General features: G+C 43.5%; 1 protein-coding gene across 3 annotated transcripts; it reads right to left on the reverse strand.

Moving 5' to 3' along the window:
- Positions 1-7,921: 7,921 nt before the first annotated feature.
- On the reverse strand, positions 7,922-54,538 carry LOC149979576 (chromobox protein homolog 2-like). 3 transcript variants are annotated; one of them, XM_090189121.1, is made up of 4 exons: positions 54,228-54,538; positions 27,021-28,142; positions 20,052-20,257; positions 7,922-16,890 (listed from the first exon to the last, which is right to left on the reverse strand). In XM_090189121.1, exons 2-4 carry the CDS (start codon positions 27,035-27,037, stop codon positions 16,745-16,747), a joined length of 369 nt encoding a protein of 122 aa, XP_090045247.1. In that variant the 5' UTR covers positions 27,038-28,142; positions 54,228-54,538; the 3' UTR covers positions 7,922-16,744. The 3 variants fall into 3 exon arrangements, 2 of the variants coding, with proteins under 2 accessions (XP_090045247.1, XP_090045246.1); XM_090189120.1 differs by having other exon boundaries at positions 20,040-20,257; XR_016484299.1 differs by lacking the exon at positions 27,021-28,142.
- Positions 54,539-72,089: the final 17,551 nt, after the last annotated feature.

Here is a 72,089-nt window from a genome sequence, read left to right on the forward strand (position 1 = left end):
TACCGATGTACACCAGTAAGCATGGCAAGAAAGTCATCCCGCTCTCCGACATCAGGGTTTCCTGGTTCTGAGACCCTCCCAGTATTTGTCTGACTGCTTGAATCTGTGAGTGAGTTATTTGTTTACATTGGTTCCAATGATGAGTTCATCCACTCGACAAGGAAGGACCAGCATGGGCACAGTCATCTTGCATCCATATACTTCAAGCTGTAAATCACACACACGCTTTGGATATACTCTCTTCCCTCCACACCAATCTAAAATGCTATCTGTATTCTGCTGGATATTACAGACCAAGGAGCCGGCATCAATGAACATCTTCTTCACAGCTTTACTCACAATACACACTGTGACACGGTTTCTCAGATCCTCAAAAGGTTCTACAGCTGCACCATCGAGAGCATCACTGGTTGCATCACTGCCTGGTATGGCAACTGCTCGGCCTCCGACCGCAAGGCACTATAGAGGGTAGTGCTTACGGGCCCAATACATCACTGAGGCCAAGTTTCCTGACATCCAGGACCTCTATACCAGGCAGTGTCAGAGGAAGGCCCTAAAAATTGTCAAAGACTCCAGCCACCCTAGTCATAGACTGTTCTCTCAGCTACCTCATGGCAAGCGGTACCGGAGTGCCAAGTCTAGGTCCACGAGGCTTCTAAACAGCTTCTACCCCCAAGCCGTAAGACTCCTGAACATGTAATCAATTCTCTACCCGGACTATTTGCATTGACCCCCTCCCCCCTTTTACACTGCTGCTACTCTCCCTTATTCTCTATGGATAGTCACTTTAATAACTCTACCTACATGTACATATTACCTCAATTATCTCAACTAACCGGTGACCCCACACCGGTACCCCCTGTATATAGCCTCGATATTGTTATTTTACTGCTGCTATTTCATTATTTGTTACTTTTATTTCTTATTCTTTTTTCTTTATATTATATTTTTTTGTTTTAAGGTATTTTTCTCTTTTTCTTTAAAAAAAACCCTGCATTGTTGGTTAGGGCTTGTAAGTAAACATTTCACTGTAATATCTAAACCTGTTGTATTCGGCGCATGTGACAAATAACATTTGATTTGACACCATAGAACCTGTGTCTAACATGTAGCCTTCACTGTAGCACACCCATTAACAACAACTTGGGAATAAAACAAACTATCATTGCCATTGAAATGCTGTGTGTTCTTGAGAATTAGTGTGACAAACTTCAATGACTGCTTCATACACTGACTGTAGATCTATCCCTTCTGTAAATCTATCCATTCTGCTCTGCATTCAGGCACTCTCATTACTTCTCTGGGACATTTCTACAACACTGTCCCAGGGTCACACGGAGTGTCTGATTGTCTGCTGTCACTGCAACGGCCTGCCTAGCCTGGCGGTTGAATGAGTGCTTACTTGGCCTGAATTTTAGCTCTCTGTGATATTCATCCATTCTCTCCTGCACCTCCTTCACTGTCCAGCTTTCAACAAGCTTGCTCATAAACACAATAGACAGAGGTGAGTCAGGGCAGTTCCTCACAAACATCATGGCTACCTCCTTGTCCAGGTTTTTCATTCTCCTCCCTTTAAGACAGTCGTCTGCTATGTCAGACGCATCCAGTAATAAACAAGACTTTCACGGGCCTTGGGCAGAGTGTTATAAAAGTCTGCAAGAGGCATGCAGGAATATGAGAGGTCACTGAAGTGTTGCTTGGGGATGGCATAAATTGTTGCAGGGTGCTGTACAACATTAAGAGATGGATCACTGCGTAATCCTATTTTCACCACATCTTTTACTCTCCCCATCAGCCTACTCATTATCTCAGACTGATCAGCAGCACAGACATTCTTCTTTCTCAGATATGTTGTCATAGATCAACCCACTCATTGACAGAGCACTTGTCAGGCTCTTGGGGGGCTTTCTTGATTCTGATTTGAGGACTACATTCAGCTGTGATAGATCTACAGTTTTGGGGCTGTTGAGCTGTTGTGTTTGTTGGTATTGCTGGAACGGCTCTGTGAATGTGTACATTTTCTATCAGACATCAGTCTGGCTATGATCGAATCACCAATGTGTTTCCCCAACTCTGTGACTAAAGCACCTAAATGTATTGTCTATCTCACTAGACTGGTGGTAGGGAGTGGAGGTGCCTGGGGCCTGTGCCACCTTGTCATACACATTATCATTAACACACTCATCATCAGCAAATAACTGTTCACTCAATACATGTGAACCTACTGATCCTGGGACAATAACTGAGTGACAAGGAATGGGCCTACCCCTACCAAACATTGTTTTATTGTTCACCTAATATCTTTTTTGCACTGTTGGTTAGAGCCAGTAAGTAAGCATTTCACTGTAAGGTCTACACCTGTTTTATTCGGCGCACGTGACAAATAAACTTTGATGTGAATGAGTATTACTGATGCTTGAATGACATACTATCAGCATAAACAGATCTAGCATAACTCATTACGTGAATACGTTAAGAACTTGCGCTAATTGCATAACCTGCCCCATATACTACCGACCACTGTGACCTGTATGCTCTCGTTGGCTGGCCCACGCTTCATATTCGTCGCTAAACCCACTGGCTCCAGATCATCTATAAGTGTCTGCTAAGTAAAACCCCACCTTATCTCAGCTCACTGCTCACCATAGCAGCACCCACCCGTAGCACGTGCTCCAGCGGGTATATTTCACTGGTCACACCCAAAGCCAATTCCTCCTTTGGCTGCCTTTCCTTCCAATTCTCTGCTGCCAATGACTGGAACTAATTGCAAAAATCACTGAAGCTGGAGACTCATACCTCCCTCACTAACTTTAAGCATCAGCTGTCAGAGCAGCTCACAGATCACTGCACCTGTACATAGCCCACCTGTAAATATTTTGTCACTACGGCCTATTTATTGCCTCACTTGCACACACTGTATATAAACTTTTTTTTCTACTGTATTATTGACTGTATGTTTGTTTATTCCATGTGTAACTCTGTGTTTGTGTCGCACTGCTTTGCTTTATCTTGACCAGGTCGCAGTTGTAAATGAGAACTTGTTCTCAACTAACCTACCTGGTTAAATAAAGGTGAAATTAAAACAATGTTTAAAAAAATTGAGCATCATGCTAGGTGAGCTAAATCAAAGCATTTCCTTATGATCCTGAGCATAATTGATTATGTCTTCGACCATGCACTCTGACAGAGTTTCTGTATATTGATGTTGGCGTGGCATTTCAGAGAAAACAAGAGCTAACATTTTTGTTAAAAACTTGTAGTGTCTTAACACTTAGTACTTATTTATGTAATAAGAAAGACTCTGAATACAAGCAATTGAACTGGATGACATACTATCAGCATAAACAGATCTAGCATAACTCATTACGTGAATACGTTAAGAACTTGCGCTAATTGCATAACCTGCACTTTCCCGCGCTGTCTTTGTCTGTGAATGCGAACTTCTCAGATGTCACCGCTTTGTAGCTGTTGTCCCCCGGCTGGCAGTTAAGCTGGTCTTCATGAAGTCATGGAGTCACGGCACCAGATGTAACCCTTCGATTCTTGACTGTCGCTAAATTGCAGGACTGATATGCACACACAAGATCATCGGGTTCAGGCAAGTGCCCCATTTATTGTTAGGCTGGACAATAGAAAGAGTAAAAATTCACCCAAGGCTGAAGAACAGACAAATATGAACAAACTTTCACTGAACCTCTTCTACATCAGTGACGCTTAGAATTCCATTTCCCCTAAATGGCACCAAAAAATGTCTCCCTTTTTATTTTACCACTACAATATACACTGCTCAAAAAAATAAAGGGAACACTAAAAAAACACATCCTAGATCTGAATGAATGAAATATTCTTATTAAATACTTTTTTCTTTACATAGTTGAATGTGCTTACAACAAAATCACACAAAAATTATCAATGGAAATAAAATGTATCAACCCATGGAGGTCTGGATTTGGAGTCACACTCAAAATTAAAGTGGAAAACCACACTCCCAGACCTTGACTAAAGCATCCGCCAACTCCTGGACAGTCTGTGGTGCAACGTGGCGTTGGTCGATGGAGCGAGACATGATGTCCCAGATGTGCCCAATTGGATTCAGGTCTGGGGAACGGGCGGGCCAGTCCATAGCAGCAATGCCTTCCTCTTGTAGGAACTGCTGACACACTCCAGCCACATGAGGTCTAGCATTGTCTTGCATTAGGAGGAACCCAGGGCCAACCGCACCAGCATATGGTCTCACAAGGGGTCTGAGGATCTCATCTCAGTACCTAATGGCAGTCAGGCTACCTCTGGCGAGCACATGGAGGGCTGTGCGGCCCCCCAAAGAAATGCCACCCCACACCATAACTGACCCTAACCGGTCAAACCGGTCATGCTGGAGGATGTTGCAGGCAGCAGAACGTTCTCCACAGCGTTTCCAGACTGTCACGTCTGTCACATGTGCTCAGTGTGAACCTGCTTTCATCTGTGAAGAGCACAGGGCGCCAGTGGCGAATTTGCCAATCTTGGTGTTCTCTGGCAAATGAAAAACGTCCTGCACGGTGTTGGGCTGTAAGCACAACCCCCACCTGTGGACGTCGGGCCCTCATACCACCCTCATGGAGTCTGTTTCTGACCGTTTGAGCAGACACATGCACATTTGTGGCCTGCTGGAGGTCATTTTGCAGTGCTCTGGCAGTGCTGCTCCTGCTACTCCTTGCACAAAGGCGGAGGTAGCGGTCCTGCTGCTGGGTTGTTGCCCTACGGCCTCCTCCACGTCTCCTGATGTACTGGCCTGTCTCCTGGTAGCGCCTCCATGCTCTGGACACTACGCTGACAGACACAGCAAACCTTCTTGCCTACAGCTCGCATTGATGTTCCATCCTGGATGAGCTGCACTACCTGAGCCACTTGTGTGGGTTGTAGACTCCGTCTCATGCTACCACTAGAGTGAAAGCACCGCCAGCATTCAAAAGTGACCAAAACATCAGCCAGGAAGCATAGGAACTGAGAAGTGGTCTGTGGTCCCCACCTGCAGAACCACTCCTTTATTGGGGGTGTCTTGCTAATTGCCTATAATTTCCACCTGTTGTCTATTCCATTTGCACAACAGCATGTGAAATGTATTGTCAATCAGTGTTGCTTCCTAAGTGGACAGTTTGATTTCACAGAAGTGTGATTGACTTGGAGTTACATTGTGTTGTTTAAGTGTTCCCTTTATATTTTTGAGCAGTGTATAAGTTAGAAGCACAGAATCGTCTAGAATGTCATTGTATGCTGTAGAATTAAGATGACCCTTCACTGGAACTAAGGGTCCTAGCCCGAACCATTTAAAACCGCCCCAGACCATTTATTCTCCTCCACCAAACTTTACAATGGGCTCTATGCATTCGGGCAGGTACCGTGTTCCTGGCATTCACCAAACCCAGATTCGTCCGTAGGACTACCATATGGTGAAGCGTGATTCATCACTCCAGAGAATGTGTTTCCAATGCTCCAGAGTCCAATAGCGGTTAGCTTTACACAACTCCAGCCGATGCGTGGCTTTGTGATCTTAGGTTTGTGTGCTGCTGCTAGGCCATGGAAACCCATTTCATGAAACTCCTAACAAACAGTTATTGTGCTGACATTGCTTCCAAAGGCAGTTTGGAATACGGTAGCGAGTGTTGCAACCAAGGACAGATGGTTCCGTTCTGTGAGCTTGTGGGGCCTACCACTTTTCGGCTGATCTATTGTTGCTCCTAGATTTTTCCATTTCACAACACCAGCACTTACAGTTGACCGGGGCATCTCTAGCAGGGCAGAAATAGGGTCACCCACTTGGGAGTCAGTCCCACCCACTGGGGAGCCAAGGTTAGCCAATCAGAATGAGTTTTTCCCCACGAAAGAGCTTTATTACAGACAGAAATACTCCTCAGTTTCAATAGTTGTCTGGGTGGCTGGTCTCAGACGATCCAACAGGTGAAGAAGCCGGATGTGGAGGTCCTGGGCTGGTGTGGTTACACATGGTCTGCGGTTAGAGACCGGTTGGACGTACTGCCAAATTCTCTAAACAATGTTGGAGGCAGGTTATGGTAGAAAAATTAACATTACATTTTCTGGCAACAGCTCTGGTGTACATTGCTGCAGTCAGTCAGCAAGACAATTGCTCACTCCCTCAAAGCATGAGACATCTGTGGCATTGTGTTGTGTGACAAAACTGCACATTTTAGAGGTGCATTTTGTCCCCAGCACAAGGTACACCTGTGTAATGATCAGCTTCTTGACATGGATGGATTATCTTGACAAAGGATAAATGTTCACTAAAAAGGGATGCAAACTAATTTATGCACACAATACGAGAACAATGTTTCTTATATGAACTGTAACTGTAATTGCTGCATGCTGCTTTTATATATTTGTTCAGTGTATACAGGCTATTACTCTGTGGGAGGTTATAGACATAGCCTACAGTAAATGTCCAGATTTCAGTTACAAATATATTTAACCCATTTGAACACTAGGCTACAGTTCCCTTGACGTGCCATATTTGCAGTCCCCGTCTTGTGGCTGAGTTTTTATAGTTCCTCACTTTCCTCACACAACACTGCTATCATCCTCTTTTACCACTTCACCAAATCATTCCCAAACATTACAGTTTTGGCCCTCCTTCCTCTATATTTTCAACACAGTTTTTCTTCTATTTGAATTAAACTCTGACCGTTTTTTGTCTCAGTGGATCACCTTTAACCTTTTCTGCCCAAGTTTCCAAAAGCATTTGGCATGTATTTGGTTCGCATATAGTTAGGCCCTAAAGGTTAGTAATGGCAGATACAATTAATGAATGAAATGCACAATAATTAAACATTTATACACATTTTTTATGCTTTGTTTTCTCTCTTTATTCAACCTGCATGCCACCCACCCACCCTACACCCACACAATATTTCATGACCCTAAACCCGCCCGCCCCACGAACATCACTAGTGCCTGTGCTCACATTTCCAAATGTAAAAACACAGCTTTGGAAGCTTTGTCCTCTTGTCCCTTTCGAAGAGAGGAGAGTCTCAGCTTTCTGTAGGTATACTTTCAATTTCTCAACTTTTTAATATTCATCTCAATAGCAAGTATTTTATAACCATGATATTCGATATGGTGTTGAGATATGGAGCAGAACGTGTGAAATTCGCGCATAGGCCTACAGGTCTCATAGGTACCCGCCTACAACTTTTTAGAGCGTTACATTCACTATTGAATGAATCCATGGATACTAGCAGTGGGTATTATATTCAGTCAGCGATCTAGTTAATGTGTTTTGAGTTTCCACTTCCTCAGGTGTTGAACCTCAAATAAATTAGCCTATGATATTAGTTAGTGCACATAAAGATGTATGTAATTCAAATCTGTTGAAGAAAACAAAATCTGGAAATTCTGGCAGTCTATTTTGATTGTAAAATATAACAACTATTGAGTCATGCATTCCTGCTTGGACGAGTTAGTCTACTGAGGTAATCAACAACTTATTTCTTGACTACCTCAGTAGACTATGTATTATACTTTTTAACAAAGCACTATAAATTACTTCATAAGATGAGTTAGGGGCGTGCGCTGTGGGCTGGTCTGAAGTAATGTGACTAATCAATGGACGCCAAGGAAAACCAGGCAACCCCAAAACATTGACTAAGAAGAAAAACCTAAAGAAATATATTTCATCTCTGTGTTTCATAATTTTCCTTCAATTCACAAGAGGCTAAATGTATCTCACCAGAGATGGCATCCAAGCGAATTAAACAGTGCCTATCTGTCTCTAAGTGTAGGTCATCTACAGTGCATTGGGAAAGTATTCAGACCCCTTGACTTAATTCCACATTTTGTTACGTTACACCTTATTCTCAAATGGATGAAACTGTTTTTCCCCCCTCATCAATCTACATGCAATTACCCATAATAACAAAGCAAAAACAGGTTTTTAGAAATGTGTAAATTTATTTAAAAAAAAAAATGGAAATGATCACATTTGGCAGCGATTACTGCCTCGATTCTTCTTGGGTATGACGCTACCAGCTACAGGCACACTTGTATCTGGGGAGTTTCTCCCATTCTTCTCTGCAGATCCTCTCAAGCGCTGTCGGGGAGTGTCGCTGCACAGCTATTTTCAGGTCTCTCCAGAGATATTCAATTCCGAGCTCTGGCAGGGCCGCTCAAGGACATTCTGAGACTTGTCCCGAATCCACTCCTGCGTTGTCTTGGCTGTGTGCTTAGGGTCGTTGTCCTGTTGGAAATTAAACCTTCATGCAATATGCTTTGTGGACTTCACCAGACAGAAGTTGCTCTCCGGTTTTGTGATGAAACAAATGTGTGGTTGAATTTATACTGCCACTATGTCTTCTTATTGTCTCAGCCATAAGCCTATATATAAAGATTTCAAGGCATATGAGCTAACAGGATTTATAGAGCAAATAATGCTATTATCACAACACATATGGCTTATTTTACTCTTGGCTTCCCCAGTCATCAATCAATGTGTTTCTCTATCCTCGATAACAATGAAAAAAGCACTGCTATCATTAATTTACCCCTTTCCCCTTCAAACTGAGACTTCCGCCCCCCAACCCTGTTGTTTCATTATTTTCAGCTCTCAGGTGGAAGAGTTTGCTGACATGAGAGAGATCATAGCTTAGTAAACTCCTGGAGGGTCCGCGGGGGAAAGGTCAAAGAGGAGGCACATGGTGCAGTCAATTATTTATATTCTTGACACTTATTATTATTAAAGAAACACTGACCCTCCTCCTGTATGGGCTGCTGATTGTGGTGGTTTCTGATAGAAGACACTGACATTTTGATAACTTTATCTCTGTATTGTACTACTTTACTAGAACTTAAAAACGTCCTTATTTTAGCCAAACACACAATAATCAGAAAGTAATAGCATTCCTGCAACCATCAGACCGATCAAATAATCCCTCTCCTAACTAACACAGATTATTAACCATGGTGTGTGATTTGAGTTTATAATAAAGAACAATTTGGGGTCAATGCAACCATGTATACTGTAAAATAAGAGTGACCTGGTCACAGGAGCTCTCTGAGGCGTCTTCTCAATGCTAATGACTCAGTGACTGAAAAATCCACGATAATTGAGAATTTTAGTAAGCATATTTCTACGGCTGGCCATACTTTCCACCTGACCACCCCTACCCTGGTCAACAGCCCTGCACCCCCCACAGAAACTTGCCCAAGCCTCCCCCATTTCTCCTTCACCCAAATCCAGATAGCTGATGTTCTGAAAGAGCGGCAAAATCTGGACCCCTACAAATCAGCAGCAATTGTTGCAACCCCTTTTACTTGCCTGTTCAACCTCTCTTTCGGATCGTCAAAGATTGGAAAGCTACCGCGGTCATCCCCCTCTTCAAGGGGGGAGACACTCTAGATCCAAACTGCTACAGGCCTATATCGATCCTACCCTGCCTTTCTAAAGTCTTCGAAAGCCTAGTTAACCTTTTATAACTAGGGGGCGCTATTTTAATTTTGTGATGAAAAACGTTCCCGTTTTAAACAAGATATTTTGTCACGAAAGGATGCTCGACTATGCATATAATTGACAGCTTTGGAAAGAAAACACTCTTGAGGCTATGATTACGCTCCCGGATACGAGTTTGGAGTCGCAAGAAGTTAACAAACAGTTCCCCGACCATTTAGAATCCCACCATACCTTCTCCACTATGCAATCTGGTTTCTGAGCTGGTCATGGGTGCACCTCAGCCACGCTCAAGGTCCTAAACGGTATCATAACCTCCATCGATAAGGGGCAATATATACTGTGCAAAACTGTGCAGCTGTATTCATAGACCTGGCCAAGGCTTTCAAATCTGTCAATCACCACATTCTTATTGGCAGACTCAACAGCCTTGGTTTCTCAAATGATTGCCTCGCCTGGTTCACCGACTACTTATCAGACAGAGTTCAGTGTGTCAAATCTCTATGGGGGTGCCACAGGGTACAAATCTCGGGCTGACTCTTTTCTCTGTATACATCAATGATGTCGCTCTTGCTGCTGGTGATTCTCAGATCCACCACTACGGAAACGATACCATTCTGTATACTTCTGGCCCTTCTTTGGACACTGTGTTATCAGACCTCCAGATGAGCTTCAATGTCGTACAACTCTCCTTCTGTGGCCTCCAACTGCTCTTAAATGCAAGTAAAACTAAATGCATGCTCTTCAACCAATCGCTACCAGCACCTGCCCGCCCGTACAGCATCACTTCTCTGGGGCGGGTCTGACTTAGAATATGTGAACATGTACAAATACCAAGATGTCGGGTTAGACTGTAAACGCTCCTTCCAGACTCACATTAAGCATCTCCAATCCAAAGTTAAATCTAGAATCGGCTTCCTATCTTGCAACAAAGCATCCTTCACTCATGCTGCCAAACATAAAATTGACTATCCTACCAATCCTTGACTTCGGCGATGTCATTTAAAAAATAGCCTCCAACACTCTACTCAGAAAATTGGATGCAGTCTATCACAGTGCCATCTGTTTTGTCACCAAAGCCCCATATACTACCGACCACTGTGACCTGTATGCTCTCGTTGGCTGGCCCACGCTTCATATTCGTCGCTAAACCCACTGGCTCCAGATCATCTATAAGTGTCTGCTAAGTAAAACCCCACCTTATCTCAGCTCACTGCTCACCATAGCAGCACCCACCCGTAGCACGTGCTCCAGCGGGTATATTTCACTGGTCACACCCAAAGCCAATTCCTCCTTTGGCTGCCTTTCCTTCCAATTCTCTGCTGCCAATGACTGGAACTAATTGCAAAAATCACTGAAGCTGGAGACTCATACCTCCCTCACTAACTTTAAGCATCAGCTGTCAGAGCAGCTCACAGATCACTGCACCTGTACATAGCCCACCTGTAAATATTTTGTCACTACGGCCTATTTATTGCCTCACTTGCACACACTGTATATAAACTTTTTTTTCTACTGTATTATTGACTGTATGTTTGTTTATTCCATGTGTAACTCTGTGTTTGTGTCGCACTGCTTTGCTTTATCTTGACCAGGTCGCAGTTGTAAATGAGAACTTGTTCTCAACTAACCTACCTGGTTAAATAAAGGTGAAATTAAAACAATGTTTAAAAAAATTGAGCATCATGCTAGGTGAGCTAAATCAAAGCATTTCCTTATGATCCTGAGCATAATTGATTATGTCTTCGACCATGCACTCTGACAGAGTTTCTGTATATTGATGTTGGCGTGGCATTTCAGAGAAAACAAGAGCTAACATTTTTGTTAAAAACTTGTAGTGTCTTAACACTTAGTACTTATTTATGTAATAAGAAAGACTCTGAATACAAGCAATTGAACTGGAGCTTCACATTTACTCAAACTAGTTAGTACCAGAATAACATAGAACAATACTGCACATGACCAAGGGTGCTCCATCCTTAAAGGGGACATCAGTAATTAACAGAACATAACATTCCTTCTCTTATACAATCAGAGTTACTTTTACCAAACCACAACTGAAACATTTCCCAGAACTTGTTGTAGTTATTTTGCATCTTTTAATTTGAACTTGAACAGTTCGTTTTTGTTTGTTTGTTTATAAGTCTAGTCTGTCTGGTGGACGGTGCCTTCGTTCTGGGTAGCGCCTCAGATTGTCTGGAGGCTCCTGAACATCCTCAGTGTGTGCTTGTTCCATTATAGCGTCTGCTATAGCAGCACCTTCATCAACACGTTCCCTTCTTTCAGCCTGGGGTCTCTTTACTGCCCCACCGTCCTCTACAGTTCCCTGTGTGTCACTCTCAGGATCTCTCTGTGCCTGTTCTCTCTCGATTGTTGTGCTGTTTTCCCTGGAATGCATTTGGTTAATGTGACGCCGCCACATTATGTCTGGGCTCACTTGAACCTGGTAAGTTCTGGGTCCCGTTTGTGTGTGTACGGTCCCTCTTGTCCATTTCCCTCCTCTTCTGTAGTCTCGCACCATCACTTCTTGTCCTGTTTGGAGATGGCGCTCCCGGCCACCGGAGAGCATCTTGGCTTGTTTGTTCAGCACTTCATTACGCCTGTTTGGCTTCATGATGTCCAGCTGTGTGCGGAGAGGCCTCCCGAACATCAGTGCGGCTGGGCTTTCATTTGTCGTGGCATGTGGGGTGTTTCGGTAGGAGGCCAGGAACTTGGACAGTTTTGTTTGCAAAGTCCCTTCGTCTCGTTTTGCTGCACGGAGTCCTTGCTTTAGGGTTTGCACAAAGCGTTCTGCCAGCCCATTGGTGGCAGGGTGGTACGGAGCTGAGGTTGAGTGTTTGATTCCATTTACTGACATGAATCTTGTAAACTCGTCACTTACAAAAGCTTGCGCGTTGTCACTTACCAGCTGCAGTGGCAAACCGAAGCGTGCAAACGTTGTTCTGAGACACTCTATCGTCTGAGCTGAGGTGGAGGAGTCAGTGCAAAACACCTCTGGCCATTTGGAATGGGCATCAACTATAACCAGAAACATGTGCTTTTCAAAGGGACCAGCGTAGTCCACATTAATTCTCTGCCATGGCTCTGCGGGCCATTCCCATGGGTGGACTGGGACAGGAGCAGGCATGTGGAGGGTTTCCAAACATCCACTACAGTTCTTTGCCATATTTTCTATCTGTTGGTCCAGACCTGGCCACCAGAAGTGGCTCCTTGCGAGCAGCTTCATTTGGACAATTCCAACATGACCTTCATGTAGTTGCTGCAAGACTAGATGTTGGCATTTCTGGGGTATCATGACTCTCATTCCCCACATCAAACATCCTTGGTAAGTTGTAATTTCATTTCTCCGCTGGAAATACGGAGTCAGCTCCTTTCTGCCAGTAGCTGGCCATCCTGACATGGTGTAGGTGTACACTTTTGACAAGGTCACATCTTTCCTTGTCTCCTGTTTGATAACTGTGCTTGTGACTGGTAGGGCCTCGAGCTGAGCGGTATGGAACATGTCCACTGCATCCACCCTCCTTTGTCTTTCTCTTGTACACGGCAGTCTGGATAATCCATCTGCATTTGTGTGGAGGGATGACGGCTTAAACTCAATGTCATACATATGACTGGCAAGGAACAGGGCATATCGCTGTAACCTGGCTGCTGTCATTGCCGGAATGCCTTTCTTTGGACTGAAAATGGAAAGCAACGGCTGGTGATCTGTAACCAGTGTGAAATGCTTGCCATATAGGTATGCCTGGAATTTCTTGACGCCCCACACTAGTGCCAGTGCTTCTTTGTCGATTTGTGAGTAGTTTTTCTCTGCATCATTCAATGTTTGTGACGCAAATGCAACTGGCCTCTCTGACCCATCTTTCAGTGTGTGTGAAAGGACTGCCCCTAATCCATAAGGGGACGCATCACAAGCCAACTTCACTGGCATTTCAGGGTCGTAATGCATCAGGACCTGTTCAGATGTTATGAGCCGTTTTGCCTCCAGAAATGCATTTTCACACTGCTCTGTCCACCGCCATGTCCTATTCTTTTCCAGGAGCTGATTTAGAGGCTGGAGTACTGCTGAAAGGTTTGGGAGGAATCTTCTGTAGTAATTGATCAGTCCCGTGAAAGATCTCACTTCTGTGATATTTTGTGGTCGTGGTGCCTGTACCACTGCCTCGATTTTGTCCTGTGTTTTGTGCAATCCATTGCAGTCAATCTCATGTCCACAGAAGACAATCTTGTCTTTGAAGAACTCACACTTCTTTAAGTTTGCCTGTAGACCATACTCTTTCAGTCTTTTCAGGACCTCTTCCAGGTTAGACAGGTGCTCTTTGTCGGTGCGTCCTGTTATGATCATGTCATCCAGGATACACTGGGTTCCTGGGATTCCTTGCAAAATCTGGTCAATAGTTTGTTGCCAAATGGCTGGGGCTGATGCAATGCCAAAAACCAGGCGGTTATACCTGTATAGACCTTTGTGTGTGTTTATTGTCAGGTACTGTTTGGAACTCTCTTCAACCGGTAGCTGCAGGTAGCCTGTTTCAGATCGATTTTACTGAAGTGTTTCCCACCAGCTAGTGCAGCAAAGATGTCATCCAGACGTGGTAGGGGGTATTGGTCCACATGCAACATTGAATTCACAGTTACCTTGAAGTCCCCACACATTCTAACAGACCCGTCTTTCTTCACAATAGGAACTATGGGTGTGGCCCATTTGCTTCTGTCCACTTTCGTCAGGATCCCTGTATCCTGCAAGCGATCAATTTCCGCTTCCACCTTTGGTCTCAGGGAGTATGGGACAGATCTGGCTTTGCAGAATTTGGGGGTTGCATCATCTCTTAGTACGTTTTGCTGTGAAGCCTTTTACTGTTCCCATCTGATCACTGAAAACTGTGTTGTATTTCTTCCGCAAGTGTTCCAGTGTTTGGTCTGTGCCTTTCTCTTTGGACTGGAACGTGTGAAGCATTTTCAAGTCACCAATTCAGCTTTATTTTTGAAAGCCATTCCCTGCCAAATGATGGGGGGCCAGTTCCAGGCACCACATACAGCTGTAACTGCTGTGTTTGCCCCCCATAATGCACTCTGACCTGCAACGCCCCCATTGGGCTCAATCTCTCTCCTGAGTATGTCTTCAGCAACACATTTGTGTTCTTCAGCTTGATAGCCTTAAAGTGCTCATTGTAGACAGTAGTGGAAATTATAGACACTGCAGATCCTGTGTCCAGCTCCATTTTGATGGGATTGCCTTCGATATCTGGTGTCACCCATATTATGCAACTGCTGGGAGAAGTCACTGTGTTTAACTCCATTGTACCAATTAATCGTTCATCTGAATCACTGCCACTGTTTTCTGCTAGTGCATTCACAGACCCTTTAATTTTCTCAGTTTTCCTGTTGTGACTGAATTTTGTTTTGCATGCTCTTTGAATGTGCCCCCTTCTACTGCATTTGTGACAAATTTCGTCTTTGAAACGGCAGTCCTCTGCTCTGTGACCATCTCTGTCACACCTGTTGCATTTTTCGGCCACACGGGGGCGCTGTCGACTGCGTGAAAACTTGCGCAGGGAAATTTGTGACAGGTCAGTACTTCTTTTACTTTGCAACTCAAATGCATCTTTAGTCGTGATTTCCATAGCCACAGCAATTTCAACAGCCTTTGCAAACGTGAGCTCTGATTCTGTGAGCAAACGTTTTTGAATGTGTTCATGTTTCAGTCCACAAACAAATCTATCCCTTAATGTGTCATTTAGGTTCTCTCCCAACTGGCAATGTTCAGACAGTTTCTTCAACACTGCTACATATGTACTAACACCCTCCCCCTCATTCTGATCTCTCTTGTGGAAACGAAAACGTTCCGTGATGAGGAGTGGTTTAGGTGATAGGTGATTTTGCAATATCTCCACAATCTCTTTGAATGTTTTATTTGAGGGCTTCAGAGGGGCAGTCAGATCTCTTAGCAAACTGTATGTTTTTGGGCCAATTAAACTCAACAACGCTGGTACTCTTTTGTTATCAGCAATGTTGTTTGCAATGAAGTACTGTTCCAGTCGTTCAATGTAAGTTGCCCAGTTTTCTTGCGTGTCATCAAACACATCTATTTTCCCGATGCTAGCCATTCTCTTTACCTCCGGCTCCACGGGTCTTTGATCTGCCGCCTCGTTCTCGTCAGCTCTTCCCTCGTCTTCACTGCTTGCTAGCTGTTGTGCTACAGGGTCAAAATCTTCCTCTCTTCCTACGAACTCCATCTGTATTCGTGATGCACACTGCAGGTAATCATCCTCGTCGCCATTGTAGTGTCTTAACACTTAGTACTTATTTATGTAATAAGAAAGACTCTGAATACAAGCAATTGAACTGGAGCTTCACATTTACTCAAACTAGTTAGTACCAGAATAACATAGAACAATACTGCGCATGACCAAGGGTGCTCCATCCTTAAAGGGGACATCAGTAATTAACAGAACATAACAAAACTAGTGCAAGGGAAAAAAAGGACAGCAGTGTCCTCGACTCAACTCCCATCAGCTGCATTGTCTCATATGATTACATTTGAGAGACAGTGAGAGAAAGAGGAAGAGGGATTCAACTCTGCCAACAGATGTTTGAAATTAAGAGTACGAAAAAAACAAGAGACAGAGTGAGTGAAAGGGGGTTGAATACATTCTCCATTTGCGCCCAGGGCTAGGAGGACAATGGATGAGCATGATTTGTACATTGTAAATGTATTGGAGTGCTATCCCACAGCAGAAGAATGCTGCGTCAGGATCACGAGTTGAACATTGTCAAAGTGCCTTTATCTCTGTGCTATACTCTCTCAAGGGCCCTGTTGGAATTTAGTCAATGATGGATCCCCAAAAGAAAAAACCACAAACGTCTCCCTTCAAACATCTCCCTTCACGGACACCCCCAACACACACATAGACACACACACATACACTTTTTTTGTAAAAACTATCCTGTACTTACTCTCTGCACAAACTCACACATTGACTCGATACTGGTACTCCCTTTATATAGCGTGGAAGAACAGATTATTTGGTCATGACGTTAAAACAGACACGGACAGAGTTGGATTAGCTCCGTTTCAAGGGTGTTTAGTTAAATAACAAATGAAAAGAAAATAATATGTTTCCTCCAGGATACCATCTTCGGGGTTCCGGGGTCTTGCTGTATCCTGGGGGGAACAAAACTTATCTCCCTCCATTGTCTCTGGGATTGAGCACAACTGTATGGAAGTAACCTCTCTTCCCGCAGTCCCCTCTCACGTATGCTGCCATTCTGGCACCTTTATGGACTCGTCCAGCTGGTGAGCAATCAGCCCCTTGATTACTCACCAACCACAATCAGCCCCAAATAGTCCTGTCGGAGAGCCCGTTGAGACCTGGCACGTCCAGCAGAGGGAGCCATTGCCTCGTGATGTAGACTTCGTCTGTCACCATGCCTCGATGAGTCTGCCCCTGGTGGCAGACCTGCTGAACACCACAATAGCCATGTTATTTTTACCTGTTATTGTTTTTCATTATTCGCTGTTTGTTTATTCCTCATGTCACTATTTCTATTATTATATATATATTTTTATCTTTAACTCTGCATTGTTGGAAAAGGACACGTAAGTAAGCATTTCACTGTTAATTTACACCTGTTGTTTACAAAGCATGCAACAGCCTCATCACCATTCATCATCACCCATCCCTCTGAAATTCAATGCTAAAATTCATTACCAACCAACTGCCCTTACCCCTGCTACTTTAGACTCTACCTTTAGTATCTTTTATTTTAAGGACTGCCTAGAAGACAGCTATCCTTGTCCTGTTAGGTATGATGATGAAACAGCAGCAGACAATGGACTATGCAAAATAAATTGCCTCCGGATGGGGTGAAAGAGATATTATTTGTATCTCCCCTCAGATTCCCTTGAAGAAACTTGGTTAAAGACCACCACTTTGTTGGGCCAAACCTGTCACATTTCATAAAGCTCACTGACATTGCGATGTCAGGAAAACAGGAAGATTGGCAATGCCACACAGTGCCACACCTGTGTGAAACAAACCTAGAGTACACTCTATCATGGTGCGTCAACTACAGTAACCTATAGTTGACTACAGTCCATTGGTGCAACTCATATCACAAACAGGCCACAGTTTACCACAAAACGTGTAACTCACCAAGTCATGAACGTTTGCTTTTGAAAGTAAATGCAAGAAACAGGCAGCATAACATGTTTTGTACTGCTAATTATGTGGCTGTAGTCTACCACTTGTTAATTACCAGTTATGGTGACAGTTAGAATACACTTCAATCTGTTGAGAAAGCTGATTCAAATTTTGGAAGACGGCTTTATGAAATGGGCAGGAACAAATTGAAGTTTTGTTTTGTTCCATTAAAGGCGGAGGAAAGCGCAACAGTAAAGTTTCACAGTATAATTCTGAATGAGCACATTTGTCCAGTCTGACATATTAGCCTTAATTGGTACTTCACACAAGTGAACAAAAACTGGCCTCTGAGCAGACACGCTTGATGCAGAGTGACGGTGACCTTGCTGTGTTGTATATTTTGCTGACAGACAGAGATAACTAAATCAATCAGATTTTCAGGGTTTAGAGTACTGTAGTTCTATCGCTTGCTTAAGATAAATTCCTCTTGTTCCTCTGTCTGTTCCTTTGTTTTGACTTGTATTTTTCTGTATACGGTTTGTCCTTGAATGTATTTGAACTACATCAGTTCCCCTGTCCGTTGCCTCATCAAAGTTAGTTTGGTTTCTTTGAACATTTATTTTTGGTACATGACTACAAGACTAATTTTAAACAATTTTGATGCACTGCATCTGGACTGTCTTCATTGGTTTTGTAATATATTGATACTTGATTCATAGCATGTTAGCACATAAAGCAGTGGTGCTTTGATGTTATACATGATGCTAACACATTACATCATAATAAAGCCATAAGATGGCTGACAGGAGCCCATAGTTTGTTCTCTTCAAATTAAAGGTAATGACACTTGTATCTTTTTCCCTATTGTCCTACTACCCTCTCCACGGTTGCCTCGTCTCTTCTCATGCTTTTGTGATTGTCGTCTCAATCCATGTTTAACTAAACGGTGGAACCAACCAAACTTGCGGAATCAAGGGACCAATCAGCATGCGTCCCTCTTCACTTGATATGTTACTTAAGCTGCTCTCTATTTCATCTGTCAACATAATCAATGTTCTCTCCTCTGCTTTGAGGGATGTGTGAGGGAGCATGATCTATGTTGTCAGGGGAGAGGAATAGAATCAGTGGGGAGTCTAGACGTCATTCACCTGGTCAAGGTACCATTCAGCGAGTCCCCCAAATGATCAATACTAAACAATACAGTGCATCTCACAATGAAGGCCACATAATGGTCCATAAGGGCACTTGATGAACACGTTTATGTCTTGCTAGATTTAAATACCTTTACTGTGATAAGTGTAAAATAGAATTAGCTAATTTTTAAGGATTGTTAATGCAGATACTGCCAGTGCTACTACTACTGCTTATACTAATACATATTCAATTCATAATTGAATAGGACAACAGTGTTCTATTTTCTTGCACCTTGTTCCAATTCTATCCTGAAGTAGACATCTATTTCCAAATCAGATGTGGAGGTAATTTATAGATGAACACAGATCATCCAAGCAGCTGGATATCCTCCTGGCAGAGAGGGGAGAGTGTGTGTAAGTGGTGGTGTGGTAGTGGTGCGAGTGGGTCTTGGCTGTGTGGTGCTGTGCATCGGTGGGCATCATGGGGGTGTTACATGAGCCATTGATCCCTCCCAGTGTGCCGTACCAGCAGGTACTGCGTCCTCCCCCCCCCCCTCCCCTCCTCCTCCTCCTCCTCCTCACCATTGACTTTCTGCCAGGGTGTTCTGCTGTCACGGCAGGACGTGACATTTAATGATCCTCAGATGGAGTAATGTCACATTTATCACTTGCTGCCAGACGTGACAGAGTGGAATCCAAGGGGTGAGCACAGGCCAAGAAACCAAACAATTAACTGGGGAGAAAGATAACTTTCCGCTCAGTGTGGATGGACTGACATGGGAGGGCAGTTGTGAATAAACCTACTATAGTGACAGTACAACACATTGGCCAAGTGTGAGCTCTGAACATGATGGAATCAGAGGAGGAATTATCTGGCAAATGAAGGTAGCTGTCAAGGCTCAAGAGAAGACCCAGATGCAGAATGTTTCGAAGAAACAAAAGTTTCTTACAAAAACAGGGGGGCAGGCAAATGACAGTAGTCCAGAGCATGGTCAGAAAGTTACGGAAGGGCAGGCAGGCAGAGGTCAGTAATCCAGGGTGGTGTGACAAGGCACAGAACGACAGGCAGGCTCAGGGCAGGCAGAATGGTCAAAAACCAGGAAAGCTAGAAAACAGGAATTAAAGACAGACAAGAGCACAGGAACAAACGCTGGTAGACTTTACGAAACAAAACGAACTGGCAACAGACAAACAGAGAACACAAGCATAAATACACTGGGGATAATGAGGAAGATGGATGACACCTGGAGGGGGGTGGAGACAAGCAAAAAGACTGGTTAAACAGATCAGGGTGTGACAGTACCCTCACTCTAGGGGCGCCACCTGGCCTCCTACCTGGGCGCATACCTGGTTGACCGGGGTGCAGGCGATGGAACGCAGCGATTAGGCTTGGGTCCAGGATGTCCTTAGCAGGGACCCAGCACCTCTCCTCCGGGCCATAGCCCTCCCAGTCAACTGAGTACTGGACTCTCCTGCCCCGCGGTTGAACCTTCAGGAGTTGCCTCACCGTGTACGCCAGTTGTCCATCAATGAGAGGGGGAAGAGGGGTGGGCCTGGAAACAGGAGACAAAGGGCTGTGAGACATTGGTTTAATCCTAGACATATTGTGTGGGATGTATACAGAGGGTACGGGGCAACGGAAGACGAACAGCAGAGGGGCTAATAATCTTGGATGGGGAAACGGCCGATAAAACGGGGGCAAAAGTTTGCGGGACTAGAGATTTCTGCCTGAGACAATACCGGGGAGCCGGGGTCTGGTGGTGGTTTGCTTGTCGTCGATATCTGCAGGTGGTCTTGAGAAGAGCAAACCGGGCTGTCGTCCAGGTACGACGACAGCGACGGACAAACAACTGGGCCGAGGGTATGCCGACCTCTTCCTCTTGCTCTGGGAAGAGCGGGGGCTGATAACGCAGGGAACAGTTGAAAGGTGAGAGCCCAGCGGTGTGACAGCGCATCCTGCTTGATATTCTTGGATCCTGGTCGGTAGGAGAGGGAGAAATTAAACCTGGTGAAAAGCAGGGCCCACCTAGCTTGCCTGGAATTGAGACGCTTGGCGGTGTGGCAATATTCCAGGTTCTTGTGGTCGGTCCACACAATGAACGGAGGTTCCGCCCACTCCAACCAGTGTCTCCACTCCTCCAAAACTATCTTCACAATGAGAAGCTCCTGATTTCCCACATCGTAATTCCTCTCCGTGGTGTTGAGGCGATGGGAGAAGCACAGGGATGTAACTTGAGGTCCAGGGTAGAACGGGCTCCAGCCCACGATGGCAACAGCAGTCCAGTCAATAAGGGGATTGTGTCGCTGGAGCCAAGAGAATCCCAATACCAGAGGAAACTGAGGAGACTTAACTTCTTCGGGCTAGGGGGCAGTATTCGGAAGTTTGGATGAATGAGGTGCCCAAAGTAAACTGCACCCCAAAAAAAAGCACTCCACGTGTGGTTCCCCCAAAGAAAAGCACCCCAACACCATCACACCTCCTACTCCATGCTTCACTGTGGGAACCACACGTGGAGATCATCCGTTCACCTACTCTGCATCTCAGAAAGACACACCGGTTGGAACCAAAAATCTCAAATTTGGTCTCATCAGACCAAAGGATAGATTTCCACCGGTCTAATGTCCAATGTTCGTGTTTCTTTGCCCAAACAAGTCTCTTCTTCTTATTTTCTTTGCAGCAATTCGACCACGAAGGCCTGATTCACGCAGTCTCCTCTGAACACTTGATGTTGAAATGTGTCTGTTACTTGAGCTTTATGAAGCATTTATTTGGGCTGCAATATCTGAGGCAGGTAACTCTTAATAAACTTATCCTCTGCAGCAGAGGTAACTCTGGTTCTTCCTTTCCTGTGGCGGTCATCATGAGAGCCAATTTCATCATGTCGTGCTTGATGGTTTTTGCAACTGCACTAGAATAAACTTTCTAAGTTCTTGAAATGTTCTGGATTGACTGACATGTCTTAAAGTAAAATAGACTGTAATTTCTCTTTACTTATTTGAGCTGTTCTTGCCAGAATATTGACTTGTTTTTTTTAACAAGGCACACCTGCTAATTGAAGCTGGTTGAGAGAATGCCAAGAGTGTGCAAAGCTGTCATCAAGGCAAAGGGTGGCTACATTGAAGAATCTAAAATCTAAAATATTTGCTACATAATTACATATGTGTTATTTCATATTTGTGTTGTCTTCACTATTATTCTACAATGTAGAAAATAGTGAAAAAAATTAAAACCCTGGAATTGTAATGAATATAATGGGAGACAGAGAGCTGGTTTCAAGCGCAACAGGTGTTTATTTGTAAAGGACCACAGGAGGAGGCAGGTAGCTGGGTCCAAGGGCAGGCAGAAGGTCGTAAACAGGGGCTCCAAAAAGGTAACATTGCAGGCAGGGTAAAGGCTAATACCATAGTAAAGGGAGATCAGGGAAGAGGTTGATGACAGGAAATTCGCTAGGTAAAATTACAGGAAGGAATAGGTAAAAAAAAGGCGTCATTCGTGAGGATGGCCAAAAACTATGATACGGGAGGACTAATACGAGAAAAACCAGAGCTCCGAATAGAAATCTATATCAAAACAAACAATACCTAACAATGATGGGGTGCAAAGAACTGAACTAAATAGTGTGTGTAAATGACATACAGGTGTATGAACAGGTGATCAGAATTCAGGTGATTGGGATCTGGAGAGTGAGCTGCGTTCAGGGGATCTATGTGTTTGAGAGTGTGAGTTGGAAGCAGACGTTACAGGAGTGAATAACTTTTGACTGGTACTGTATATGTATACATTATGTATACATTATTATTTCTTTGCTCAGAAAACTTGAGGGGCCAAATAAAACCCCCTGGGCCACCAGTTGGGGAACCTTGATTTGACCTCATCTGTGTGATGTCTTCAAAGAGATGGATACCTTGTTTCCAAACCTTGTGGGGGAATCTGACAAGGGGCAGAGAAAAGAGGAGGCTTAGTTGAGATACTAGCACCTAAATGGTTCTGAATAGCTTGTGACAGGGTTTCGAAAATGTCACATTTACCGTATCATTCAAGATACCCAGGTACTGGGTCCGTTTACTGATCTCTATCCTTTGAGCATAAAGAGAGGGGGGAACAGTTAATTACCGAGCAATTGTATAAGTCTTAAACCCTTAGTGCAAGAGTACAAAGGATTCCCAAACACTTCTTTCACCCCCAGCGCTGTGTGCAGTGTGAGTGTCGTCATCTGGATGGGAAACTACGCTGTAAGTTAAAACAGCAACTCGGGAGGTCTGGGTAATTATGCATCCCTCACTGTGACATATCGCTGCACTGAGAAACTTCTTAAATACTTTTCACCCTTCCTACCTCCGTTCGCAGAAGGAACCGAATGTGGAGGTGGCTTTAAAAGAGATCTGTTAATTTACAAAAGGCTTCAGGAAGACTTCATTAGGCCGGCTACAGGAGTGTAGAAAGTGCTGCGTCCTGGAGACACAAAATATTTATTTACACATTAATGTTTAATTCCTTATTTCTTATTTTTTTATTGATGAATGGAGAAAACTTTTAACATTTGACCCTATATGTAAAATTATAGGGAGACTACTGAGTGCCCTAAGGAGTGTCATCACAATCATAAACAATGCATTATGATCTGGCAGGGAAGTGATGCACCTTTGAATATTTGTAATTATCTTAACCATATCCCCCCTCTTTCTTGTGCACTACTCGGTCTGTTGGAAAAAGTTCAATCTGTTTCAGAAAAATACAAGAACTACCCTACCCAAGGATTTTGGGGGTAGACATATTTGTGTATGCGTGTGTGTGTGCCTATGGTGTGTGTACGTGCGTGCATGTGTGCGGTGAATCAATGTTGCCAAATCTTAGATTACTTATGAGCACCTATAAACCCACCAATGAATATCAAAACTGTTTAAAGGGGCGGGACATAAGGTGTCAAGCATGAGCACCTGACATGGGTCATAAATCAATTCCGTAATGTCTCTTTTGACACCATGAACAGGTAATCACTCTCCAACCTGTAGATGACTATTGCTACACGGCGGATACATTACGTTAACGTGGAACTCTTAAGTAGCTATTTTAATTTATATAATTGTATATCATCACTCTCTGCCTGGTAAAACATTAGGGTTCGTTGTTAGACAACAGTGGTGTGTTTGGGAAGTGCTCCAGTCTAATTACATGTCTACAAATGAGTTGCCAATCATGAGAATGTATTGTCTAACCTTAGCTGAGGAAACCATCAAGTCTACACAATTAAAAGCAGCGACGAGAGAGAGACAGCAGCAATAAGTGGGCCTCTCATTCAGTTAATTTATGATTGCCAATTAAAACAGAATACTGCACAAAGTGGTAAAGCTGTCAGGAGGAGCGAGCCAAATTACCCTTTTCCACTTTGAATGATGGATTCTTTAATTTTTTTCATTATTTTTTCAAGGCAGAATGGGGGGAGGTGGGGCACAAAAGCGGGAGCAGTTTTAAGTGTATGTTGCTAATGAAAAAGGTGTAGTGTATTCTTCGACAATGCACAATGGAGAAGTGTGATGTGCGTTGCTGTCGGTGAAGTTTTCTTTGGTTTGTTTTCAACTCTCAAAACTGTGTAGCTTGCTTAATTAATTCATAGATATCGGTGACACTTGAGCGCACAATGGACTGGACACCTTAAATGACTTCACCGTTACTTTCACTACCTCCAACAAATTATTCTCGTCATAGACCTGTATTACAATGTCTAGAAGATGTGCTTATGACATAAACCATTATCGAATTGTCATATGATAACACTTTCTGCGTCAGTTTCCCAGACAACGATTTAGCCTACTCCTGGACTAAAAAGCACTTTACATGGAGATTCTCCACTGAACATGTGTTTATATCCAGAACTAGGCATAATATGTGTCTGGGAACCCCGGCCATTGGTATCTTTGTAGTAATCACAATATCAGAAGAGGATAGACTGAACAATGATAGATAGACCGAACAGGATAGACCGAACAATAAAACACAAGTATATTGTAGTTTTACAAAAATAATTCATCAAACAGGATATATCTCATCTCTGGTTTCTGGTATTACGTTGAAAATGCCAGCATTAAATGTTATGTGTGCACAATGGTAAAATAGAGGAAGGAAGGGGGTACCTTATCTTGGCTGAGAGAGACACCTCGGCGGTGTCTGCTGCACCATCAGCCACTGTTGCCATACTATTGATGATTTAATTAAAACATGTCAGCCTGAAATATGTCCATTATTTAATTAAAAGCTTAAAATGATAGCTAAAATGTATTTAAACTTTCTCAAAATGACTTTTAATTTCACCTGCCAAATGTGAGCTTGTGTCTATACTGACACGCCCTCCCTGTTCTCGCTCCTTAATCGTTTTTCTTCAGTGTATTTTTAACAGTGTTGGGAATTACTTTTAAGTGCAAAGTGTAGGAATAGGCCCAGCAAGAAGATTGGAATGCTGTGTACCAAGAGGTTGTAATCCCAGGTGAGAACATAAATATAATAATTACTGTATGAATAAACATACACAATGTAAACATATGTGGCACCACAATGCAAAGTCTCTGACCTCCTCCCTGTAGGATGTCTCATCGCCTTCGGTGATCAGGCCTACAACGTTGTCTCTTCAGCAAACTTGGAATCGTTCATTGCCACGTTGTCGTGGGTGAACAAGGAGTACAGGAGGGGACCTAGCACGCACCTCTGAGGGATCCCGTGTTCAGGGTCTGAGTGGCAGAGTTGTTGTTGCCTACCTTCACCACCTGGGGCAGGCCTGTCAGGAAGTCCAAGATCCAGTTGCAGATGGAGGTGTTCAGTCCCAGGGTCCCAAACTTGGGAAGGGACTATGGGTTTGAACACTGAGCTGTAGTCTATGAACAGCATTCTCACATAGTTATTTCCACTCTTGTCCAGGTGGGAGAGGGAAGTGTAAAGTACATTTGAGATTGCATCATCTGTAGATGTTTCAGTACATTTTCTTTGGTAGCATTCTTTGGTAGCATTTCTATGTTTTTCCCCATATTCCACCCAGTTCGTTTTATTTTATAATATATTACACTGGAACTTTCTTGAATAAGTTCCTCCATTTCTTTTATTTTCCTCTAACTTATTCTGAGCCTCTATGGCAGAGTTTTTATTGCTATCTATCTGTTCTGTTAGACCTTCTATTTCCTTTGTTAAAATGGACTCTTTTGACCTACATTGCTTTTGTTTTAGAGCTGAGTACTGAATTGCATGGCCTGTTAAGGCACATTTAAAAGTGTCCCATACAATAAGGGGATCTGCTGTACCATGTCGGAACAATTCCGTTATAAATTCCTCTGTCCTCGTTAAAAACAAGTTATCATCCAATAGGCTTTGATTAAATTTCCAATATACTCACCCACATGGAAAATCAGTAAGAGTAATGTATATGCCAATTATCTGATGGTCCGAAAGTATTCTGTCCCCAATCAACACTTTTTTAACTTGTGGTGCCAACGAGAATTAAATAAAATAATGTTATCAAGCTTGACTGAGCCTCCACCATGTAAACTCAGCAAAAAAAGACACATCCCTTTTTCAGGACCCTGTCTTTCAAAGATAATTCGTAAAAATCCAAATAACTTCACAGATCTTCATTGTAAAGTGTTTAAAACCTGTTATAGCAAGGAGAACTCCACCCCCACCGTTCAGCTGAAAAGGTGGCGCAGGGAATTCAAAAATATTCTTTAGAAATATTTAACTTTCACACATTAACAAGTCCAATACCTCAAATGAAAGATAAACATTTTGTTCTACCCATCATGTCAGATTTTTTAAATGTTTTACAGCGAAAACACAACATATATTTATGTTAGACCACCACCAAATCAAAGGGAAAATGCAGCCATTTTTTTCCAGCCAAAGATAGAGTCACAAAAGCAGGATTAGAGTTAAAATGAATCACTAACCTTTTGAAAATCTTCATCAGATGACACTCATATAACATGTTACACAATACATTTATGTTTTGTTCGATAATATGCATATTTACATCCACAAATCTCGGTTTACATTGATGCCATGTTCAGAACTGCCTCCAAAATACCCGGAGGAATTATAGAAAGCTACGCCAGATAACAGAAATACTCATCATAAACTTTGACTAAAGATACATGTTCTACATATAATTAAAGATACACTGGTTCTTAATGCAACCGCTGTGTCAGATATTTTAAAAACGTTACGGAAAAAGCCTAACATTGCAATAATCTGAGACAGCGCTCAGACGTAAAAGTATTTCTCCACCATGTTGGAGTCAACAGAAATACAAAATTACAACATAAATATTCCCTTACCTTTGATGATCTTTCATCAGAATGTAGTGCAAGGAGTCCTAGTTCCACAATAAATCGTTGTTTTGTTCCATACTAGTGTCCAAGTAGCTGCATTTGCTATCACTTTCAGCTCACGTGCCCAAAAACTGACTGCTGGTCCAGGATAACTCGCACAAAAACTTCCAAAAGATATATTCCAGGTCGATTAAACTGGTCAATCTAAGTAGATAATCAATCTTCAGGATGTTGTTATCATATATATCCAATAACGTTCCAACCGGATCATACGTTTTCAGCTGGAGCCAAATGGAACGGCAGTAGCACTCACAGAGAAATGCGCCACAGGAAAATGGCATTCTGTCGGGACACTTACTATTTCCCCTCCCATTCGGTCAAAGTTCACAGCAAATGCTCCATTCCACTTTCTACTGAATAAGGACATTTAGTGGAAGGCGTGCTACCAGATCCATATCTTTTTGGGAAAGGAGGGAGCGATGACGTAAAAGTTGCCCCACATTCAGAATTTCACTTCTCATTTGGAAGATTGCCTGCCCAATGAGTTCTGTTATACTCACAGACATAATTCAAACAGTTTTAGAAACTTCAGAGTGTTTTCTATCCAATAGTAATAATGATATGTATATATTAGCAACTTAGGACAGAGTAGGATGCAGTTCACTATGGGCAGTTCACTATGGGCAGGCTGGACTGAGGGCTTGTAGGCCTGTTGTAAGGCAGGTCCTCACCAGACATCACCGGCAACAACGTCGCCTACGATTACAAACCCACCGTCGCTGGACCAGACAGGACTGGCAAAAAGAGCTCTTCACTGACGAGTCACGGTTTTGTCTCACCAGGGGTGATGGTAGGATTTGCTTTTATCGTAGAAGGAGTGAGCGTTACACCGATGCCTGTACTCTGGAGCGGGATCGATTTGAAGGTGGAGGGTCCGTCCTGGTCTGGGGCGGTGTGTCACAGCATCATCGGACTGAGCTTGTTGTCATTGCAGGCAATCTCAATGCTGTGAATTACAGGGAAGACATCCTCCTCCCTCATGTGGTACTCTTTCTGCAGGCTCATCCTGACATGACACTCCAGCATGACAACGCCCCCAGCCATACAGCTCGTTCTATGCGTGATTTCCTGCAAGAGAGGAATGTCAGTGTTCTGCCATGGCCAGCCAAGAGCCCGGATCTCAATCCCATTAAGCACGTCTGGGACCTGTTGGATCTGAGGGTGAGGGCTAGGGCCATTCCCCCCAGAAATGTCTGAGAGCTTGGTGGAAGAGTGGGGTAACATCTCACAGCAAGAACTGGCAAATCTGGTGCAGTCCATGAGGACGAGATGCACTGCAGTACTTAAGCTGGTGACTGTTACTTTTGATTTTGACCCCCCCTTTGTTCAGGGACACATTATTCCATTTCTGTTAGTCACATGTCTTTTTTTATTTTATTTATTTTACCTTTATTTAACCAGGTAGGCAAGTTGAGAACAAGTTCTCATTTACAATTGCAACCTGGCCAAGATAAAGCAAAGCAGTTCGACAGATACAACGACACAGAGTTACACATGGAGTAAAACAAACATACAGTCAATAATACAGTATAAACAAGTCTATATACATATACATATATATGTGAGCAAATGAGGTGAGAAGGGAGGTAAAGGCAAAAAAGGCCATGGTGGCAAGGTAAATACAATATAGCAAGTAAAACACTGGAATGGTAGTTTTGCAATGGAAGAATGTGCAAAGTAGAAATAAAAATAATGGGGTGCAAAGGAGCAAAATAAATAAATAAATTAAATACAGTTGGGAAAGAGGTAGTTGTTTGGGCTAAATTATAGGTGGGCTATGTACAGGTGCAGTAATCTGTGAGCTGCTCTGACAGTTGGTGCTTAAAGCTAGTGAGGGAGATAAGTGTTTCCAGTTTCAGAGATTTTTGTAGTTCGTTCCAGTCATTGGCAGCAGAGAACTGGAAAGAGAGGCGGCCAAAGAAAGAATTGGTTTTGGGGGTGACTAGAGAGATATACCTGCTGGAGCGTGTGCTACAGGTGGGAGATGCTATGGTGACCAGCGAGCTGAGATAAGGGGGGACTTTACCTAGCAGGGTCTTGTAGATGACATGAAGCCAGTGGGTTTGGCGACGAGTATGAAGCGAGGGCCAGCCAACGAGAGCGTACAGGTCGCAATGGTGGGTAGTATATGGGGCTTTGGTGACAAAACGGATTGCACTGTGATAGACTGCATCCAATTTGTTGAGTAGGGTATTGGAGGCTATTTTGTAAATCGCCAAAGTCGAGGATTGGTAGGATGGTCAGTTTTACAAGGGTATGCTTGGCAGCATGAGTGAAGGATGCTTTGTTGCGAAATAGGAAGCCAATTCTAGATTTAACTTTGGATTGGAGATGTTTGATATGGGTCTGGAAGGAGAGTTTACAGTCTAACCAGACACCTAAGTATTTGTAGTTGTCCACGTATTCTAAGTCAGAGCCGTCCAGAGTAGTGATGTTGGACAGGCGGGTAGGTGCAGGTAGCGATCGGTTGAAGAGCATGCATTTAGTTTTACTTGTATTTAAGAGCAATTGGAGGCCACGGAAGGAGAGTTGTATGGCATTGAAGCTTGCCTGGAGGGTTGTTAACACAGTGTCCAAAGAAGGGCCGGAAGTATACAGAATGGTGTCGTCTGCGTAGAGGTGGATCAGAGACTCACCAGCAGCAAGAGCGACCTCATTGATGTATACAGAGAAGAGAGTCGATCCAAGAATTGAACCCTGTGGCACCCCCATAGAGACTGCCAGAGGTCCGGACAACAGACCCTCCGATTTGACACACTGAACTCTATCAGAGAAGTAGTTGGTGAACCAGGCGAGGCAATCATTTGAGAAACCAAGGCTGTTGAGTCTGCCGATGAGGATGTGGTGATTGACAGAGTCGAAAGCCTTGGCCAGATCAATGAATACGGCTGCACAGTAATGTTTCTTATCCATGGCGGTTAAGATATCGTTTAGGACCTTGAGCGTGGCTGAGGTGCACCCATGACCAGCTCTGAAACCAGATTGCATAGCAGAGAAGGTATGGTGAGATTCGAAATGGTCGGTAATCTGTTTGTTGACTTGGCTTTCGAAGACCTTAGAAAGGCATGGTAGGATAGATATAGGTCTGTAGCAGTTTGGGTCAAGAGTGTCCCCCCCTTTGAAGAGGGGGATGACCGCAGCTGCTTTCCAATCTTTGGGAATCTTCGTGTCGAAAGAGAGGTTGAACAGGCTAGTAATAGGGGTGGCAACAATTTCGGCAGATAATTTTAGAGAGAAAGGGTCCAGATTGTCTAGCCCAGCTGATTTGTAGGGGTCCAGATTTTGCAGCTCTTTCAGAACATCAGCTGAATGGATTTGGGAGAAGGAGAAATGGGGAAGGCTTGGGCGAGTTGCTGTTGGGGGTGCAGTGCTGTTCCACATGTCTGTGGAACTTGTTCAGCTTATGTCTCAGTTGTTGAATATTACGTTCATACAAATATTTACACATGTTAAGTTTGCTGAAAATAAACACAGTTGACTGTGAGAGGACGTTTCTTTTTTTGCGTTTATTTGAGTTCATATCTCACTAGGTCAGGATACATACATCCAATATATTCATGGCATTCGTAATTTCCTTAAGAGCATGAGGGTGATCATTTGTAGTGTGATTTTATTTACAGTCCATTGAGGTATTTAAAACAGTATTGTAATCTCCCACCATAATAATATAGTCTTGTATTGCTTGTGTGTAGCAGAAACCGAAGCGGACAGTGAGGTGACACTGTTGGATTTATTCAAGTCTTTGTCAATGTTCTGGTGCTCACCTCTCTCAGAGGCATTTATTTACTATATTAACAGGTTCAGGACTAATTGGCCAATAAACTTTGTAAGCAAAACAACAAACAGGACATTGACAAAGACTTGAATAATTCCAAACATATTGTCAGTATAAACTATTTCGGCAACAAATCTTTGCCTTTAACAAAAAACTCAGATATAATTTTGTCCTAGCCAACCTGTTGCCTGCCCAGCCTGCTCTCCCCCAGGCAAGAACCAACTGAGCACCTAAGTACTTTTACCAGGAACTCCCTTAAGCTAGGAATGTTCTATCATGATAGCCCCAAAACACATTTCTACCACAAATGTGTTATTTCCCATGGACATACTATATATCATAAACCACGGTTTTACATAAACACACACTTCAATAACTTATGCTAGAACTTCTACTTTAAGTCACAATACACATTCATAAAGTAATTCACTCCCGTGATAATTAATCACTTTGCTCATTCCCATCAACTAATAAATGTTCCTTGATGACTCCTAGACTAATTTGCCTCATGCATAATGCACACCAGCACTTCAACAAGGAAACACAAGGAAGCGCTTCAGACAGAGGTAGGTTAAATGCTATGATTATACTCTACCAATACCTTGATCGTTATTCTAATAATACATTTCACATTGCTAGACCATGTACGTTTAAATGGGCAGCTTTATACACTGTAGAAACGTTGTTAACAAATTACATCGTTTTAGTAACTGGCGTGAGCAACAATCACTCGACTTTGGCGCCTTACCTCAAAGTATTATTGGCAAAAGGAATGTGCTACTCAATCCAACATTCTCTTTTTTTTCAGGATTTTTAGCTTTACCTTGAAGAGATAAAATAAATGTTCTTTCTTCGACAAATCATTTTTTTGTGTCATTGTCTACAAGTCATGAAATTGCGCTCCATGACATACCTTGCCTCTTCTCCATGACTCACAAGGTGCGTTGGGGAAAGGACATCACCAAGTGTCTACTAAAGTACCCTTAAATTACCAGCAAACCCAGGGAACCAGGAACAGGGAAAAAGGTTGGCCAGCTTGATAGGGAAATGGCACCATCCACAGTGACAGGTGATACACGATATAGTAGCCAGGCTGCTGTATGGGCTTAGGGTTAAATTTAGCATAGGTCATGGAAGGATGCGTTGCAGCAGCACAACTCTCTGCAGGCAGTGGTGCAGTGGGCCATATCTCAGGGCCAGGTAACACTGGAGAGGTGTCTGCCTCTCCAACACACTCAGGGTATGCATCAGGGAACATTGTCCAATCAGATTTGGAAAACTGTTCTGGTGGTTCAGGCTCTGATCCCGATAGGCCGGATTCCTCCAGGGCCACTTCAACAACGGGAAGCTCCTCTGTACCTACTGCAGCAGTAACAATATTGGTAGTCAGCATCTGCTCAGACAGAACAAGACCACCCAGGGCTCCAGCAGCTCTGGGATGGGCTCGGCCTGCACCTGGATCGAGGGCTCTGTCTTAACATAGAGATATGTTATTTTGCATGGGTTGCATCTCAATCCACTGCATCTGCCTCTGTCACCATTCCCGCATCTGAAGTGGAAAGTGGCAGAGCTACAGCGTTTCTCTAGTGTCCAAACCGTTTGGCCTACAAACCAAACTCTCACAAACAACATGGTGTTTTCGATTTTGACCTACGACCCTCACAAATATCAGGGGACACGTCTAAAGGTAATCCATACAAATGAACGGAAGTATGGAGGTCGTTTTGTGTCAACAGAAAAAGGCATTAATTATGTATAAAAAATAATATATATTTATATATACAGTACCAGACAAAAGTTTGGACACACCTACTCATTCAAGGGTTTTTCTTTATTTTTGCTATTTTCTACACTGTAGAATAATAGTGAAAACATCCAAACTATTAAATAACACATATGGAATCATGTAATAACAAAAAAGTGTTAAACAAATCAAAATATATTTTATATTTGAGTTTCTTCCTAGTAGCCACCCTTTGCCTTGATGACAGCTTTGCACACACTTGGCATTCTCTTAACCAGCTTCATGAAGTCACCTGTAAATTCATTTCAATTAACAGATGTGTCTTGTTAAAAGTTAATTTGTGGAATTTCTTTCCTTCTTAATGCATCCTTCTTAATGCATACTACATGATTCCAAATGTGTTATTTCATAGTTTTGATGTCTCACTATTCTAGAATGTAGAAAATAGTAAAACAAATAAAAAACATGGAATGAGTAGGTGTGCCAAGCTTGTAGCATCATAACCAAGAAGAGGTAGTATTCACTGCCAAAAGTGCTTCAAAAAAGTACTGAGTAAAGGGTCTGAATACTTTTTTTGATATTTCCATTTTTTATTTGTAATACATTTGCAAAAATGTTGAAGAACTGTTTTTGCTTTGTCATTATGGGGTATTGTGTGTAGATTGATGATGGGAAAAGACTATTTAATCAATTTTAGAACAAGGCTATAATGTAACAAAATGTGGAAAAAGTGACGGGTTTTGAATATTTGCTAAAGGCACTATTTAATGTACTACCCCCAGGGAAAAGGAGAGAGGAGAGTGAAATAATTTCAATCTGAATGAGGAATGCCTGAATATGGTGGTTCAGGGAGTGAGTTATTGTATCCGTCTGTAGCTACTGTCTTTTCTCCCATAGACAATGAGGATATGACCACCCTAATCAATACACTGAATCCATAGTGATTAGGTCAACCATTTGTTCACTTGATCCTTTACCCCTCATACTGATGAAAAATGGGGTCAACGTTCAACACTCGCCCTATGATGGTTAGTTGAGATTCCCATTTCTAAGGTTGGCGTAATTGTAATGCAATTGTATGTAAATCAGTTTGCTCTCTGTTTTTGTCATGGTGGCGCATATCTTCTAAAGGGGCGAAGAGTCGCTGGCCTTGTCTCTAGAAAATCAAGGCCCCAATTCCCCTCTGACCCTCGGTCATTCATGCCAATGTGCTCTGTGCGATGAGACGCTTGTGAGACACTAGCATGCTCAGATAGAGTAACATGGAGTCACAGTGGACAAGACCCCTCTGCAGCCTTATTAGCCTGACACAAAGCCTCCTCTGATGTGTCCCTTTCTGAAAAAAACTATTAGGAATCTTTGATTCATTAGTGCACTGGCATCTGTGCAATTAGAACAGAGAAAGATTCCTTCATGAATAACCATGAGATAGCCTTGAGTTGGTTCAGATTAATCACTGGCATGGTGGGTGGGAAATGTAATGGTTTCTGGATTGATGGAGGCCTTTTCATGAACTGTGTTGACCACTAGTATTGAGGCCAATATTTTTTTACACGAATGATGGAAAAAGTAGAAGACCAATCACCTTTTCAGTGTATCTTAGATTTTCTGTCCAAGTATCTCAAAATCATCTCCTGTTATGGTTTACTGGTTACTCTTTGTGACACTCGAAAGAATAGCATAACTGCCAGTTCTTACATTATACAGCACAGCCAAATGTTGACGGGATCCGTACAGAAAATCACATGATTTCACATTTGAAATGTTATTTAAATCATGTGAATCATTTACATTTTAGGAGAAGCTCTTATCCAGAGCAACTTACAAGGAGCAATTAGGGTTAAGTGCCTTGCTCAAGGGCACATCGGGATTCAAACCAGCGACCTTTCTTTTACTCACTCTTAACCGCTAAGCTACCTGACGCCTATTGTGGTTTTGGAACACTTCACATGTGATGATATTTTTTATTTTACCAGGTAAGTTGACTGGGAACATATTTCTTTTACTCATACTCATACTCATTTACAGCAATGACCCGGGGAATAGTTAAAGGGGAGAGGAGAAGAACGAACCAATTGGAAGCTGAGGATAATTAGGTGGCCATGAGGGACAGATTGGGGCGGCAGGGTAGCCTAGTGGTTAGAGTGTTGGACTTGTAACCGAAAGGTTGCAAGTTCAAATCCCAGAGCTGACAAGGTACAAATCTGTCATTCTGCCCCTGAACAGGCAGTTAACCCACTGTTCCTAGGCCGTCATTGAAAATAAGAATTTGTTCTTAACTGACTTGCCTAGTTAAATAAAGCTAAAAAAAAAAGATTGGGAATTTAGCCAGAACACTCTTACGATAAGCACTATGGGATTTTATGTGATCACAGAGAGTCAGGACACCCATTTAATGTCCCATCCGAAAGACGGTACTCAACAGAGTAATTAGACCAGAGGAAAGAGTGCCTTCTACTGGCCCTCCAACACCACTTCCAGCAGCATCTGGTCTCCCGTCCAGGGACCGACCAGGATCAACCCTGCTTAACTTCAGAGATGGGATGCAGGGGGGGTATTTCACGTGGATTTTCACATATGATTTTCACACATAACCTTTCATGTAGTTTTGGAACACTTCACATGTGATGATATTTCACATGGATATTTTTCACATGAGATTTCACAGATGATGTCCTGTGAACAAAACTTTGTCATTAGGAACATCATGCGGTCACAGTGTTTTCAACTTACATATTTGACACAATTTGACATATATGATTACATTGTTTATGTATATTTATACAGTAACTATTATTCAACATGTCCTCACCTGGGATTTGAACATGAACAAGTTATTGACACCATGATTTCACCTGTATTCCTACACTTTGGAATTCAAAGTAAATCCCTGTTGATAACACTTCCTTTTAAGGGTTCCTTATTACAGTGTAATTGCATGTGTAATTCCACTGTAACAAGTATTGTAGTTAGCTGTAATGACTCATAGTTACAATTTAATAACAACAAGTACCTGGTAGTAATTGCGGTCTGTAATTACAGAAGCATAACAACAAATGCTTCTTACCATGCTTCTTACCATGCTTACAATGCTTCTTACCATGCTACCACACCTGAATTCATCAACTTATTGTTTCGCTTCTTCTCAGCTGCATCTGATTAATTAACAACTGTAACAAAGTTCGGGATCCCTTGTGGATGCGCTGGGTGTCTGAGAGATAATAGCCTATGCTCAATAAGATCTAATTACTTAACCATGAATGTGCACTGTTCAAAATATATTTCCAGGCAACATTGTTGCTAGCACTTGCCCCAAAAATAAAGTGTACCATCTGGGTTGATTTTACGAAAACAGATTTAATACAAGTGTAATCCCAGATGAGGAATAAGACACTATTTCAAAGCACATGTCATTTTTTGCCTAAGTACAATGTAATTACTAGTTGTTACACAGGATTTAGCTAATTAAAATGAAGTGTATCTTGTGGAGTACTTAATTGTAATTAATGTGTACTTATACAGTACATTACCCATCCTGACAATCTGGCCCTCAATTTAAAGCTTGTGGAAGCGAGATTCAAGTGGGAGAATAAATACACTAGTACACCACAGAGTACAGGTAATATCTGCATAAGTACAATACAAATACTAGGTGTCACACAGTATTTGGCTTGTTATAGTGAAGTTTATGTTGAGGGGTACTTGTAATTACCATGTACCAATAACCAGTGGTGGAAAAAGTACCCAATTTTCATACGGTACTTGAGTAAAAGTAAAGATACCTTAATAGACAATGACTGAAGTAAAAGTGAAAGTCACCCGGTAAAATACTCAGAGTAAAACTCAAAGTAGCCTGGTCCTTCTCAGGCCTGTATGGATGGCAAACCAGCCTGAAGTACCATATGGGCAGATTACAGATCGAAACTGAGAGGAATTGGTTGCCCAGAACTGGACGGGAACTCTGTCAAGAGAAAATCACCAGACAGACCCGTTGCCAAGAACATTAAAAACATTTAAAAAACAAAGAAGGCGGAGGTAAATTACCTCCCACCCCACCCTGCTGGAGAAACAGATGAGACCCTGGAGAGGGAGCTATTGAAGCCACTGGGAGAAATACAAATACGTGCCAACCACAACATTGTGAGTCTCAAAATGGCAAAGACCTTCTCATATCAAAGACAAGATGTCGTTCAGGCCCTTCCTGTGAAGTACTTCAAAGAAAGATGGCCAGCCCTGTTTGAGCCCACTCAGCTGAATGAAAATAGTCAATGTAGGTAAAAAATGTATATTGATTTAAATATTCTGTGTTGTCTTGACCTAATATTCTAATCTACTATTAAATATGCATTAACGATTAGTCTGAACATTCTCACTCTGCACATGCTTTGGGGGGAGTTTCCCAACAGGATTCTGGCTCTCAGATCATCTTTTGTCCTCGTCTGTCCAGAAGATGCTCTCTCTCTCTCAGATTAAGGAGGAGTTCAGAAGAATTACAACTGTTTCTCTTGAGTCCACCTTTATGCAGAAGCTGGACAAATATACACCAAAACTATTGGACTTGTTTAAGTCAAAAGGAGGCGCTGTAATGGCGGACATCCCCATAATGTTTTTTAAAATTACTTTCCTGCTTTTGCACACCAGTATTTCTGCTTGCACATCATCATCTGCACATCTATCACTCCAATGTTAATTTGCTAAATTGTAATTACTTCGCTACTATGCCCCATCCACCGCTGCCCCCTGGACACTGATCACTTGGCTACATAGCTGATGCATGCTGGACTGTCCATTAATCACGGTACTCCATTCTGCTTGTTTATGTTTTATCTGTCGGCCCCAGCCGCACTCAGGCTCTGTGTGTAGTTAATCCGACCCTCCCTGCCTAGTCAACGCCATTTTACCTGCTGTTGTTGTGCTAGCTGATTAGCTGTTGTTGTCTCACTTACTGTTTTAGCTAGCTCTCCCAATTCAACACCTGTGATTACTGTATGCCTCGCTGTATGTCTCTCTCAAATGTCAATATGCCTTGTATACTGTTGTTCAGGTTAGTTATCATTGTTTTAGTTTACAATGGAGCCCCTAGTTCCAATCTTCATACCCCTGATACCTCCTTTGTCCCACCTCCCACACATGCGGTGACCTCACCCATTACAACCAGCATGTCCAGAGATACAACCGCTCTCATCATCACCCGGTGCCTGGGCTTACCTCCGCTGTACCCGCACCCCACCATACCCCTGTCTGCGCATTATGCCCTGAATATATTCTACTATGCCCAGAAACCTGCACCTTTTCTTCTGTCCCCAACGCTCTAGGCGACCAGTTTTGATAGCCTTTAGCCGCACCCTCATACTACTCCTCCTCTGTTCCGCAGGTGATGTGGAGGTAAACCCAGGCCCTGCATGTCCCCAGGCACCCTCATTTGTTGACTTCTGTGATCGAAAAAGCCTTGGTTTCATGCATGTCAACATCAGAAGCCTCCTCCCTAAGTTTGTTTTACTCACTGCTTTAGCACACTCTGCTAACCCTGATGTCCTTGCCGTGTCTGAATCCTGGCTCAGGAAGGCCACCAAAAATTCTGAGATTTCCATACCCAACTATAACATTTTCCGTCAAGATAGAACTGCCAAAGGGGGAGGAGTTGCAGTCTACTGCAGAGATAGCCTGCAAAGTAATGTCATACTTTCCAGGTCTTTACCCAAACAGTTCGAACTACTAATTTTAAAAATTACTCTCTCCAGAAATAAGTCTCTCACTGTTGCCGCCTGCTACCGACCCCCCTCAGCTCCCAGCTGTGCCCTGGACACCATTTGTGAATTGATCGCCCCCCATCTAGCTTCAGAGTTTGTTCTGTTAGGTGACCTAAACTGGGATATGCTTAACACCCCGGCAGTCCTACAATCTAAGCTAGATGCCCTCAATCTCACACAAATCATCAAGGAACCCACCAGGTACAACCCTAAATCTGTAAACAAGGGCACCCTCATAGACGTCATCCTGACCAACTGGCCCTCCAAGTACACCTCCGCTGTCTTCAACCAGGATCTCAGCGATCACTGCCTCATTGCCTGTATCCGCTACGGAGCTGCAGTCAAACGACCACCCCTCATCACTGTCAAACGCTCCCTAAAACACTTCTGTGAGCAGGCCTTTCTAATCGACCTGGCCCGGGTATCCTGGAAGGACATTGACCTCATCCCGTCAGTTGAGGATGCCTGGTCATTCTTTAAAAGTAACTTCCTCACCATTTTAGATAAGCATTCTCCGTTCAAAAAATGCAGAACTAAGAACAGATATAGCCCTTGGTTCACTCCAGACCTGACTGCCCTCGACCAGCACAAAAACATCCTGTGGCGGACTGCAATAACATTGAATAGTCCCCGCGATATGCAACTGTTCAGGGAAGTCAGGAACCAATACACGCAGTCAGTCAGGAAAGCTAAGGCCAGTTTCTTCAGGCAGAAATTTGCATCCTGCAGCTCCAACTCCAAAAAGTTCTGGGACACTGTGAAGTCCATGGAGAACAAGAGCACCTCCTCCCAGCTGCCCACTGCACTGAGGCTAGGTAACACGGTCACTACCGATAAATCCATGATTATCGAAAACTTCAACAAGCATTTCTCAACGGCTGGCCATGCCTTCCGCCTGGCTACTCCAACCTCGGCCAACAGCTCCGCCCCCCCCGCAGCTACTCGCCCAAGCCTCTCCAGGTTCTCATTTACCCAAATCCAGATAGCAGAAACCTGGACCCGTACAAATCAGCTGGGCTTGACAATCTGGACCCTCTATTTCTGAAACTATCCGCCGCCATTGTCGCAACCCCTGTTACCAGCATGTTCAACCTCTCTTTCATATCGTCTGAGATCCCCAAGGATTGGAAAGCTGCCGCAGTCATCCCCCTCTTCAAAGGGGGAGACACCCTGGACCCAAACTGTTACAGACCTATATCCATCCTGCCCTGCCTATCTAAGGTCTTCGAAAGCCAAGTCAACAAACAGGTCACTGACCATCTCGAATCTCACCGTACCTTCTCCGCTGTGCAATCTGGTTTCCGAGCCGGTCACAGGTGCACCTCAGCCACGCTCAAGGTACTAAACGATATCATAACCACCATCGATAAAAGACAGTACTGTGCAGCCGTCTTCTGACGGGATGAGGCCTCTATGAAGAGGGAACGCAACACCCTGCCACAACTAAACTCTCCGTGAAGCGAAAAAGGTATGGACTGTAGGTGCGAGTAAGGATGACAACAGGCAGAATGTGGTACCGTTTACAAGGACTTTATTCCTTTACACGGTAATATGGGGAAAAGGGGCTGGACGGAACCAAAGCAAAGAAAGTAAATCTCAAAGCCCCCCCTCTCCTATCTTACCTGCCTAACCACTTTTACCTAATTTAGCACCACCTGGTGCACTAACCAAAATACAGGGGGTGGTCCGCCCAGGTCTTACCTATTGTGCATAGACAATGAATATACTACGGGTATATGTATGCCCGCGGGCCTCTTGCCTAAGCACTCCCTAGGTGCCTTCCCCTTCCCCCCTGGGAACAAATGAAACAGAATATTAAACAATTTCACAAACAAACTAAGAAACAAAGGACATCAAATAAGCTCTATCTGAGCAACAAACTCACAGAACATACCAACTTCCCAGCAATGAACTCGCAAAATCAACCTCAGCAATCCCAACCTCCAGCAAAATCTACCTCTAGCAAAATCTCTCTGCAATGACCTCCCAGCAATAAACCCCCAGCAAATCAATCTCCAGCAAATCTACCTGCAATGACCTCCCAGCAAATCTCTCTGCAATGACCTCCCAGCAAATCCTCCAGCAAAATCTCTCTGCAATGACCTCCCAGCAAATCTCTCTCTCCTGAACAGAACACTGGCTTTTATATAGCTTCAGAAGGAATAGGTAATTGGAGACAGCTGTGTCTTGACGAGGGGGCGGGGTCAGCTCTCCAATTAGCCCTGGAGTCGACCAATCAGCTGCTTGAGGAATTTCAGGAAGCCATTTCCTGAAATAAACACATGCAAATACACAAACTACAACACATAATCTGGGGAACGTAACAGACCTTGCCAAGGCTTTCGACTCTGTCAATCACCATATTCTTATCGGCAGACTCAGTAGCCTCGGTTTTTCTGATGACTGCCTTGCCTGGTTCACCAACTACTTTGCAGACAGAGTTCAGTGTGTCAAATCGGAGGGCATGCTGTCCGGCCCTCTGGCAGTCTCTATGGGGGTGCCACAGGGTTCAATTCTCGGGCAGACTCTTTTCTCTGTATATATCAATGATGTTGCTCTTGCTGCGGGCGATTCCCTGATCCACCTCTATGCAGACGACACCATTCTATATACTTCCGGCCCGTCCTTGGACACTGTGCTATCTAACCTCCAAATGAGCTTCAATGCCATACAAAACTCCTTCCGTGGCCTCCAACTGCTCTTAAACGCTAGTAAAACCAAATGCATGCTTTTCCACCGTTCGCTGCCTGGACCCGCACGCCTGACTAGCATCACCACCCTGGATGGTTCCGACCTTGAATATGTGGACATCTATAAGTATCCAGGTGTCTGGCTAGACTGTAAACTCTCCTTCCAGACTCATATCAAACATCTCCAATCTAAAATCAAATCTAGAGTCGGCTTTCTATTCCGCAACAAAGCCTCCTTCACTCACGCCGCCAAACTTACCCTAGTAAAACTGACTATCCTACCGATCCTCGACTTCGGCGATGTCATCTACAAAATTGCTTCCAACACTCTACTCAGCAAACTGGATGCAGTTTATCACAGTGCCATCCGTTTTGTCACTAAAGCACCTTATACCACCCACCACTGCGACCTGTATGCTCTAGTAGGCTGGCCCACTGGCTCCAGGTCATCTACAAGTCCATGCTAGGTAAAGCTCCGACTTATCTCAGTTCACTGGTCACGATGGCAACACCCACCCGTAGCACGCGCTCCAGCAGGTGTATCTCACTGATCATCCCTAAAGCCAACACCTCATTTGGCCGCCTTTCGTTCCAGTTCTCTGCTGCCTGTGACTGGAACGAATTGCAAAAATCGCTGAAGTTGGAGACTTTTATCTCCCTCACCAACTTCAAACATCTGCTATCTGAGCAGCTAACCGATCGCTGTAGCTGTACATAGTCTATCGGTAAATAGCCCACCCATTTTTACCTACCTCATCCCCATACTGTTTTTATTTATTTACTTTTCTGCTCTTTTGCACACCAATATCTCTACCTGTACATGACCATCTGATAATTTATCACTCCAGTGTTAATCTGCAAAATTTTAATTATTCGCCTATATCCTCATGCCTTTTGCACACAATGTATATAGACTCTCTTTTTTTCTACTGTGTTATTGACTTGTTAATTGTTTACTCCATGTGTAACTCTGTGTTGTCTGTTCACACTGCTATGCTTTATCTTGGTCAGGTCGCAGTTGCAAATGAGAACTTGTTCTCAACTAGCCTACCTGGTTAAATGAAAAAATAAAAAAAATAAAGATAAAATAAAAACCAGGGACCCTCTGCACACATAGACAACTGACACCCATGAAGCATCGTTACCCATTGCTCCACAAAAGCCGCATCCCTTGCAGAGCAAGGCAAACAACTACTTCAACGTCTCCGAGCAAGTAACATCACCAATTTAAACACTTTTAGCATGCACCCCGCTAACTAGCTAGCCATTTCACAATGGTTACTGTGGCATAATCCAGAATCACCAGGATGTATTGGTGCCCCCGGTTGCTCTTGGGTAGAGTTCCCACCAGGTCCATTGCAATCCTGCTGAAAGGGACTGAAATTATAGGAAGGGAAAATAAGGGGTTGCAAAAGTGAGGATTTGGTGCCACCTGCTTGCACTCCGGCCAACTGCAGCAGTAATCCTCCACTGCTCTCTTCACACCCGGCCTGTAAAATCGTGCCTTGATCCGGTCTAAGGTCTTCTCCACCCCTAGGTGAGCCCCAAAAAGGTGGGAGTGTGCCAAATGTAGGACAGATTGTATAAAGGAACAGGGCACCAACAACAACTCCATAGATTTCTCATTCTTCTTCATGACCTGATACAGCAATTTCTTCTTTATAGAAAAATGGGGGTAGGTGATCTGATTTACCCCCTTCGTGGGCTTTCCATCCACCACGGTCACCTCCTGGAGAGCGCTGGCCAGGATGGGATCCTCCAATTGGGCCATGCTGAACCTGCCCACTAGAATGGCTCTGGTGCCACCTCACATGTCATCCAGACTTGCCTCACCTTCCTCCAGTCTTGCTTCACCCGAGTCAACCTCCGAGAGGGTTTGTGTTGCTGTGTCCACTTCCTGGAATCCACACATCCAGGCATTCCTCCTTCTGGCGTCCCTCCCACTTCTCCGGCTTCCTCCTCCCTTCTGGTTCCCCATGTCTCCTGACATACTGGTCCACAGTTGGCAGAACATCGTGAAATCCCTCCCGAGAAGGACCAGCACAGGCAGGTACGGGACGACTCCCACTGGCCCTGTGTGTTGTCTCTTTGTGGTCTGTAGGTGGAGGAGTGTGGTAGGGTAGTCCTTAGTCTCACTGTGTATGCACGTGATGTCCACGGTGTCAGTCAGGTTCAGGGACTGGACAAAGTCAGGTCGGATCAGGGTCACCATACTCCCGGAGTCCAAAGGTGCAGTGGTGTCCTTTCAGTTGGCTCTTAACGGGGTGACAGGGGAAGGACCACTCTCCTCAGCCCAGCATGCCACCAGCAAGCTGCAGGGATGCCCAGTGGCTACCTCACTGGTTGAGGCCGAATGCATCGGGACAGTTCCAGGCGATGTGTCCCGGATAACCACACTTATAGCACCTCCTGCTGTTCAGGTTTAGGAAGGGGCGTTGTCTTGGGCAGATGGCTAATGGAGGTCCCCCATCCTTGGCCGGGGTCCCGGCATGGTCCTCAGTCCTTTTCTGCTCCTTCAGGTGAGTGGAGTGTTCAGCCTTCCATGGTTGTTCACTGCGCAGGGCCTCCAAAGCCACCTGTTGACCTTCCACCAGATCCACCAGGTGGTCTGCGCTCTGCGGGTTAGCTTGGCTTGCTAACTTTATAGCTTCCAATGGGAGAGAGTGTAGAAATGTATCTATGACCACTTTCTCGATGGCGTAAGTGTCAGTGGATCAGCAGTTAGCCAGCTCCTGGCCAGCCTAATCAGATCATGCATTTGCGATTGGGGGGACGCACCTGACAGGAAGGGTGCTAGGAGGCTGGCCCATTGCTCATGGGGCCATTTCGCCCTAGCCGCCGTCCTCTCGAAGACTTGGAGGTAAGCCTCGATGTCGTCAGCTTCAATATAAACCTACTGGGTTTGGGACGAGAGACTGCTGCGCCTGCAGTGTGCTGACGCTGTACCACCAGCAGTTCCTCCATGATGCATAGCCTGCTGCGTTATGTTAGCCTCCACCAGCTGTTTCACCAATGCTTCCATTGTGCTCCGTGTCTGTTTAGTTATTGAGCTTGATTTGCTTTGCCCGCATTCTCCACCATATCTAGCAGGCTCAAGTAGGAGGTGTTTCCACGTCACCAAGTACAATAACAAAACAAGCACATGAAGCACAACTAGAATGCAGATGGGGAGCTTATTAGGGAGATTTGCACACTAGGGGAAAGGGGGGAATTCAGCACCAGTTCACAGTCCACAATCCGATCTCGTTGTCCATTCCATTCTCCAGGAGTAATCCCAAACTCTGGGTCCTCAGGTAACCGGTTCGGTACACGTTGGGGGTAATCAGACAGTCCAGGTCACAACGGGTAATCACACAGATAATTCTCCCTCTTCTCACACTTTTCATAACACACATTTCCCTCTCAGTCGTCTCCCTTTAACCTGTTAAAGAGGCTGCGAATTTTTGCAGCTTTTTGTTAAAAATCGCGCAACATTTCAACGTCCTGCTACTCATGCCAGGAATATAGTATATGCATATGATTAGTATGTGTGGATAGAAAACACTCAGAAGTTTATAAAACTGGTTAAATCATGTCTGTGACTATAACAGAGCGTGTTTAGCAGGAAAAATCCCAAGGAAAACTGTTCACACAAAAAAAAACAAAAATATCCCTCCGCCAGTCTCTGTATTGTCTATGGCAAGGGAAAATAGATAGGGCCCTGTTTACAATGCCTACAGCTTCCACACGATGTCGCCAGTAAATTAATCCTTGGTAAAATGAGGAATAGGCACTTCCTGTCGTCGAGCACACCAGAGGAAGTTATGAAAGAGAGAATGTGGACCATGATTTCAAAACGTGCTGCTATTGAATACAGATCGCCCCGTGATCAATTTGATCGATTATTAACGTTTACTAATACCTAAAGTTGGTAAAAGGAGTTTGAAGTGTTTTGTCAAAGTTTATAGGTAACTTTTTTAATTTTAAAAAATGACGGTGCGTTTTGGAACGATGCTTTTTCATGGATCAGACGGGCTTCATAAATGGACATTTTGGGTATACATGGACGGATTTAATCGAAAAAAAGACCCAATTGTGATGTTTATGGGACATATAGGAGTGCCAACAAAGAAGCTCGTCAAAGGTAATGAATGTTTTATATTTTATTTCTGCGTTTTGTGTAGCGCCGGCTACGCTAATTATTTAAAAATCTGACATGTTGGCTAGATTCACAACGAGTGTAGCTTTAATTGAGTACCCTGCATGTGTGTTTTAATGAAAGTTTGAGTTATATCGAGTACTATTAGTTGTCACTCTGAAATTTCCGCTGATGTCCGCTGATGTTGATCCCTGTACAGGGATCCCCAGGCTTTCCTCGTTGGGTCAGGAAGTCCACATAAGGCTCCGCGGTGGAGCCAGCGGGATATCTTCCTTCAATCACCACTCCCCTACCTCTTCCTAACATCTGCCACAACGTGTTTGTTTTGGGCTTTGTCCCCGTCCTTTTCAAGACGTACTCTATTTTGGTGTGGTAAAGAAAAACACATATTTTCGTATCCCTACACTCTTCTCCCATACTTATATAATGTGACATCTAAACTCTACTCAGTAAGCTGAAAATCTAGTTGCTAGGTGGTACCGGAGCTACAGTTTACATGATGCTCTTTGTCAGGTGAAGTCATAAGAGACATTGTCAATTCTTGTTTAAAAAACAGCTTTGATTTAAAACTTACTCCACATGCAGTAGTGTGGGTATTCCCAATCTGTGGTACACGTACCCCCAGGAGTAAGCGCAATGCCGTTGTGGGTACGCAGACCCCTATAATCCCTCCGTTCCTTATCATCGTGCCAGTGGTGTGACATGGACGCCGACATATGGCAGGTAAGGCATATGGCAGTAAGGAACCCGCAACCTGCACAGTGCCCGGAGAACGGCACTTAAGTGTCCACAGGTGTGTTGTGCCTGTGTCAGGTCATCCTGGACTACTGTCGGCCATGCAAACCATGGAGGCTTTTTTGTCTTCCAACACTATGGGATCGCGGATGACATTGAGTCAGACCGTGGCCATCAGTTCACCTCACCCCGGTATGGAAGGCGTTCATGGAACACCTGGGGGTCAGGGTTAGTCTCACCTTCGGGTACCATCCTCAAGGTAATGGGCAGGTGGAGAGGGTCAATCAGGAAGTGGGCAGGTTCCTGAGGTGTTACTGTCAGGACCGGCTGGGGGAGTGGGCAGATCTGGAGGAGATCTGGAACGCTGCACCCACTCGTCTCCAGCACTCGTCTCCGACCTGGACAGCGTCCCTGTGGTAGTCCCTGCTGTCGGTGTTGTCCTGCTGCTGGTGCAGTGCGTGACAGGGGGTACTGTCACTTATACCCCGATACTGCTGCTCATTCCGTTCACCAGAGGTCTACATCACCGGCCTTATAGGCATCACTGAACTGGATCATTACTACCAACCCCGGACAGTCTTGTCTCATTGCGCACACCTGGTTCCTACTGTATTCCCCCTGATTAGTATGTGTGTAATTGTGCCCTCTGTTCCCCATTGTCCTTGTCGATTATTGTTACATGTCTGTCTGTTGGTCTTGTGAGTACCTGTGTTATGTGGTATAGGCTTTCGTGCTACGTCTACTGTACATTGTATTAGGGTTTACATACTGCGTTAGTTTGCACTTGTTATTATGGGTCTCGTGTTGTCTATTGTTTACGGGTCTCGTCTTGTGTATTTATTAACCAGGTCAGAGTCTGAAAGGCTCGAGGTCAGGGCAGGCTGAACAGGCCGGAACCGGAGGGCTAGAAAACAGAGACTAGGAAAACCAGGAGCCCGGAAAAACATGTTGGTAGGCTTGATAAGACATGGCCAACTGGCAACAGACAAACAGAGAACACAGGTATAAATACACTGGGGATAATGGGGAAGATGCGCGTTACCTGGAGGGGGGTGGAGACGTGCACAAAGACAGGTGAAACAGATCAGGGTGAGACAGTATCCACCTCCAGGGGCACCACCGGGTGTCCTCCCTGGGTGCATACCTGGCTGACCAGGGTGTCGGCGTTGGAACTCGGCGATGAGGGCCGGGTCCAGGATGTCTTTAGCGGGGACCCAGCACCTTTCCTCCGGCCCATAACCCTCCCAGTCAACCAAGTACTGGAAACCCCTGCCCCAAGGTCGATCCTTCAGTATGGCGTATGACCATGTACGTCGGATGACCGTCGATGAGACAGGGAGTAGGGTTTGGCCTGAAAACAGGAGACAAAGGACTGTGAGACAAGGGCTTAATCCTGGACACATGACAAGTGGGATGTATATGGAGGGTACGGGACAACAGAAGATGAACAGCAGTGGGACTAATGACTTTAGAGATGAGGAAAGGACCAGGAAATTGGGGGGTCAAGTCCTGTGTAGACAGCCATACCCTCTGCCCGAGACCATAGAGGGGAGCAGGAGTCTGGTGGCGGTCCACTTGTTGACGATACCTTGAGAAGAGCAGACCAAGCTCACTTCAAGGTACGCCGACAGCTGCGGACAAACATCTGGGCCGAGGGCATGTTGCTCTGGGAACAGCGGGGCTGATAACCCATGGAGCACTCAAAGGGCAAGAGCTCATTGGCCAAGTAGGGTAGAGTAGAGCCAAGTAGAGTGTTCTGCATGTACTCTACCCACACAGGTTGCCGGCTGCAGGTGGTGGGGTTGGTCGAGACAAGGCACCTAAGCGTAGTCTCCAGGTATTGATTGGCACGCTCCAACTGACCGTTGGATAGGGGATGAATCCTGGAGGATAGGCTGGTCGACAACCCATTGAGGGTGCAGAACACCTTCCAGAATTGGGAGGAGAATTGAGGACCACGATCAGAGACAATGTTGACAGGGAATCTATGGATTCAGAAGACGTGCTGCACCATGAGCTTGTCCGTTTCCTTGACTGAATGTAACTTTGGGAGAGGGATGAAATGGGCGGCTTTGGAGAACCTATCCACTACTCTCCAGATAGTGGTGTTGCCATCAGACAGAGGAAGCCAAGTGACAAAATCTAGGGATATATGGGACCAGGGGCGATGAGGAACAGGGAGTGGCTGAATGAGGCCAGCCGGAGCTTGCCGCGGAGTCTTATTCTGAACACACACCGTGCATGCGGCGACGAAGGCTGAGACGTCAAGAACCACAGTGGGCCACTAGAAGCGTTATCGGAGGAAGGCTAGGGTTCAACGGATGCCGGGATGGCAGGTGAGCTTGGAGAAATGAGCCCGTTCCAGGACCTGTGATCGGGCCGAATCAAGGACAAAACAACCAGATTTCCTACGTCGTAGTTTCACTCAGCGGGGTTGAGACGATGGGACAGGAAGGCACAGGGACGCAGCTTTTGATCCTGGGCAGACCGCTGGGACAGGCCGTCTCCAATCCAAAGTCAGAAGCGTTGAGCTCAACCACGAACTGACGTGCCGGATCCGGATTGATGAGGATGGGGGCTGTAGTAAACTGATGCTTGAGGTCCAAAAATGCCCTGGAGACCATGTGAATGGCACCTTGGGAGAAGTGAGTGCAGAGAGGGGAGCCGCCAGGGTGCTGTAGAACCGAATGAAGCAGCGGTAAAAATGAGCAAATCCCAACAAACGTTGCAGCCGCGCTCTGGATGTGGGTTGGGGCCAATCCACCACCGCTCTCATCTTTCCAAGATGCATTTGAACACTCCCTTCAGCGATGACGTATCCTAGTAAAGAGATAGTGGAGCGGTGGAATTAGCAATTCTCAGCTTTCACAAACAACTGACTGACTTGTCGGACTTGGAGGACGTGTTCTTGAGCAGAACGGGAGAAAACAAGGATGTCGTCGAGGTAGACAAAGACAGATCTACTCAACATCTCAGGGCGGCAGGGTAGCCTAGTGGTTAGAGCGTTGGACTAGTAACTGGAAGGTTGCAAGTTCAAACCCCCGAGCTGTCAAGGTACAAGTCTGTCGTTTTGCCCCTGAACAGGCAGTTAACCCACTGATCCTAGGCCGTCATTGAAAATAAGAATTTGTTCTTAACTGACTTGCCTGGTTAAATAAATTTTTAAAAATCTCGCAGAGCAGATTGTTGACCAGGACCTGGAACACTGTGGGAGCGTTTGTGAGTCCAAACGGCATGACCAGGTACTCATAGTGTACACTAGCTGTGTTGAAGTCTGTCTCCTTCATGTATCCAAACTAGGTGGTAGGCATTGCGAAGGTACAACCTGGAAAATATGGTTAACCCCTGGAGACAGCCGAGGAGAGGAGTGGTAGAAGGTAGCAATTCTTCACCGTGATGTCATTGAGGCCCCGGTAGTCGATACATGGACGCAGGGTCTTGTCCTTTTTGTCCACAAATAAGAACCCTGCGCCGGCAGGAGAAGCAGAAGGACCAATTCTCCCAGCAGCCAGAGAATCCTCAATGTACTCCTCCATGGCCTTGGTCTCAGGTCCAAACAGGGAATATAGTCGCCCACGAGGCGGTGTTGTGCCCGGGAGGAAATCAATAGCGCAACCGTAGGGATGTTGTGGAGGGAGGGAGGTGGCACGAGCCTTGCTGCACACCTCCAGGAGGTCCTGATATTCTGCCGGAATGGTGGAGAAATTTGAGGCTTTACCAGAGCCCGCAGGAGGATGTCCCGGAGCAGTCTGCACCGCCTTAACTTCTTAGGGCTAGCCCCTTTTTTCTCCACTTCCTGTCTGAATGACGTGTCCAAAGTCAACTCCCTGTAGCTCAGGCCCTGAAGCCAGGATATGCATATAATTGGTACCATTGGAAAGAAAACACTTTGAAGTTTGTAGAAATGTTAAAATAATGTAGGAGAATATAACACAATAGATATGGTAGGTGTAGAAAAGGCCCATTGAGTTGGTGGAATAATCCTTTAATTCATTGCCATTTACTCAGCTGGGCCTGGGGCGCTTTAATTAGGTCAGGTGGAAATGTCCGACAGATCTCAACTCCATAAAAGGAGGAAATTGCCATCGCCTGATCTCGCTGCTTTCTCTTCCTTAACTCCATCTGATCCAGAAGTTCTGTGCGTCCATGAATCCACGTAAATCCACCGACTCTGTTACCTTTCATCTGAACTATCTGTTGCGATCCGGAGATGGGCCATCAGTTATTGTTTATAGTTATTACCGCGGAGCGCGGCTTGGAGCGCACGCTTCAAACATATTGTGTAATGTGAATTATCAATGATCACGGCCCTACGGATCCTCATAGGCCAATTATGCAATCGATATGGTTCATATGTATTGAAATTAATTACATGTACACATGAAGACAATTGAAAGAGTGAAATGAGAAACGTCATTGTTTGCTAACTGATTGACTTTGATAATGGGGATTATAGATTGTATAACCATTCACTGTTTGTATTCTTTCATAATTTATGATAAATAGTTACGAGCCTAAATGACTCACGGATTATTACTATTGACTTAATGAACTGGACTGTTGAATTCCCTAAATTATGTAAATAATGAATGATATGATTTGATCTTTGATCATGAAATTGATTGGATACATGTTATTTGTTTCCTTTGTGATGCAGCACAGACTACTCAGTAAATATACCACTTTATGGTTAAAGGAATTCCTGCCTCAGTCTCATCCATTCCTCTGTCACCTGACACGTGACCACCTGTTCACCTTCACTGTCAGTCATCCTACCTGTCCAGCTACCCACACAGATTCCACTAATTTTTCAGTAGGAGAGAACCGAAAGAAAAACCAACCAGAATTTTTTTTGAGAGAGACAATCCTCTTGCAAGAGTAAGGTCATATTGAAAATTAGCTCCCAGGATGCAATTCCTAAGGCTTCCACAGGGTGTCAGCAGTCTATGTTCTAGGTTTCAGTCTTCTAACTTCAAAAATGAATAATAAATATCAGCTTTAGCAGGACACAGTCTTGGAAATTCGTGTTTGCGTGCGCCATGAAGACATTACGCACCTACTAAAATGTCCTATAGTTAACTATTGAACATTCTTCTTTCCGTAAGAAATATTCTAGTTTGATTACATTTTGATTACATTTACTGAGAAGTAAATAGAAACATATTTTGACTTGTTGAAACAAAGCTTAGGGGTAGATTTTCAGATTCCTTTCTCTGCATGTTGAATGAGTGGATTACTCAAATTGATGGCACACACTAAACAGACTATTTTGGCTATAAAGAAGAATTTTATCTAACAAAACGACACTACATGTTATAGCTGGGACCCTTTGGATGACAAATCAGAGGAAGATTTTCAAAAAGTAAGTGAATATTTAATATTTAATTATTTGTGAATGCATGAAACCTGTGCCAGTGGAAAAATATTTGATGTAGGGCGCCGTCCTCAAACAATCGCATGGCATGTTGTCGCTGTAATGGCTATTGTTAATCAGACAGTGTAGTTAGATTAACAGGAATTTAAGCTTTCAGCCAATATGAGACACTTATATGTACATAAATGTTTAAAATCCACAATTTTTCTGATTATTTATTTGAATTGCGCGCCCTCCAGTTTCCCCGGAAGTTGTCCCTCTAGCAGGACTCCTATCCCTAAGACATTTTAAGGCAATGTGAGTTGCAGAACAGGCTCCAACCCAGGATAGAACAAGTGGTCCAGTCAATAATGGTTTTGTGCCTCTGGAGCCATGAGAATCACAAAACAACAGGAACATGGGGAGATTCAATGAGAAGAAGGTGTAAGGACTCTGATTGCCTGACACACACAGGTTAATGGGCACCGTACTATGAGTGACCCTGCCTATTGTGCATCCGTGCAGTGCTCTGGCGTCCATGGGAACGGAGAGGAATTGTACCCAGCTCCGATACCAGAGTAGCGTCCATAAAACTCTCATCAGCTCCAGAGTCAATGAGCACTCGGAGAGATTTAGACTGGTCACCCCACAGCAGGATAATATGGAAGAGAGTACGAGTAATGGGAGTTAGAAAACTCCCAGTGTGGCCCACCATAGTACTCTTACCTAGCTGATGAGTCTGGTCTTTTACTGGACAGGCGGATTTGTAATGCCCTGTAGCATCACCAGACATTAGTGCTGCAGCTCAAAGATGAGGGAGCACTGGGAAAGAAACGCCCGGCAGGTTCCAGGCTCCCCAACATAGCGCTCAGGAGGAGGTAAGCGGGGTTCTCGGGAAGCCGGGGTAGGCGGTACAAAATAATCACCATTACTGAGCGCTCGGGAGGTCTCCATTGTGGCATGATGCCTGGTAGATAGTCCACGGAATTGCTCTAGTATCGTCTTGAAACCCTGGTCATGGCGTCACGACAGCGTATGGAGACCTTCCATAAGGCTCTGAAGTAGCTCCTCATGTTTTTCAATGGTGGCTCCCTGCAGGGAGACAGCATTGCGGAGCCGGTCCGAGTCTGCTGGGTCAATCATGGCCAGTTCGTACTATAACGACACAGGGCGAGACCCAGATGCAGACCCAGGAGATAGATGGTTCGAGTCTCTGATATTTATTAGAATACAAGGGGTAGTTAGAGGACAGGCAGAAGTTCGTTCATTTGTTATCCTCTTGAAACTAGGGGGCACTATTTTCATTTTTGGAAAAATAGCGTTCCCAAAGTAAACGGGCGATTTTGTCAGGACAAGATGCTAGAATATGCATATAATTGACAGCTTAGGATAGAAAACACTCTAAAGTTTCCAAAACTGTCAAAATATTGTCTGTGAGTATAACAGAACTGATATTGCAGGTCGAAACCCTGAGGAAAATCCAATCAGGAAGTGCCTCTAATTTTGAAACCGTTGTGTTCCTATGCACCCCTATTAGCCATTGAAAGGGATATCAACGAGATTCCTTTTTCTACGTATTCCCTAAGGTGTCTACAGCATTTTGACGTAGTTTCACGCCTTTATGTTGAAGAATGAGTGTAAATGACTACATTGCGTAAGTGGCCAGAGTGATTCTTGCGTAAAAGACAGAGGTAGTCATTTTTCCTCTCGCTCCTACTGAAAAGCCAATTGTCCCGGTTGATATATTATCTAATAGATATTTGAAAAACACCTTGAGGATTGATTATAAAAAACGTTTTCCATGTTTCTGTCGATATTATGGATCTAATTTGTAATATTTTTTGGCGTTGTCGTGACCGCAGTTACCGGTGGATTTCTCAACCAAACGTGAAGAACAAACGAAGGTATTTCGGCTATAAAAATAATCTTTATGGAACAAAAGGAACATTTGCTATCTAACTGGGAGTCTCGTGAGTGAAAACATCCGAAGCTCATCAAAGGTAAACGATTTAATTTGATTGATGTTCTGATTTTCGTAACCAAGTTGACTGCTGCTAGATGTACATAATGCTATGCTAGGCTATCGATAAACTTACACAAATGCTTGTCTTGCTTTGGCTGTAAAGCATAATTTCAAAATCTGAGATGACAGGGTGATTAAACAAAAGGCTAAGCTGTGTTTCACTATATTTCACTTGTGATTTCATGAATATTAATATTTTCTAGTAATTTTTTTTGTCCGTTGCGTTTTGCTGATTAGTGTCAGTTGATGACAATTCTCCCGTAGTAAGTAGTTCTAAGATTAAGGCTGCAATCCCGATATCGGGATCGATATGACAACTACCAGTGACAATAGAGGGCGCCAAATTCAAACCACAGAAATCTCATAATTACAATTCCTAAAACATACATGTGTCTCATATAATTTTAAAGCTATTCTCATTGTTAACCCCACCAAAGTGTCCGACTTCAAATAGGCTTTTCAGCGAAAGCACTACAAACGATTATGTTAGGTCTCCACCAAACCACAATAAGCACAGCCATTTTCCAGCAAAATATAGCATTCACAAAAAGCATAAATAAAGATCAAATTAATCACTAACCTTGAATTATCTTCACCAGATGACACTCATAGGACTTCATACACAATACATACATGTTTTGATAAAGTTCATATTTATATAAAAAAAATCTGAGTTTACATTGGCGCGTTAGATTCACTAGTTCCAAAAACATCAAGTGATTTTGCATAGCCACATCGTTTCAACAGAAATACTGTGTAGATGATAATACAAGTTATACACATGGAATTATAGATATACCTCTCCTTAATGCAACCGCTGTGTCAGATTTTTTTTTAAAGTTTACTGAAAAAGCAACCCATGCACGGTGCTCAGATCAGAAGCCAAATTAGCCTCCATGTTGGAGTCAACAGAAACCAGAAAATACATGATAAATGTTTCCTTACCTTTGATGAACTTCATCAGAATCAGAATGCAGTCCTAGAAATCCCAGGTCCACAATAAATGCTTGATTTGTTCGAAAATGTCCTTTATTTATGTCCAATTAGCTACTTTGGTTAGCGCGTTTGGTAAACAATTCCAAAGTCACAAAGCGCGTCCACTATAACGTGACGAAATGTCCAAAAGTACCGTAACAGTCAGTCGAAAGATGTCAAACGATGTACTGAATCAATCTTTAGAATGTTGTTTACATACATCTTGAATAACGTTCCGTCCTTCCCATGTGAATGCGCCTGGTGAAAGCATGGTCCACTCATGGCTGTGGTGACTATTTCCTGTGTCAATCGACCCTCCTTCACATTAGAGTCATCAGACAAAGTTCTATTGAGTGCTGACATCTAGTGGAAGGCGTAGGGAGGTGAAAACTCATCCATATCTCACTGTAATTTCAATGAGACCTTGGTTGAAAATAAGCCACCTCCAGAAATAAAACAGGAAGTGGAATTTCTCAGGTTTTTGCCTGCTATATGAGTTCTGTTATACTCACAGACATAATTCAAACAGTTTTAGAAACGTCAGAGTGTTTTCTATCCAATAGTACTAATAATAAGCAAATATTAGCAACTATGACTGAGGAGCAGGCCGTTTGATATGGGCACCTTTCATCCAAGCTCAATACTTCCCTTGCAGTCATTCAAAGTAGCCACTCTTTGCCATTAAGACAGCTTTGCACACTCTTAGCATTATTTTCCAACAGTCTTGAAGGAGTTACCAAATATTCTGAGCACTTGTTGGCTGGTTTTCCTTCACTCTGTGGTAGAACTCATCCAAAACCATCTTATTTGGGTTGAGCTTGGGTGATTGTGGTGGCCAGGTCATCTGATGCAACGCTCCATCACTCTCCTTCTTGGTCAAATAGCCCTTACACAGCCTGGTGTTGTGTTGGGTGTCACACCCTGATCTGTTTCACCTGTCTTTGTGCTTCTCTCCACTCCACCCACATTTGTTTCACCTGTCTTTGTGCTTGTGTCCAACCCCTCCAGGTGTCGCCCATCTTCCCCATTATCCCCAGTGTATTTATACCTGTGTTCTCTGTTTGTCTGTTGCCAGTTCGTCTTGTCTTGTCAAGCCTAACAGCGTGTTTTTCCATGCTCCTATTTTTCCTAGTCTCTATTTTCTAGCTCTCCCGGTTCCGACTTGTTCTGCCTACCCTGACACTGAGCCCGTCTGCCTGACCAATCAGCCTGCCCTGACCTCGAGCCTGCCTGCCTGCCCCCCTTTACCTTTTGGACTATGACCTGGTTAATACTTTTTTGGTTACTACATGATTCCATATGTGCTCATGGTGTTGATGTCTTCACTATTATTCTACAATGCAGAAAATAGTAAATATAAAGGAAAACCCTTGAAAGAGTAGGTGTGTCCAAACTTTTGACCTGTACTGTAGGTCAAATTCAATGATTCATCAAACAATAAATGCTTAAACAAATGTCGTACCTATAGGGGTCCTAATATTCAAAATGAAATAGCTAAATGATCCTTGGTTTGACTATAGTTGGGGCCATTGATTTCAGTAATCCACTCGTTCATGGAGACAAAGGAGTCCAAAAAGCTACTGCTAAACCTCATCCAAACAAGTCAAACAACGTTTTTATTTAATCCTCAGGTACTCGAAAATGTAAATAAACCATAATATTTCACACGGAAAGTAGTATGTTCAATAGGAAAGGTGCTTCAGGTGCTCTCCTAACAAAAACTCCAAATACTTGTTCGTATTTTAAAAAAGAAGCCTGAAACCGTGAATAAAGACTGTTGACATCTAGTGGAAGCCATAGGAATTGCAATCTGGGTGACAGAGTTACATAGAAACAATAGGTTTCCATAATAAGAGCCTGGGATCTAAAAAAATATATAATTCTGGGCAGATTTTCTTCAGATTTTTGCCTGCCATATCAATTCTGTTATAGTCTCAGACATTATTTTAACAGTTTTAGAACCTTCAAAGTGTCTTCTATCTAATGTTACCAATTATATGCATATCCTGGCTTCTGGGCCTGAGTAACATGCAGTTTACTTTGGGCACGTCAGTCAGGTGGAAATTCAGGAAACTAGGCCCTTGCCCTAAGAAATGTTAAAGCATTTATATATGTTAGCTTAGTAGAAACCCAGTCCGGACCCTAAACCTTTGTCACATCCTAGAACCTCGATATTCTCTTCATCCTTGTGTCCTCTGAAGTGTATGGTAATGCACAGAGCGGAAGAAGTGACCCAAACCAATACAAAGAGCAGCTTCTTTCTATTTTACAGGTCTGTCAGACCTGGAAAAGCAGGGTAGAGAGCGAAACATGTTTACACTATTTTAGCTGAACAGTGTACCACTTACCTTAAAACCGTATAACCTACCATTTCATTACTTCTCTTACAACAACAACAAAAAATGATATTTGCATTTTCACATGTGAAATAACTGTAGCGGTTTTCCCATGTGAACACAAGAGACACATTTGAGATCACCATATATTCACATGAATTCAATTGAATGTTCACATGTTAGCACCACCTTTTCACATGTGAGGTGAATAACATGTTTTTACCTCACATGTAAATTGCAGATTCAAATGTAAAATTAGCATTTTTCTTCAGATGTGAAAACCTAACTCTCAAATGTGCAATTGCATTTTAACATGTGAAAAACATGCACATACCTTATGAAAATCTAATTTGCACTATCACGTGTAAAAGAGTTTCACGTGAATATTTAATTCTCACATGTGGAATTTAATTTTCAAATGTGAAAAACAGTCAGCTGAAAATGGAGTTTGCAGTATTACATGTGAAAAACTTTAAAATATTGTCTCGTGTAGTTTCATGGCACCACATGTTGAAATGTTGCATCCCATGTTATCACATGTTGCTTTTACATGTTGTCTCATGTCATCATACTAACTCCACATGTGAAATGAATGTGTTTTTAACTATGCACCAGGGAAATCAATAGCCTTTTGCTTGCAGTTGAAGCTGTTCAATCAATGTAACAACCATATGTTTGCAATGCCAGTGAATGGCAGCTATTGAGAAAAAGAGTGTTAATAATTTAGCTAGCTATAGATTGATTGTGTATTTTCAAATGTCCATGTTGACATTACTCTGCCATACCTGATGATGTAACGTCTTCTGTGGTAAATAAAGGCCAAATTAACAAATGCACAAATGGATTATGGACATGTGAAGTAGAGAAAATAGATACAAAATAGGCAACAAGGATGAGCAAACATGTTGATTAGCCAAATCTATTCATCTAAATAACCTATGTCTGTTTTTATTCATATCCATAACAGACATTACAATCACTGGATCAAATCCACTTCCTAACTGTTCTCTTTTAGAACCCACCCCTGTCTGCCTTCATTTGGCTTTGACCAAAGAGACACATGAAACAAACTGTAATTGGAGAGGGCCATGGGGAGACGCGAGCTGTATCGTCCAGGTGGAGGTGTGGTCACTGGGGCTGAGTGGAGGGGGTGGAGGGGTTGTCACCCACCCAGGAGAAGACATGGGCGGATGAGGGCTGCGGGATCCAGGGGGAGACAGTCAGGATTAAACGTCACATACCTCCGGTGCCTCCTGACCATGTGAAATAACTGAACTGAACACCACTGAACTACTGCCCCCCCTCTCTCCTGATTACCCTCATCTTGTATCTTTTGCATTATCCCTCTCTTTCCAACTTGGATTCTGTCCTATCAATTAGAGGTTGACCGATTATGATTTTTCAACGCATATACGGATTATTGGAGGACCTAAAAAGCCAATACTGATTAATCGGCCAATTGTTATATATATATTTGTAATAATGACAATTACAACAATACTGAATGAACAATGAACACTTTTATTTTAACTTAATATAATACATCACTCAAAAACTATTTAGTCTTAAATAAATAATGAAACATGTTCAATTTGGTTTAAATAATGAAAAGACAACATGTTGGAGAAAAATGTGAAAGTGCAATATGTGCCATGCAAAAAAGTTTAAGTTTAAGTTCCTTGCTCAGAACATGAGAACATATGAAAGCTGGTGGTTCCTTTTAACTTCAATATTCAATATTTTCAATATTCCCAGGTAAGACGTTTTAGGTTGTAGTTATAATAGGACTATTTCTCTCTATACCTGTAACGGTTTTCTAGGTGAGAAGGAGAGTCGGACCAAAATGCGGCGTGTAGATTGCGATCCATGTTTATTAAACTATAGCAACACGAATCTAAATACAAACACTACAAAATAATAAACGTAATGAAAACCGAAACAGCCTAAACTGGTGCAAACTAACACTAAGGACAGGAACAAGGACACTAAGGACAATCACCCACAAAACACCCAAAGAATATGGCTGCCTAAATATGGTTCCCAATCAGAGACAACGATAAACACCTGCCTCTGATTGAGAACCACTTCAGACAGCCATAGACTTCACTAGAACACCCCACTAAGCTACAATCCCAACACACCACATACAAAAACCCATGCCACACCCTGGCCTGACCAAATAAATGAAAATAAACACAAAATACTTCGACCAGGGCGTGACAGAACCCCCCCCCAAGGTGCGGACTCCCGGACGCACACCAAAAACCATAGGGGAGGGTCCGGGTGGGCGTCTGTCCATGGTGGCGGCTCCGGCGCGGGACGTGGACACCACTCTATCAAAGTCTTAGTCCCTCCTCCTCGCGTCCTTGGATAGTCCACCCTCGCCGCCGACCATGGCCTAGTAGTCCTCACCCAGAACCCCACTGGACTGAGGGGCAGCTCGGGACTGAGGGGTAGCTCGGGACTGAGGGGTAGCTCGGGACTGAGGGGTAGCTCAGCACTGAGAGGAAGCTCAGGCAGGTAGTTGGATCCGGCAGATCTTGGCTGGCTGGCGGTTCTGGCAGATCCTGGCTGACTGGCGGATCTGGAAGAGTCTGGTTGACTGGCAGATCTGGAAGAGTCTGGTTGACTGGCAGATCTGGAAGAGTCTGGTTGACTGGCAGATCTGGAAGAGTCTGGTTGACTGGCAGATCTGGAAGAGTCTGGTTGACTGGCAGATCTGGAAGAGTCTGTATGACTGGCAGATCTGGAAGAGTCTGGTAGACTGGCAGATCTGGAAGAGTCTGGTTGACTGGCAGATCTGGAAGAGTCTGGTTGACTGGCAGATCTGGAAGAGTCTGGTTGACTGGCAGATCTGGAAGAGTCTGGCTGACTGGCAGATCTGGAAGAGTCTGGCTGACTGGCAGATCTGGAAGAGTCTGGCTGACTGGCAGATCTGGAAGAGTCTGGCTGACTGGCCGGTCTGGCTGCTCCATGCTGACTGGCTGCTCTGGCTGCTCCTTGCTGACTGGCTGCTCCATGCTGACTGGCAGCTCTGGCTGCTCCATGCTGACTGGCTGCTCTGGCTGCTCCATGCTGACTGGCAGCTCTGGCTGCTCCATGCTGACTGGCAGCTCTGGCTGCTCCATGCTGACTGGCAGCTCTGGCTGCTCCATGCAGACTGGCAGCTCTGGATGCTCCATGCAGACTGGCTGCTCCATGCTGACTGGCGGCTCTGGCTGCTCCATGCTGACTGGCGGCTCTGGCTGCTCCATGCTGACTGGCGGCTCTGGCTGCTCCATGCTGACTGGCGGCTCTGGCTGCTCCATGCTGACTGGCGGCTCTGGCTGCTCCATGCTGACTGGCGGCTCTGGCTGCTCCATGCTGACTGGCGGCTCTGGCTGCTCCATGCTGACTGGCGGCTCTGGCTGCTCCATGCTGACTGGCGGCTCTGGCTGCTCCATGCTGACTGGCGGCTCTGGCTGCTCCATGCAGACTGGCAGCTCTGGCGGCTCCATGCAGATTGGCAGCTCTGGCGGCTCCTTGCAGACTGGCAGCTTTGGCGACATCCTGCAGACTGGCAGCTCTGGCGGCTCCTTGCAGACTGGCAGCTCCTTGCCGACTGGCAGCTCCTTGCAGACTGGCAGCTCCTTGCAGACTGGCAGCTCCTTGCAGACTGGCAGCTCCTTGCAGACTGGCAGCTCCTTGCAGACTGGCAGTTCTGAACAGCCGGGAGACTCCGGCAGCGCTGTAAAGGCGGAAAGCTCTGGCAGCGCTAAACAGGCGGGAGACTCCGGCAGCGCTGGAGAGGAGGAAGGCTCCGGCAGCGCTGGACAGGCGAGGCGCACTGTAGGCCTGATGCGTGGTGCTGGCACTGGTGGTACTGGGCCGAGGACACGCACAGGAAGCCTGGTGCGGGGAGCTGCTACCGGAGGGCTGGGGTGTGGAGGTGGTACTGGAAAGACCGGACCGTGCAGGCGCACTGGAGCTCTTGAGCAACGAGCCTGCCCAACCTTACCTGGTTGAATGCTCACGGTCGCCCTGCCAGTGCGGCGAGGTGGAATAGCCCGCACTGGGCTATGCAGGCAAACCGGAGACACCGAGCGCAAGGCTGGTGCCATGTAAGCCGGCCCAAGGAGACGTACTGGGGACCAGCTGCGTAGAGCCGGCTTCATGGCACTTGGCTCGATGCTCACTCTAGCCCGGCCGATACACAGAGCTGGAATGTACCGCACCGGGCTATGCACCCGCACTGGAGACACCGTGCGCACCACAGCATAACACGTGCCTGCCCGGTCTCTCTAGCCCCCTGGTAAGCACAGGGAGTTTGCGCAGGTCTCCTACCTGGCGTAGCCATACTCCCTGTTAGCCTCCCCCCCAAGAAATGTTTGGGGCTGCCTCTCGGGCTTCCTTGCCAGCCGTGTTCCCTCATATCGCCGGCTCCTCTCTCCGGCTGCCTCTGCTCTCCTCGCTGCCTCCATCTGTTCCCATGGAAGGCGATCCCTTCCCGCCAGGATCTCCTCCCATGTGTAGCAACCCTTGCCATCCAATATATCGTCCCATGTCCAAACCTCATTGCTCCGCTGTTGCCGCCTTTGTTGCTTCTCCTGTGGCTCCTGCCTGTTGACACGCTGCTTGGTCCGTTTGTGGTGGGTGATTCTGTAACGGTTTTCTAGGTGAGAAGGAGAGTCGGACCAAAATGTGGCGTGTAGATTGCGATCCATGTTTATTAAACTATAGCAACACGAATCTAAATACAAACACTACAAAATAATAAATGTATTGAAAACCGAAACAGCCTAAACTGGTGCAAACTAACACTAAGGACAGGAACAAGGACACTAAGGACAATCACCCACAAAACACCCAAAGAATATGGCTGCCTAAATATGGTTCCCAATCAGAGACAACGATAAACACCTGCCTCTGATTGAGAACCACTTCAGACAGCCATAGACTTCACTAGAACACCCCACTAAGCTACAAATACTTCGACCAGGGCGTGACAATACCATTTGTATTTCATATACCTTTGACTATTGGATGTTCTAATAGGTACTTTAGTATCGCCAGCCAAATCTCAGGAGTTGATAGGCTTGAAGTCATATACAGCGCAATGCTTGAAGCATTGCGAAGAGCTGCTGGCAAACGCAGTAAAGTGCTGTTTGAATGAATGCTTACCAGCCTGCTTCTGCCTACCACCGCTCAGTCAGAGTGCGCTATCAAATCATAGACTTAATTATAATATAATAGCACACAGAACTACGAGCCTTAGGTCATTAATATGGTAAAATCCGGAAACTATCATTTCAAAAATAAAATGTTTATTCTTTCAGTGAAATATGGAACCGTTCCGTTAAGTCTAAATATTGCTGTTACAGTGCACAACCTTCAATGTTATGTCATAATTACGTAAAATCCTGACAAGTTAATTCGCAACGAGCCAGGCGGCCCAAACTGTTGTATATACCCTGACTCTGCGTGCAATGAATGCAAGAGAAGCGACACAATTTCCCTAGTTTAATATTGCCTGCTAACATGAATTTCTTTGAACTAAATATGCAGGTTAAAAAATATATAAACTTCTGTGTATTGATTTTAAGAAAAGCATTGATGTTTATGGTTAGGTACATTCGTGCAACGATTGTGCTTTTTTCACAAATGCACTTTTGTTAAATCATCCCCCGTTTGGCGAAGTTGGCTGTCTTTGTTAGGAAAAAATGCTCTTCACACAGTTCTCAATGAGCCTGGCGGCCCAAACTGCTGCATATACCCTGACTCTGTTGCACAGAATGCAAGAGAAGTGACACAATTTCCCTATTTAAAAGAAATTCATATTAGCAGGCAATATTAACTAAATATACAGGTTTAAAAATATATACTTGTGTATTGTTTTTATTAAAGGCGTTGATGTTTATGGTTGGGTACACATTGGTGCAACGACAGTGCTTTTTTCACGAATGCACTTGTTACATCACCTATTTGGCGAAGTAGGCTGTGATTCAATGATAAATTAACAGGCACCGCATCGATTAAATGCAACGTAGGACAAGCTAGATAAACTAGTAATATCATCAATCATGTGTAGCTAACTAGTGATTATGTTAAGAATGATAGTTTTTTATAAGATACGTGTAATGCTGGCTAGTGTAGCGTGGTTAGTTCTGCGTTGTGTACTTTTAATTAGGACACTGCCACGACTGGAGGTCTGCTGATTGAATTATTTTTACACGAAAAGACAACACACAATATTTTAGCCCTTGGCACAGTCATAGCTCTCAGGCACCTGTGCAAGCACATGGACACTCACAGAAACACTGTCCCAAGTACTCACAAGTTACAATAGATACCCTAGTTAGCGAGCTCGGTGAAACTTGTTAAAATAAATCATTATATGGTCCACATTGTAACAAATTTATGGTTGCATAACAGCACACTGTGAAACGTTACCATGGTTTTATATTGAACAATTTCGGAGCCAAGGACAACATACCTTGCAATTCCGAAGGTCAGGCAAAAGAGAATAATAAGAACAATAAGGGGGTATGGAAATACAGATAACCCGCGATGGGCAAAACCAAAATATACAAAACGTTTACAATCACGTGTATGTACAATATTGATATGAAAAAGTGTTTGTACAACAAAGAATAACATTAGCTGTGCAGCAGTAATTAAATAAAAAACACACTGAATTATTATTATCAAATTATTAACATCCCCTCTTGACCTGGCCTATTTGAATTGATCCTTGTGTGCACCTTGGTGCATAATCTAGGGGAACAATATCACACTGCTACACTAGCACCTTACCTTGGCTCCTTGCTGCACTTGCATAACAGGTAGTCAGCCTGCCACGCAGTCTCCTCGTGGAGGGCCACGATTGGTGTCCAAAAATGTTGGTTACCGAATGTTATGAAAACTTGAAATTGGCCCTAATTAATCGGGCATTCTGATTAATCGGTCGACCTCTACTATCAATGCATCCTCCCTTTCTTGCCTAGCTAAATCCATTGTTCAGTGGTGCATCTTAAAGCTAATTTCTTGCTATTCTACACATTTTGCCATGAGGCTGAGAGAAAACGTTACAGTTTTATAGCTAATTTCCTGTAACTTTAAACTATTGACGTGTTCAACATATGATGTGTTCATGTTATTTCTGGGGAGGGGGAGGGGGGTGACCATTGAATGCCTATGAAATAACTAGAGGGGTAGTGTCATTAAGCTTCAAAGTTCCAGAAAGAGGTGAAAATGGCAGCCATATTGGTCAGGGAGAAACCGGACTTGAACCCGATCGAGCATCTCTGGAGAGACCTGAAAATAGCTGTGCAGCAACGCTCCCCATCCAACCTGACAGAGCTCAACCAACCATTTAGTTCCACCTCCCACATATGCGGTGACATCACGAGGTTTAACTAACCTTACTAGGGTAGGGGGCACTATTTTCACCTCCGGATGAAAAGCGTGTCCAAAGTAAACTGCCTGCTAATTCAGGCCCAGAAGCTAGGATATGCACATAGTTGGTAGATTTGGATAGAAAACACTTTTAAGTTTCCAAAACTGTTACAATAATGTATGTGAGTATAACAGAACTGATATGTCGTCGACAGTTGTCGTCGACAGTTGCAGGTGTTCTGTAGTACTGCTGGTACCATTTTCATTATTCATAAATTTTTGAGCAAACGCAATGAGCAGCAGATACGTTCGGCTACATACGGACCGAGAGTAATGGTAATGTGATTGAATGTTAACTATTTGACTAGGCTACCTGTATTTGACATTGTGTTGTTATTTCGCTGAACACTAGATGGTTTAATTTTATTTTTGGCAGTGAAACGAGGCTATTCAGGCGAGAAAAAAACTCACCCAAATGTATTGCCCCGATGGAAAATATAAATTGACTTTTTGAATGTTTTTTTATCATTAAAAAAAGTAAAAAATGATTTGCCATACCCAAAGTAGATGTCACATTGTATAAGGATGGTAGAAAAGCGCAAGGAATACGAAAATAATTGTATTTTTTCCCTAACCAAAATAGAGTACTTCAAAAAAGATGACAGGGATGACGCCTAAAACAAACACATATATACAGAAGAACTTGCACAATTGGTGGCTGACTAAATACTTTTTTGCCCCACTGTATGTAACACAGGGATGTAAACCCAAACAAAAGAGCGAGGTGTAAACCCAACCTCTTAGAGACATGTGAGACGCTAGCGTCTCACCTAGTCAACAGGAAATGGAAGTGCGCTATGCCAAATGCTAATAGTACTCGATAAAACTCAAAATTTCATTAAAACACACATGCAGGGTACTGAATTAAAGCTACACTCGTTGTGAATCTAGCCAACGTGTCAGATTTTTAAAATGCTTTTCGGCGAAAGCATGAGAAGCTATTATCTGATAGCATGCAACACCCCGAAATACCTGAAGGGCACGTAAACAAAATAATTAGCGTAGCCGGCGCTACACAAAACGCAGAAATAAAATATAAAACATTCATTACCTTTGACGAGCTTCTTTGTTGGCACTCCTATATGTCCCATAAACATCACAATTGGGTCTTTTTCCCGATTAAATCCGTCAATGTATACCCAAAATGTCAATTTATATAGCCCGTCTGATCCATCCAAAAGCTCTGTTCCAAAACGCAACGTAATTTTTTAAAATTAAAGAAGTGCCTATATTCTTTGACAAAACACTTCAAACTACTTTTGTAACCCAACTTCAGGCATTTGTAAACGTTAATAATCGATCAAATTGATCACTATTCAATAGCAGCTACTCTTGAAATCATGGTCCTTTGTCTCTCTCCCATAAGTCTCTTCCTGTTTACTGGACGAAAGGAAGGGTCTATTTGTCATTCCACCAAGGATTTAAACCAATGAAAATGCCAGTACTGGCGACATCGTGTGGAAGCTGTAGGAACTGTAACCTTACCTTTATTTATTTTCCTTTGCGATAGACAATGCAGAGACTGGCGGATGAATACTTTTTGGGGGTTTTTGTGACCAGGTTTTTCTTGGGATTTTGCTTGCTGTTCACGTTCTGTTATAGTCACAGACATTATTTAACCAGTTTTAGAAACTTCAGAGTGTTTTCTATCCACACATACTAATCCTATGCATATACTATATTCCTGGCATGAGTAGCAGGACGTTGAAATGTTGCACGATTTTTAACAAAATGTTGAAATAATTCAGGGGAGCTTTAAGAGGATTTATTAAAAACCTCTCTGGGATATGTGGGTTGGTAGCGTCCCACCTCGCCAACAGCCAGTGAAAGTGCAGGGCGCCAAATTCAAAACAACAAAAATATCATAGTTAAAATTCCGCAAGCATACAAGTATTTTACACCATTTTAAAGATAAAATTATCGTTAATCCAGCCACAGTGTCTGATTTAAAAAAGGCTTTACAGCAAAAGCACCACAAACAATTATTTTAGGTCACCACCAAGTCACAGAAAAACACAGCCATTTCTCCAGCCAAAGAGAAGAGTCACAAAAAGCACAAAGAGATAAAAAATTAATCACTAACCTTTGATGATCTTCATCAGATGACACTCATAGGACTTCATGTTACACAATACATGTGTGTTTTCTTCGCTAAAGTGCATATTTATATTAAAAAAATATCATTTTACATTGGCGTGTTACGTTCAGTAGTTCTAAAACATGAGGGGATTGTGCAGAGAGCCACACCAATTTGCAGAAATACTCATAAAGAAATACTCATAAATGTTGATGAAAATATAAGTGTTATACATGAAATTAGAGATATACTTCTCCTTAACACAACCGCTGTGTCATATTTTTTTTTAAACGTTACGGAAGAAGCACACAATAATCTGAGTACAGCGTTCAGACAACAAAGCAGCCAAAAAGATATCCGCCATATTGTGTAGTCAACATTAGTCAGAAATAGCATTCGAAATATTCACTTACCTTTGATGATCTTCATCAGAATGCGCTCCCAGGAATCCCAGTTCCACAATAAATGTTTGATTTGTTCGATAAAGTTCATCATTTATGTCCAAATAGTTTATTTTGTTAGGGCATTTGGTAAACAAATTCAAACTCGCGTTCAGGTCCAGCCGAACGTTGGACAAAAAGTTCAAAAAGTTATATTACAGGTCATAGAAACTTGTCAAAATAAGTATAGAATCAATCTATAGGATGTTTTAACATAAATCTTCAATAATGTTCCAACCGGAGAATTCCATTGTCTGTAGAAAAGCATTGGAACGAGAGCTAACTCTCTCGTGACCGCACTATACGAGCCTGTGGCACTCTGCCAGTGCCTGTGGCACTCTGCCAGTCTTAGGAAGTGCAATATGACCCCATTTACACTGTATATTGCAATGGCAAAGAGTTGAAAAACTACAAACCTCAGATTTCCCACTTCCTGGTTGGATTTTTCTCAGGTTTTCACCTGCGATATGAGTTCTGTTATACTCACAGACATCATTCAAAAAGTCTTAGAAACGTTAGAGTGTTTTCTATCCAATACTACTAATGATATGCATATATTAGCATCTGGGACAGAGTAGCAGGCAGTTTACTCTGGGCACCTTATTAATCCACGCTACTCAGTACTGCCCCCCTGTCATCAAGAAGTTAATGAACTTCTGCCTGTCCTCAACCTGCCTATTGCCTGCCCCTTGTATTCTAATAAATATCAGCGACTCTAATCATCTTCCTCCTATGTCTGCATCTGGGTCTAGTCCGTTATATTTGGTCATTGTCCTATTGAAAGACATATGATAGTTCCACTAAGCGCAAACCAGATGGGATGGCATCTCGCTGCAGAATGCTGCGCTAGCCATGCTGGTGAAGTGTGCCTTGACTTCTAAATAAATCACAGACAGTGTCACTAGAAAAGCACCATCACACCTCCACCTCAATGCTTCACGGTGGGAACCACACATGTGGAGATCATCCATTCCCCCACTCTGCGTCACACAAAAACACGGCGGTTGGAACCAAATATCTCAAATTTGGACTCGTCAGACCAAAGGACAGATTTCCACCTGTCTAGGGTTTATTGCTTGTGTTTCTTGGCCCAAGCAAGACTCTACTTATTCTTGCGGTCCTTTAGTAGTAGTTTCTTTGCAGCAATCCGACCATGGCTTGATTCACGCAGCCTCCTCTTGAAGAAACGTGAAATGTTCCGAATTGACTGACCTTCATGTCTTAAAGTAATGATGGACTGTTGCTGCTATTTGCTTATTTGAGCTGTTCTTGCCATAATATGGACTTGGTCTTTTACCAAATAGGGCTATCTTCTGTATACCACCCTACCTTGTCACAACACAATTGATTGGATCAAACGCATTAAGAAGGAAAGAAGTTCCACAAATGAACTTTTAACATTTAACCTGTTGATTGAAATGCATTCCAGGTGACTACAACATGAAGCTGGTTGAGAGAATGCCAAGAGTGTGCAAAGCTGTCATCAAGACAGTGGCTACTTTGAGGGATCTCAAATATAAAATATATTTGGAATGTTAAACACTTCTTAGCTTACTACATGATTCCATATGTGTTCTTTCATAGTTTTGATGACTTCTACATTGTAGAAAATAGTAAAAATAAAGAAAAACCCTTGAACTTTTGACTGGTACTTTATCTGCTATTAGCCCATAGAAATGCATTCAATAACTTATGTATACATGGAAAAACAGATAGTAAAAAAATAAATCACCATAGGGTTTGTTAGAGCCTCATCCTTCCAAAGAATGGTCATATTATTTTGTAGTACAAAATGTCCATACAGACATTTTAATAAGAAAACCGTTTTTCGGGAAGTCTCCTGGTTTGACAAACACCACTGTAGGTCTGCCACCTTCCACCTCAGATGCGGAAGGCAGACACCGGTGATTGTGATGGATTGAGACGAAGCCCATGCAAAAAAACAGATGGATTTTTATGTGATTTTTTTATTATGCTACTTAGATTTTTGCAGGGCATCGACTCTATGGGAAAAAGAAACATGCTTGTCCAATAATACAAGAGGTTAAATTAAGAACAATAAGCACAGAACAATATAAGGCCATATAAGTACCTAACACATGTCCTCTTTCTCAGTTTTCTCTTTCTAAGGTTTTTGTCTTCATTTTCACTCATTTAGCCTAACAGGGTGGGAATTTATGAGTGGGACATACAGAATAACAATATAAAACATGGAAAAATGTAAAAAACTGATTGTTTATATTTATTTAGCTTTGCACCATTGTTTTCCCACCAAATAAATTATGACACTTCCTAAATATGGTGTCATTGTCAGAAGGGGTTCTCCTTAAAGGAGAATTTAAACAAACTAACACGGTGGCAAGTGATATATGGGACACACAGAAAACCTTGACCTTAAGTTACATGCCACGTGACCTAATATTTAAAGCCTTTAAAGCCAAAAAAGGCAATGCAGAATATGTTGAAAACCTCTCTCCATTTCGGTAAACAAAGAATGGGCGCCCTTGCGTAAGTACGCAGCAGAAGACATTTCGTCTCTCCGTCTGTCTGTGTGTGTGTGTGTGTGTGTGTGTGTGTGTGTGTGTGTGTGAGAGAGAGAGAGAGAGAGAGAGAGAAAAAAAGAGAAAGAGAGAGAGAGAGAGAGAGAGAGAGAGAGAGAGAGAGAGAGAGAGAGAGAGAGAGAGAGAGAGAGAGAGAAAGAGAGCATTTGTCATCGCATCTCTTCCGCTGTTCACCAGTGCGTTATGGTGCATCTATGGTTCATCTATGTGTGACCAGGAATACGTTTGTACAAGAACGTTTTATATATAGCAGACACATCAACTGTGATAAATCGGGTTGCTGGAGAGTTAGCCTTCACGGAAAGAGCTAAACTTTTATAACTTATGACCTGCCAATACCAGGTGCGTCGAAATCCGCTGCATTGGTGAGTAAATTCAAACCGATATTTACATGCTACTGACAATTTGGCCCACTTTTCAGCAGCAAATGGCTCTAATTTGTCAATGTTTGAGGGATGCCCTCCACCAACTGCTGTTTTCAGATCTCTCATAGGTTTTGGATGTTTTTCCACCAGTTTTTTGGTTGCAGCAGTTGTGTTCTTGTGAAAGATTGATTCCACTGGGACTCGAAGTTGGCTTATGGTTAATGCATGACATGATTGCTAATTCTGTGATCAGTATGCAGCAGACACAGCATTCCTGCTGCGTCTGTTCGCTGAGATATTGACCAAGGCTTTTGTGGTGTATGGCACACATCATTTTCTAGTGCCAGACATTTTCACCACCTGACTAAGACATCTCGCTTCCCCCTTTCCTGTCCCATTTCCCTCAACACACTTGCAGGTGAGTGCTATGGAGGTCAGACCAATTGCTAATGATAGGCTATGGGATGTTGTTGGTCTGTATCTTACATAAGTTCAATGTTGGCTCAATGTAGCCTGGTTATGAGTGATGCAAGTCTGTATATATCCCACTGGGAATACCACATAATTTCAATGTGGATAATTTGGTAATATTTGGATGGTATGTTGATCAATCAATATTCACCCACACTCAAAAATACAGCCAAAAGTTAGTTGAGTTTCTTGTGTGTCATCACTATGCTTTGAACTTTCAAAATAAAAAAAGGCGCACACTCCATGTTTAAACTCCCAGCAATTTAATGGGTATTTACCAACGTTTCGGAATCACTGTGCCTTCCTCAGGGAAATGTCATGAATACTTGAACTAGGTTATATAGACAAACAGTGCAATTAGTGCAACCAATGAGAATAGGGAGGGGTGTGTCATAATGATTAAGTTAATTCAAATTAATTAGTGAAACTGTTAAAAAATAGTAAATGGCATATTAAATATATTACGTTATTGTCATCATATAGAAACATAATGGAATATTGTACATCATATTAGCATCAACATACATTGTTTCATTCAATTTCACATAATAATTTTGTATTTAATTTCATATTTGTTACATGTAATCTTTTGGTTCAACCTTAATGTATAATGAGCATCATCATCAAGAATATATACATTTATAAGACTTGTTCATAAAGGATACATTTGTTCATAAGAAGGGCCTAAGATCAAAGTGTAGGGGTCAATGCTTTTAGATAGGATATCCAGTAAGCCTCCCTTTGTACTGTAGTAGTAGAATCTCGATGTTACCTCCTCTCCTTGGTAGAGCAACATGCTCAATGCCTGTCCATTTCAGGGAGGATATTGAATGGTTAGCTTCAACAAAGTGAGCTGCTACTGGATAGTCACTATTCCAATGGAATTCCATTTTTCATTGACAGCAAATCTAGGAAGTGGTAGATCTGTTCTGTGAGCTATTTCTATGCTTCTTGTTCTCAAGGTTTGTTTTGGGATCTGTGACTTTTGGTTTTGTACAGCAGCTTCAAAAAGCTGAAAATATATTTCACAGCGGTTTAGATGGTACAATGATTCTCTACACTATAATTGCTTGTTTTGTCACTTAAACTGAAATTAAACAAATTATTAGAATTTTAGCAGCCAATGACTGGGCGATGAAATGACTGGGCTTGTCTAGTGCATCTTTAATTAACAGCACAGCAAAGTTCAAATGGGAATACAATGTCAGATATTTGTTTATTTATGCAGCAGATTAATGTATTATCACTGTGCTTCATCTAATAGCATAACCAAATGACCTGGATTGCAGTTGAAATTACATTAAAAGTAGGTGGTGCAAATGATTCATGCCATTTGAGACTGCGCAGGGGCGCATTCAGCAGGGTTGAACATTTTGGACCTTTCAGATAGAAATAGGCTTTGCAACTTTCAAGAACATTAGTGACTCACTATCTGGATTCGCTCTTATGAAGCTAAATTTGAAATGGTGTTTCTTACATTGGATAAAAGTAGAAACTCAGAGCTACAAAATGGTATATCATGCACTGCATTTGACAAACAATGGGAAAGTAATTCTGCTTTGAAAGTTCATCAACTTGTACACTCACTTTTGAGAAAATGGCCTTTGAATGTTTTGGTATCTAGTGAATAGTTTTTCTTTGTCTACACCCATTCAGCATCGTTCACAACCTCTTAAGCTTTAGCCCCACCCATCTCATTTTGCTCTCGGAGTGCACATTTTACGCTCTGGCGATTATTTGTTTACCTATGGATAACACAAAAACAGCCTAACCAGCTCAGCTGGCAACAATTTCATTACGCTTTTTTTGCAGACGTTTACTAGTCTCCTGAATTGGGTCACATTTGGGAATTGAACATGGCCCAGATTATTTCAGAAATTGACCCTTCGCCAAACTCCTCTCCAGGATTTTGGCCAATCAATCGCAGCACTCCAATGTATAGCAACAGTTGTCGAATCCGACTCCTCAGACTGCTATATTGAAGAAGTTTTGAGATGCTGTCATCATGAAATGTAAATGATGAGGGATGGGTGATGAGGAGGAGACTGGTTGATGACTGTGGCATGATTTGGGAGCATTGAGTGGCCAGAGATACATAGACTAGTAAATTGGACTAAGGAACAGAAGATGAGTATTGGAGAAAGGTCA

This window comes from Oncorhynchus mykiss, chromosome 11 (assembly GCF_057628025.1).
Source record: "Oncorhynchus mykiss isolate SJ-2025 chromosome 11, ASM5762802v1, whole genome shotgun sequence".
In the NCBI taxonomy this organism is placed as follows: Eukaryota; Metazoa; Chordata; class Actinopteri; order Salmoniformes; family Salmonidae; genus Oncorhynchus; species Oncorhynchus mykiss.

Excerpts from the sequence above, each read along its gene's own strand:
- LOC149979576 (XM_090189120.1), bottom strand. Across the intron at positions 16,891-20,039 it reads TCAACCAGGTATGCGCCCAG|CAGGTCTGCCACCAGGGGCA; the intron begins GTAGGAGGCCAG and ends TGTGGTGTTCAG.